Source organism: Nuphar pumila, chromosome 12 (genome assembly GCF_984573655.1).
Source record: "Nuphar pumila chromosome 12, dmNupPumi1.hap1.1, whole genome shotgun sequence".
NCBI lineage: Eukaryota > Viridiplantae > Streptophyta > Magnoliopsida > Nymphaeales > Nymphaeaceae > Nuphar > Nuphar pumila.
Genome location: NC_143260.1, coordinates 13,828,432 through 13,900,520, shown reverse-complemented (window position 1 = coordinate 13,900,520; position 72,089 = coordinate 13,828,432). Strand labels below are relative to the sequence as shown.

Below are 72,089 nucleotides of genomic sequence, written 5' to 3'. Positions count from 1 at the left end.
GGAAAATATAATTTTTTTTATACATTGAGACGTTCTAATCTTTTATGCCATAAGTTTAAATCTAATTTTTGGGCATTACAATAAAAAGTATTATTGAGTATCTCTAAAAAATCCATGTAGTAGAGGCCTCCTTCTCTGTAGACTTTTTCAATCAGCTTCCCTAACTGGCGATCTTGCACCCAACAACCATTAGATGAGAAGGAGATATTAAATCCATGGTTCGATATTTGAGAGACAGATAAAAGATTTAAATTAAGTTTAGAAATATATCTAATTTTTGGAATCAAAAAGTTTTTGGAGTTTTTAAGAGTTTTTTCAAAATTTCGTATTCTTTTGATTTGAAGAGATATACCATCGACAATAAAGACATTAGGCACACATGAGTTAGTCCAACATTTGGATAATATATCATAATTTGGGGTCATGTGAAAGGATGCACCAGAATCAAGAAGCCAAAGAGATTTAACAGGATTGGGGTAAGACGAGACCGAAACTCCAGTTGAAGAAAATGGTCCTCTAAAGAGAGGTTGAAGTGCTTCCACCAATTGTGATAAAGACATAGTTCCAACGAAAGTATCTTACGAGTTGCTTACATCATTATCCTCTTGAGATGGACCAACTGAAGCCACCTTCTTTTCCTCCCTTCTTCTTAGCTTAGGGCACAAGGGTTTAATGTGTCCCGATTCATAGCAATAGTGACAAATAACTTTTCGTTTATTGTCATATTCATTGTCTTGTCTTCCAAAATGACGTGGTTTGCAAGTGCGAGTATAAGATCTTGGCCTAGACAGGGCCAAAACGGAGTCATTATCATTCTTTTGTGAAAGCTTCTTCAACCTATTCTCCTCTATACTTAGTTTTTTTATAGTATCAATAGAGGTAACTTTTCCTCTATGTAGAAAAGCATACTTAGTGGATTCAAATTTGGGTCTTAATCCATTTATGAATTGGTAAAAATGCTTCATGTCAATTTGATGTTGTCGGAGCACAATGTCCAAGGGGTAATGCCACTTTGGTTCAAGAAGGGATAATTCTTCCCAAAGTTCGGAAGGAGCATTGTAATATTCCTTAATGTTTATTTCTCCATGAGTCATAATAAGAGACTTGTCTTAAAAATTGCACATAAGTGCAATATCTTTAAGGGAATATATTTTTTTGAGATAGTCTCATGCATCATTAGCATGTTCAAATTTTGCAAGGCTAGAACATTTCTTGATGTTTACGCTATTGATAAGCCAAGACATATTTTTTGCATGTCCCATTCTCCATTCTTTTAATTTTTTCTCATAGTCAGATATAGCTTTAGTTATTTCTCCGTCCAAAAGAGTCACTTCATTTTCATTCTCTACTTTGGTGAGAGTTAGCTTAGTTTCCGGATCGGACCCATCTACTAATCACCACAATCCCTTGCCCCAAATGTGGTGTTTCATAATTGAAGACCACATTACATAGTTGGTATCGTTAAGTTTGATGGGCATGACGGTGACACTTTCCTTATCATCCATAGTTACAAATGAGAATAGAGGTGAGAGAGAGAAAGAAAGAGAAGAGGTGAGAAAGAGAGAAAGATGGAGAGAAAAAGAAAGAGATTGAGCATATCCACTTGAGCACTAGGAGCACCACAGCACGAGCACCAAAACAAAGAGTCAAGTCAATCTTCAAAGAGAGATACACGAACACAAGCACACGAGCATGTGGTTTGCCAATCACCAACCATCAAGAGCATTATGGATCTGATACCATATAAGGAAATGAGAGTCTTCAAATACAAACAAGAATGTCCACCAATAGGTACCAAATGGACAAGCACAAAAGTGAGCCGCAAAGGGCACACTCACAAAACCCGTAATGGGCATACATAAAGAATATGCCCAATATAAAAAATATATTATTTTTTGTTGTCCAAGTATGCAAAAAGCATGCCTTGAAATGAGGGAGAACTCTCCTTTATATACAAGAGAAGAGGGCCCAATACAACCGGGGCTAGTCAACACTTGAGTCGACAAAAAATAAATAAAATAAAAAGAACAAAAATTACAAAAGTAACAAAAAATAAATACACATTGTGTATACATACATAGGTATGTATACATATAGATACATATATATAATATACATATACACATTATATATTTACATTTTAACAAAGTCATCTTTTCCATTGTGGGAAGCCTTATGGAGCTTGTGGGAGGCTTTCAAAGCATCTAAGATTGATAGCACTTAGCTCTCATGGTCATCCATGGTTTTATGGAGGTGATGGTGTTGCAAACAGTGACCAATGAACCTACAAAATCCCTTAAATTGGATCTGACTAAATCCAGGTATTGTAAACATTCTCTTATCTCCACCATCCTGATGCAGCCTAAATTTCTTGTTTTTTGGGTGGAAAACCATTATTGGCTCACTCTTTACAAAACCGGGCGGTTACATAGATTGATCTTTCAATGAAAGAATGTATATTTCCATTTAATGAAGCATACAAAAATTTTATCCAAACCACCCTACACACACATACATACATGTGTACAACACAACGCACATATATATATATATATATATAGAGAGAGAGAGAGAGAGAGAATAACTAGAATATAAGAACTAATGTGTGAACCGCTATTTTCATGGATTTTTTGTTCTTTTCTCTTGAATCTAACCGTACAGATGTGATCCACAGGATTGGATTTATAAGAACTTGCCCTTGAATTAACCAATTTTGATGCATAAACGTGATTTTTTTTAAGGCTTTAAAATCAATGGCTCATAATCTTCATAAATATTCAAGCATTCAAAAATCACATTTTTTCGTCGAAAATACATGATCCAATGGTTGGTTCCTAGCAAGTTTACCATGCAAAGCACATCCACATGGTTGGATTTGCAAAAAAAAGTGTTGGAAATGCCCACATTTCTAGTTCTCATATTCTAGTTACTATATATATCAGTTCTCATATTCTAGTTACTATATATATGATTAAATAATATAAAAAGATTGGTGTATTTTATCCAATTGGTTTATTTATGTTCTACTTTTATCTATCAGTTATGATATTGTGATCAAGTTGGCTACCAGATAAATGGATTAATTCAGGATTTGATTTTTATAGCAAGGAGACAGAATAATCAGGAACATTAATAAAATCTGGGTGGAATTTATTTTAGCATTTAGTTCATGATTCAATTGTTCAAAAGATGATGATTCATAAAAATAAGAGATATATTTCAACAATTTCATTTTAGTTGTTAGTAAAATTCAATTGCAGTATGTAAAAGGATCTGCATCGATGAAGTAATGTGAAGCTAGCTAATAACACGTCATTTCTTTCAAAACTCCTGCACCCCTGATAGGAATAGGAGAAATTGAGTTTTAGGGGCAATTGCTTCACATCTTAATGTGATAAACAAAACCAAAAAAAATAATTAAATAGAAATAGAAATTTACTTATTTACAAATACATCTAAATGCTTCTTAGATCTAAATTCAAAAGGATTGGATTTCAATATCATTACTCGATGACAGTTTAATACAAGATCTAAATTCCAATAGATTATGTTCAAATTGAGATGTGTTTGAATGGATAAAACATTCAATCTAAGCCAAATGCAAATGCAAATCCCACCTCCATTTGATACAGATCCGATCAAGTTGAATTTGGCAGTAACCAAATCCAGCTCATCTACATTCTAAAAGTTTGGGTTAGAAGAAAGTCGCAACAAAAACCATCGAGTGATGGAGAAATACCATAGTTGCTAGAAACAGGTACAGATGCTACTACAAGCACAAGTATTGGTACTAGTACGTGAGTGTTTAAAAAGTTTCAAGTACGTTTTCACTTGAAACGCATATTGATATAGCTTTAAAAAATTCCCGTACGAGGTTCTAATAAATATTAGTATGATTTCTGAATATGGAGACTTTTTTCGATTGTCTTCGGGCATTCCTTCATTCTGATTCTGATTCTGATTCTTTTTCTTTTCTTTTTGCTCTGTAACTATACCATATCATTGTGTTCTTCGATTCTCTTTGGAGGCATCCATAGTGTAAGGAAGATGGTCTTAATGATTAAACAGAACCCAAAAAAAAAACAATTCTACAAAGCTCTCTAAGAAAAATGTCAAGATAGGAACGAAATTAACCGACCTGAAAGAAGAAATCAGGGGCGGTCAGAAGAGGGAGGAGGCTCCAGGTGCTGGTTGGCATGGGCATGTTCTTCTTCGTCTCGCCTGGAGGGCGAAGGGTTGGACCCCTTTATGATCCATCCCAGGGCGAAGAAGGAAATGCCGGCAAGGATGGCGGTGCCCCAGGCGTACGAGTACCACTTGCTGTACTGCCGAATGGCGAACCTCCACTGATCCCTCAGGGTCGCTGCGTCAGGATTCACAGCGTCCGGAGGGTTGCGGTAGCGAGTCTTTCCGGGAAGGACCTCCCCGGACGAAGAAGCCCTGGCAGTGTCGGCAAGCTTCTCAGTGGGAGGGGGAGGAGGGTTTGGCTGCTGCTCACTCATGGCTAACCCACAGAAGAGGAACGAAACGACGACAAATGCACACAAAGTCGTTTGATCGACACAAGAGTGGTCAGTGGAAGAACAGAAACTATGTAGTTCGTGGAGGTCGGCAGCCGAGCGCCCTTTTTTCCAGTCGGCTCTGGTAAACTACCTGCAAGAAGGATGCTATCCTTCGATGTACAGTATGACAGAAAGATCCTGCGTCGATCCTACTAACTAGGGATGCACAGCTCTGGCTCGGCTCGTCCAATAAATGAGTCGAACTTTAACTGAGCTCGGAGACTGGGCCGCCGAGCTTGATCGGCCTATCGAGCTCGATAAGGTTCAGTAAACTTGATAAGGCTCAGCTCAGATATTTTATATAATATATTTAAAAAAAATCGCCCCCAGGGCCCCACCCAGTCAAAAACCCACCTCTCTCTCTCTCTCTCTCTCTCTCTATATATATATATATATATATATATATATATATATATATATATATATATATATGTGTGTGTGTCCCCAATATGAGCTTAATAAACCAAGTCTAGCTTGGGCCAGCTCGGTTCGTTGTGTTTAGGACGAGCTTATTGAACCGAGTCAAGCTTGGCTCGCTTGACACGAATCTAACCTGAACACCATTGGTTCATGCTCGAGCCAAGCCTAAGCACCATTTTGCTTGGGCAAGTCAAGCTTCAACATGCCAAGCTCAGCTCTAGCTCGGCTCTAGCTCAGCTAGTGTGCATCCCTACTACCAAGTACCAACCATCCAATTGTTGCATCTGGACGGTGAGGATCAATCCATATCCTATGTCCCAAAGACACCATGATGCGTGATGCAGGTTTGATCCCCAAGTTCCAACATTTTTTTAAAGAAAAGAAATTTTATAATTTTTAATTAACAAAAAACTATTTTTTTATATTTTAATGTTAAAATAAATTTTTATTAAAATAAAACTCTAAAACATCAACAATAATAAAATGATATTAAAATATTGTTTGTATGTGTCATGACACCAAAAACACATCACTATGACCTATAGGGGGTGTCAATGGGTCGGGTTTGACCTGAACCCACCCGTACCAAACCCTATAGGGTCAGGGTTTGGTGATAAATAAGAAGGCCTGATTAGAGTCGGGGTCATACCCAAAGGGTCTGATTAATATATAGATCCGTGTATAATTTGCAAAATTTTATACCAGACTCGGGCCCAACCCGATTTCTGATTAAGATCCAAAAATTTTCAATGAAAAAATGATAAAAATTATTATTTTGCCAGGTATGGTTCATGTAATTCTTATAGGATATGGGTATGGTTTCTCTTCGTGGGTCTGATTAAACCCGAGTCTAGACTCGATACCATCATCTCAAATCAGGTTTGGTTATGGTTTCACATGAATCTGAACCAAACCTGACTCGTTGACACCCCTAGTGAACCCAGTCTGCATCTAGGTGAGTGTGGTTGACTGCTTTTTCTATCCATCAACCCTACCCCCTTTACTCTGTAATACTGGAATAACAAAAATGAATAAAATAAACAAACACAAACTTTTCTCAATAACAAAAAAGAAAATTATGCGAAAGGCAAGCCTGACCCAGAATTTCATTTGGAACCATGAAACTACCCAAAACCTAAAAAGAATTCTGGCTTTTTGCTCTTGAGCAACAGAGGACCCATAAAGAAAACTTGGGTCTCTCACGCCCATAATTTATCTTTTTTTGGATAATTCAAGATAAGAAGCCATCAATCATCGATCGCACATTGGCTGGCTTCCGATTGGTAAAACCCTTGAGACCCCTTGCCCATCATGGAGTACACCCTACTTCAACCTTCTGGCAAGGGGCACCACTCATCGGTTTCGAACTTGTGACATCCGGTTAACTTGGTGACATTCACAAGTTGCCCCTACCAAACGAAAAGAGTACTTGTAGGAACTCAGGTCTAAGGGATGCCACCAGGAGTTTGCAGAACTTCTTGAGGTTGGTGGCAGTAGCTTAGGACATGGGTTAAGGTCTGGACAAGGTCTGATTTCCAGGACAGGTTGTTGACGGTTCGAAACGGTTAGAACTATTCAATTGGGTATGATAGGCTATCGGCAAGGCCTGTTTCTAGTTGCGAGATCCAAAAATTAGGTAAGGGCTTGGCTAAGGTTGAGATCAAGGTCTAGGGTGAACTTAGAGATCTTGGGTGTTGGAGTTTAAGGTATAGCAAAACGTCTAAGGGAGAGAAGAGATTCCCATAATGGTAGATACTCCAGAAAACGTTCAAGAGAGAAAGAAGAGACCCAGGTGAACAAAAACTCCAAGAAGTCATTCAATGAAGACTTACCTAGACGAAAGTCCCAATACAGAGAAGAGTTTCAATGTAAAAAAGAATCCAACCTCAACAAAGAAAGAAATCAAGTTGAATTAGGAGTCCAACTGAAGAGGAGTTTATCCTCTCATATAACTTGAGGGTCTATATATATATGTGTGTTTATAACCTCTGATTGATGAGTGCATAGTAATACATGTCTATGAGGCTTGGGTCATGGATGTAGGTATAATTCTGTAATACAACAACAACAACTACGCCTTCATCCCAAAACAATTGGGGTCAGCGATATGAACCAAAAAAGAAATTCATTTTGGGTCTTCCACATGAATCCTTTTCCTCCAATCATTTCTATCCAACGCCATGTCCTCGGTGAGGTTCAAAGCATTCATATCCTTTCCTATCATCTCCATCCAAGTCTTCCTAGGCCTACCCCGACCTCTTTTAACTAATATATTTTCTCATTTCTCCAACCTTCTAACTGGAGCATCATTAGGCCTTCGCCGAATATGTCCAAACCACCGTAAACGATTCTCTCGCATCTTATTTTCAATGGGTGCAACACCTACCTTCTTATGTATCTCTTCGTTCTGAATCTTATCTTTTATTGTATTTCCACACATCCATCTAAGCATCCGCATCTCAGCTACACTCATTTTTTGAATATGATGTCTCTTGGCAGCCCAACATTTCGTACCATATAGTAAAGCGGGTCTAATAGTCGTCCTATAAAACTTTCCCTTCAACCGCAATGGCATTCTACGATCGCACAGCACTCCAGTAGCACTTTTCCATTTCATCCACCCAACCTTTATCCTATGATTTACATCTCCATCAATTTCTCCATACTTTTGAATGATGGATCCCAAATATTTGAAATAATCATTCACCGGTATATCTTGCTCACCAAGCTTCACTACACTCCCATCACTACTTCGTTGCTTACTAAACCGACATTCCATATATTCAGTCTTACTCTTACTCAACTTAAAACCTCTAGCTTCCAATGTCTGTCTCCATAATTCTAACTTAGCATTAACCCCAGCTCTAGACTCATCAATCAAAACAATATCATCAGCAAACAACATACACCATGGTACATTTTCTTGAATTGATCTCGTAAGCTCATCCATCACTATCGCAAATAGGAAAGGGCTTAAAGCAGATCCTTGATGTAACCCAACCGTTATCGGAAAATTGGTTGTCACCCCTCCACAAGTGCGGACATTGGTTACTACTCCTTCATACATATCTTTAATTATACTAATGTACTTGAGAGAAACACCTTTCTTCATCATTGTCCACCAGAGAACGTCCCTAGGTACTCTATCGTATGCCTTCTCTAAATCAATAAAAACCATATGCAAATCTTTGTTCCTCTCTCTATATCTTTCAATAAGTTGTCTAAGAAGATGTATAGCTTCCATAGTTGATCTTCCAGGCATAAAACCAAATTGATTCTCCGATATCATGACAACCTTCCTCAACCTAGACTCAATCACCCTCTCCCAAAGTTTCATAGTGTGACTCATGAGTTTTATACCACGATAGTTTGTGCAATCTTGTATATCACCCTTATTCTTATATAAAGGCACCAAAGTACTCTTCCTCCACTCATTAGGCATCTTATTTGTTCGCCAAATCAAGTTAAAAAGATTTGTCAACCATTCTAAACCTTTCTCTCCCAAGCATTTCCAAGCCTCGATAGGTATACCATCTGGGCCAACTGCCCTTCTTGATTTCATTTTCTTCAAAGCCTCTACAATTTCTTTTTTTTGAATCTTGCGCATGAAGTCACGATTTATCTCATGAAAAGGAATGGAGAAGTCTCCAAGATCTTGAGCATGACTATCATTAAATAGCTTATCAAAATAATCTTTCCATCTCTCCTTAATCTCCTCATCTTTGACTAAAACCCTTTGCGTTTCATCTTTGATACATCTAACCATACCCAAATCATTCGATTTCCTATCTCTCATCTTTGCAAGCCTATAAATATCCTTCTCGCCTTCTTTGGTATCCAACTTGTCATAAACCTCCTTATATACCTTAGCCCTCGCGTTTCGAACAACTTTTTTAGCTTCCTTCTTTGCTATCATATACTTCTCCAAATTCTCATTATCACGACTCTTACTTAGATTTCTATAACACTCTCTTTTAACCTTAATAGCTAATTTGACATCCTCTTTTCACCATGATGTATCCTTACCTAGTGGTGCACCGCCTTTAGACTCACCCAATACCTCCTTAGCTACTTTTCTCATACCACCCGCTATCTTATTCCACATTGATTCTGAATCCTCCTCGAGACACCAATCAACTTCCTTAACTACCTGCTCTACAAACATTCCTTGTTTAGCTCCTTTCAGTGCCCACCACTTAATTCTAGGATCTATCCTATGTCTATCCCTTTTGCGGCATTGTCTAATTCTAAGATCTAAAATTAAGACTCTATGTTGTGTAGCTACACTTTCTCCTGGTATAACCTTACAATCGATGCAACAACCCCTATCTCTCTTTCTAAGTAGGAAAAAATCTATCTGACTCGTATTAACCCCACTTTTAAATGTTACTAGGTGAGACTCCCTCTTCCTAAACCAAGTGTTTGCTAAGATCATATCATAGGACAAACAAAAATCTAAAATCCTTTCTCCACTTTCATTTCTTTCTCCTATATCATAGCCTCCATGGATATTCTCAAATCCATCCCTACTAATGCCTACATGTCCATTAAGGTCACCGCCGATGAAAAGCTTTTCTTCATAAGATGTCTCTTGTACTACTCCATCTAAATCTTCCCAAAATTGATGCTTAATGGAATCATCTAAACCTACTTGAGGTGCATAAACACTAATAATATTAATAATATCCGTACCTAATACTAATTTAATAAGTAAAATTCTATCACCATTCCTACGGACCTCAACTACATTATCTATAAACTGACGACTCATAACAATCCCTACTCCATTCCTATTCCTATTTATTCCTGTATACCAAATCTTATATCCCCAAGGTTCTATCACTTTAGCTTTCTCACCTACCCATTTGGTCTCTTGAAGACATAAAATATCAATCTTTCTCCTACACATAACATCTACTAACTCTACCAACTTACCAGTTAAAGACCCTATGTTCCAAGTGGCTAACCTAATTTTATGGTCTTGGACTAACTTCTTTACCCCCACCCGTCCAACAAAGTGAGGGAACCCTTGCCTATTTGACACCACACCCGGGCGCCGGTGTGACGCATCGCTTCTGGGAGACGACCTAGCAACCCTTGCACATTTATCACTGCCTCCGGGCCTAGAGAGTACAGCGCGTCGCTCAGTAGGGAACGCCCCAACGAAATTCTCATATTGGTTCATTTTCATAGGATATGACAAAGTTTTTATGCTGGCTGTCACAGGCCTACCGCAACCCTCCTCCTTTATCCGGGCTTGAGACCGGCAGTGTATAACTACACAGGCGGAGTTAGGTATAATTCTGTAATGAACCATGTAAATTTGTGTGTGCCTTTCTCTGTTTAATATGTGTTCTTTTATGGTATCAGACCAGAAAAGTTTAATGTCATGAGTGTTTTGTCTAGTTTAATTGGTGGTTCAGCTGGAACATTTGGTATGTCCTCTTCATTGTTTCAAAACCAAATAGTCTCCAACACTTTTTATCTATCAAACACATAAGATAATTACCTGTTGTAAGAGAGTCGATTCACTCCAATTTTGATCACATATGGGTCTAGGACAGCCCCTCCCAAGTACAAAGAGGGTTCTACAAAATTGAATATGGATTACCTTGATTGGCTAAGAGGTGACCAATTATTGAGTTAGGTTTTATTGTCTCTTACAGAACCTATTCATAGCCAAATCGTTGGCTTAACTTCTAATGATATTTGGAAGAGTATGAAATTATCCTATGTTGCACAGTCGCAATCTCCAATAATGCAACTTAAGTCTAGGTTTTAAGACTTGAAGAAAGGCTCCAAGACCGTTGATGGATATGTTTGACAAGCTAAAGTGCTTGCTCACCAGCTTGCTATAGCTGGTAAACCAATTTCAGAAGATGATATTATTATGCAAACGTTGAAGGGGCTTACCAAGGAATGCCTTCTATTTAAAATCTTCATTAAGACACGCCTGGATCCTACCTCCCTTAGTTAATTGCACTCACTCCTTGCTCAAGAAACTCTTTTCTGACATCGCTGAAGAGAGGTATCAGGAGAGTTTTAACCCTTCAGCTAGCTTTTCTAGTAAATCTTGAAGAAATTTTCAAAATCAAGATTTTCAAAATCGTTCAAATAATGGAAAAGGAAAAGGCAATAGAGGAATGTTCCAACCAAAGTTCAGAAATCGTAGAGAAAGATTTGGAGGACAAAATAATAGTATGTCTCAAGACAGATCAACTCCTAAGCATGTTTGTCAGGTATGTGAGAAAATATGACAAACAACTTGCACATGTTATCAATATACGAATCTCCTTCTTGGGCATGACAACTCCCCTTGGGTGTATCATGCAACACCTGGGCCAACGCCTAGCTCAACGTCAAGTGGGTTCATTGATGAGAATTGATATCCTTATTTAGGAGCTACTCACCATGTTACCAATGATCTCAACAATCTTTCCATTCACTCTAAATACCACGCGGAGCTGATTCAGTAAAAAATGATGATGGTACAGGTTTGCATATTAAACACATTGGTTCCTCTAATGTTTCTGATAATTTATCCTTGAACCATATATTATATGTTCCAGAAATTACTAAGAACTTGTTATCAATCCAGAGGTTTTCAAAGGATAATAGTGTATTTATTGAATTTCATCCATATCATTGCTTGGTTAAGGATTAGCTTACAATGGGAATGTTTTTGCAAGAACAATTGAGAATAAACTCAACAAAGTGAAACTGAGACCAGTTGATGTAGTTACATTAAGCAAAAAAAAAAATTTGTTAACCAGTGGCATAAGCTATTTGGGCATCCTGCCTTAAGAATAGTTTATTTTATTTTGAATAAATATAACTTGAAATATGATAAGATTTTTTATAATAGCAGTGTTTGTGAGGCATGTCAGAAAGGCAAGAGTCATAATTTGCCCTTTGATATGTCTTCTCATGAGATTAGGACTCCTTTAGAAGTCATGTTTTCTAATATGTGGGGGCCAGCCCCATTGACTAGCATTAATGAGCTCAGATATTATATTACTTTTGTTTATGCATATTCCAAATGTATTTGGTTTTATTTTATTAAACAAAAATTGAATGTTCTACAAGTGTTTAAAAACTTTAAACTTGTGGTTGAAAATATAACTAGACACAAAATAAAGTATTTACATTCTGACTAAGGAGGAGAATGTCAATATATTTCTAAGTTCATGTTAGATTGTGGTATAGGACATCATATTACTTGTCCTTGTACACATGAGTAAAACAATGTTATTTAGAGAAGACATAGGCACATCATTGAAACTTGGTTGGCATTAATGGCTCAAGCCAACATCCCTATGAGGTTTTGGACCTATGTGTTTTCTACTGCAGCTTTTGATAAATTGGTTGCCCAACAAAGTTCTTCAAAATCAGTCACCTATAAAGGTTTTGTTTAATATTGAACCAGGTTACAAGTTTTTCAAAGTTTTTTGATGTGCATGTTATCTCTACCTTAGACCTGTGCAAGGGCACAAATTTTATTTTCATAATGAACGATGCATAGTTTTGGGATATGTGCCTCAACATAAGAGTTATTATTGTTTAAGCGAAAAGACAAACAAGTTGCATTTATTTCATCATGTGGTGTTTGATGAAAATATGTTTCCCTTTGTTCATAATCAAAAGCATGAAACATGGATCAAAACTAGTGACTCTTAGGTAGTCATCCTTCTGCCTACTCTTGTTCCTCTGATGATTGATCGACTAAGAGTAACTAAGCAAACACAGACCTCTGATTCACCAGGGACTCCCTCTGTCTCGTTGCCCTCTAGAGAGGTGTCTCTTGAGTCCAATGCATGTGGCTCCTCAGAGTCCCCTAGTACAAGGATTTCATTGGATTTTAGTCCTGTTGTAGTATCTCAATATGCTAAAACTCAATCAGGATGGACTCATCTCATCATCACCAGGTTTCAGGAAGGAAATTGGAATCCTAAGGTTTTTCTTGCAACAAACATCCTTTTCTATAGCACTTTTTGTTGCATTGACGCAAGATGAGGGACCAATGCATTTTAAGAAAGCTTACCAGAACCCAAAGTGGAGTGGAGCTATGCAGGCTGAGTATGATGCTTTTATGAAAAATCAAACATAGTATCTTATTCCAGGTAAGGAATCTCCTCATATTGTCAGGTGTAATTGGATATACAAAATCAAACCCATGGCATATGGGTCTCTAGATATATACAAAGTCAGGCTGATTGTAAAAGGATACAACCAACAAGAGGGGTTAGATTATTTTAAAACATTTAGTCCAATTATAAACTCACTACTAATAGAACTATTTTATACATTGCTCTAAGTAGTAAGTAGTGTATTTGACAATTGGGTGTGAATAATGTTTTTCTTCATGAGGTTTTGTCTAAAGACATATATATATGGAGCAGCCATACAATTTTGAGGATCTTAATCATTTTGGGTATGCCTGCAAACTGTACAAGGCTTTGTATGGTCTCAAGCAGACTCCAGGAGCTTGGTTCTCTAAATTCAATAATTTTTTTAATCAGTATTGGGTTTAAAGGTGTCAGGATAGACATGATATTGTTTATCCACATAAATCAAGGGAATATGTTAGAGCCCTCTAGAATTTCTGAAATAGGTGGTTCGAAAGAAGGCCTAGAAGTTAGTTCAAATTGTCAATAGACATATATTGTAATTTAAGCTTGATGAACTCAAGAGGATCGAACCTGAGATTCTTAGATCGTGGGGCCTTGGCTACTCATGTCGAGGTGTATAACCATGCTGTACATGGTGGAGATGAGGTCTGGGGATTCTCATGGTTACATATTAGGGGAAACAGTGAAAATAAAGTTAAATGGTTAAATCGAGTAAGAGTGGTTTAGATCCGATAAGCGTTTCAAATATAGTTTTAGTTCATAATTGAATGGCTATGGTCCAGGGATTCTATAGACACCTAGGGTCATGTATGAGGGTCTGAGATATGACATAAATTTAGGAGATGGCTATTGGTGATCAGAAGTTATCGATTTAGTGAATCTAGGTATTTCGGGCACCCAACAAGATGCAAATTTGGGATTCAAGACCTAAGTAGTCAATGAAAGCTATTCTAAGGCTATTGAAGGGCATGTGCAAGAGATCAAAAGAGACAAAATAGCTTAAAATGGGACTGAGCTACTTCTTCGGATGCAATCTTGGTCTACACAGCTTAGGCGGCTTTAGGAGAGGCTATGGACTAGTCCTAGGGTATAGTAGATGTTCATAGAGTGGTATAGATACCTAAGACATGTTCGTAAGGAAGGTTGATCAGCATAACCATGATCGACAGGGCTCCTACATTGATTTTTAAGATAGGGATCACTCCACAACGAAGATAAGGGTATCAAGCCTAAGGAAGCTTGGGCCCTTGGAATGGATGAACTAGCCTAAGGAAGCCTAGTCTCACATATATCATAGAGAGGAGAGAGATAAACATCAGAGAGGAGAGAGAGATGTCTAGAGAGACTCGCCTAAAGAAAGGAGGAGGACTAGAGTGAAAGAGAGAGATAATGAGAAACTTCAATATCTTATTAAATTCATAAAAAGAGAACCTTAAACCTCTATTTATAAATGAGAGGCATGTGATAGAGTCCATATTCAATCACCTAATCTATAGATAATCCTACTGAAAAATAAAGTTTGAAATCTGACAGGACTCCTTCACTAATTGGGATTCCTAATTAATTAAGAGGGAATAATTAATTAGAGAATCCTTAATTAATTATGAGAGACTTCTAGAGAGGGGGCGATGTCCCACCCTACTCCTCCAATTAGATGCCCCCTCAAGTGGGCCCCGTTAGGTGGCTCTCTTTGGTACTAGTGCAGACAAGTGTTAAACTCTATTTTTTTCTGATATGAACACATGTCGATTGACTTTTCCACATGTGAGGAGGACACATTAGCAGCAACATCATCATAATAGACTCCACACACATGCTAGAATCGTCTTATATGGACATGAGGTGGGGCCTAGGATTTAAAGCATGAATCTTGGGTCATCTCCCAAAAAATCAAGTTATAATAGACTGCAATGTTTCTCTTGATCTATGTGGATGATATAATAATAAAGAATTTAGAAAACTAAGTGTATGATCTTGTTAAATGGGTAGGAATTGAATTTAGCATTAAGGATCTAGGGTTGCTTCATTATTTTATTGGTATTAAGGTTGTGCCTTCTAATGATGGTTTGTTTCTGTCACAAAAGAAAATATGTTTTTGAGTTATTAAAACATGTAAGTATGACAAGAGCTAAACCTAGTCCTACACCCTTGTTTACTTTTGCTATGTTTTCCAAATTTGGTTGAAGTTCAGTTGAAGATCCTACTCTACATAGGAGTATTGTTGAAGCACTCAAGTATGCTAATATGACTCGACCAAACATATTATTTGTTGTGAACAAAGTATGCCAATTTATGCAAAATCCTACTAAGAGTCATTGGACGACAGTTAAGAGAATTCTGAGATACTTAAAAAGTACAATTCATTATGAGCTTCTCATCAAACCAGTGAATACAATATAATTGTATGTTTATCTAGATAGAGATTAGGCAGGTTCCTTAAATGACATGTATTCAATGAGTGGTTATGTAGTGTTTCTAGGCTCTAATATGATATCATGAAGTGCTCATAAATAACATATAGTTTCGAGATCCAGTATCGAGGCAGAATATATAGTAGTGGCTAATTCAGTAGCAGAGGTTGTTTGGTTAATACTTCTTTTGCAAGAACTGGGTATTGCATTGTCCAAGGTTCCAACAGTGTTATGCAATAATGTTCAGACTACTTATCTAGCAGCTTACCCTATGTTCCATAACAAGAGAAAACATATTGAGATAGACCTTCATTTTGTCAGAGAGAAATTAGCCAAAGGAGAGTTCAAGATCGAATATATATCATTAAAGGATCAAATTGATGATATTTTCACAAAGCCATTATCTACACAAAGGTGCATTGTATTGTGAACCAAGTTCAATGTCCTTCCAGGACCCTTGAGCTTGAGGGAGGCTATTGGAGTTCAAGGCATAACAAGACATCTAAGGGAGAGAAAAGAGTCCCTAAATGGCAAAGACTCTGAAAAATGTTTAAGAAAAATCAAAGAGTCCCAAGTTAACAAAGACTCTAGAAAGTCATTCAGAAAAGACTTACCAAGAGGAAAGTCCCAACACAGAGAGGAGTCTCAAAATGAAAAGGAGTTCAACCCCAACAAAAGAATAAGTCAAGTTGAATTAGGGGTCCAACTCAAGAGGAGTTTGTCCTCTCATATAACTTGAGGGTCTATATATATGTGTGCATGTAACCTCTAATTGATAAATAAATAATAATACATGATTGAGAATTCTGGGTCATGGATATAGGTACAATTTCATACCGAATTACATAAATTTATGTGTAACTTTCTATTTTTAGTGTGTATTCTTTTATGGGGAAGGTTAGGAAGGATCCCACATGTTCTAGAGTGCAAACACACGATCCAAGTGATTGAACTCCTGTTGGGACACCAAAAAAAGCAAGAGGACACGTGTTTGGGTGTAAGAAGAGCTTAGGCTCTTCGAAAGAAATAAATGACCAACCTAAAAAGGCCTAACCTTGCGTGAATAAAAAAGAGAGGCGAGATAATTGTGAGAAAGGAGAGAGAAGAAGAGAAAAGAGAGAGATATCTAGAGAGAGAAACTCAGAAATTGCAAACTTTATTTTATCAATTCCATTATCATAAGGGGATTTACATGCCACTATTTATAGATTTGGAGCTTGGGGTAGAGTCCAATTTTAATTCCTAAAATAAAGCTAACCCATAAAACCAAAATGCCCTCTAATTGCCAAAAAAGGATTCCTAAGTGGCAACAAAAACTAAACTAGAAAGAAGAGTCTAAGGATCTTCCCTTATAGAACTCTTTATTAAGCTTTATTTTCTAAAATCATAAAAAATAATTAAATAAGTATAATTACACTCTACATATTTTCTCCTTCTAAAAAGGAGGGAGATGCTTCCAGAGAAAGGGAGACACCCTCCTCTTGTAGACTCTGCTGGCATGCTCTTCTTCGTTCTGTTGTTGATACATGTTATGTGTTGAAGATGTCATCTTAATTTCAAAACCTCTATAAGAAGTTGACACTTATCTTAAATAGGGCCCACTCTAGACCTGCCACCTAAGCTGCCATATCAACATCTATGGGTCTCATGTTAACTAGGTTGTCCACCTTTGCACAAGATCTTAGATACCATTTAAATTTGTATCATTGATTGGATTTGGAGCACTAGTTGGATTTGTGTCAGAGATAACTATTGGATCTTGATCTGTACCAACTTAACCCACATCTTTAAAAATAAATGGATCAAATACTAGCATCTAAACCCAAAGACCTACCACACCCGCTCTCTTGGAGCAAGAAATAGAAACATCAAATCTAACTAAAATTAAAAGAACACTAAAGCAAATTGAGCAAATTGAGGCCGATTTTGGACCGTAACACCATGTGTACCATTTGCTAGTTGGACAACTAGGATTGGATGTAAGATGAACCCCATTGTAATACATGTAAATGTTTGACGATTATTTAAACCAATAAAGGTGAATTTTGTTTCAAATTTCAAATTTATTTTTTATTAAATAGAATTAGAAGTGAATGAAAATCTGAAATATAAATTCGAATGGATTTAAAAGTTTTAATGAATTTAATTTGAAATTGAAATCCATAAGAAATTAGAATTTGAAGAGCATTTAGAATTAATTTCAAATTGGATTTGGATCTATTAAATTTAATTATAGATGGTATTTGGATTTGGATCTTGGATAGGTCTGAAATTTACTTTGGAATTAGATACTTAGATGTGTCTGATTCAGATAGAATTGAATCCAATATGGATCTGGAATCAAATAGAAAATTTGGATTAGGGTTTAAAATTTGTTAATTAAGTTATTTCTTTATTAATTATGGCATGTAGGTTCCCAAGGTTTGCTTCCCCCCCCCCCCCCCCCCCCCCCCCCGCTTATGGGCCCTCTTGCCATGATAAGACCTATTTAAATAATTTTCTAAAGACCAAAACCCACGTTAAAGATATTTCTAAAATTTAACTTAAACATTTAAGAAAAATTAAAACAGATGAAATAAGCAAGTGAGGATCACCCCTCCTACCTATATGAGAGATCTCGTTTAAGAGACTCGATTTTTTTGAGAATCGGAATAAAAGAGGAAGGGTGGATCGACCCCCTCCTCTCTTAAGAAATAAAACAAAAAATAAATAAATAAATATAAAAAAACAAAATTGAATACCTACCTTGTGAGAGAGGAGGCACCAAAATGGCAATAGGGTATGCCCCTCTCTCCCTTTCCAATGTGGGTGAGACCCTACTTAGTAGGGAACCTCACAAGCCCCACCCCCTCTAGATATTGCTCTCTCTTTCTCTCACTTCTCTTCTCTCTCATCTTTTATCCTCTACACGACTAAAGGTGAGGCAACTTCATTGAAGGAGTTTGTGTTGGCCGGTGGAGCATGCACAACCTAGGGTCGACCACTGTAGTGGAGGAGATCAACCAACCATGCTCCGGTTTTTTATCAAATTGATCTATATTCGAGGTAGGATCATGACTCTTACATGTGAACAATGGGTCAACATATATGACTGTGTTGGGATGCATGTCATTATGCATATCAATCCACTTTAAATTGTGATATTGATAGCATACTACATATAATCGAATCAAGCTAATATGTGTGTAATATTAAGTGAATAATAAAAAAAAAGAAAACATATATATGAATATCAGTTTTTGTGTATACATACATCTAAGTCTATTGATGCATACAAGCATGATCATGCATGAGTAGTTGTGTGTTTATTTAAAATAGATTGCATATATATATATATATATATATATATATGTATATATATATATATGTATATATATATATATATATATATATATATATATCATAATGTTAAATTTACATTACTTCTGTCATGAATTAGAATCCCATGTTCATGCATTAGGTACTACATAAACTGCTCTGCTGTATTTAGATAAAAAAAAATGAGTGCATAGTTGTAGATATATGTCTTTCAATAATGTTATCTTTATGTTGGATTTCTAAAAGAAATACATTGATTGCCATATGATTCATGTTTTAATCTATTTTAGATTTTCAAAACAAAAATACAATGACTCCCATGCCAAGTTGTGTGTTAAATGATTTTCTGTTATACAAAAAGAACATAAATATACAAATATGGCTTGTGATTCCAAATGGGAGTGGGTAGGAGTCTATCCGACCCTAGCCCATTTACTTATTTTATTGTCTAGTCTGTCTATTTTTTTTTTTACAGTCAATCAGTTCAGACCTAACTAGTCGGACTGATCGAGCAAGAGTGAGGTCTATTTGACCCCAATCTAGGTGGAGCAAGGGACCGCAGGGCACAGAAGGTTGCACTGCACCCTATTGAGTGTTGCTCACCCAGCTGGGGCACTACAAGCTAGGGTCTGCCCGACCCCAGCCTATTGCTCCTCTTGAGGTGTGCAGCAGCGCTGCACCCTATTGAGTGCAACAGGTTGGGTCAGCCCAACCTTCTTCCTCCTCTTACTCAAGTGTGCCTCTCTGCTGGTGTGCTGTAGGCCATGACTTGTGGCAAACTGTAGGTCTGCCATAGTCAGGCTTGTGTTATATATATATATATATATATATATATATATATATATATATATATATATATATATATATATATATATATATATATATATATATATAAAGATTGATGCTCATTACGTGTATTAGAACGATTGAATTCTCAAAGGTATAGTATACACTCATCCAGAGTGTTTGCTCCATTTGAAAACCTAGTAAAATTATGTAAAATTGGTTATTTTATTGTTATGCTCATCATGTTATTAGAATGAGCGTACATGAGCATGATTTTGCAAAATACAAATTTTATTACATGCATATGAAAAGAATATTATGATGTTATTAATCTTTGCTAAAGAATAAGATATCAATTATGTTATATATTTCACTTATATTTGTATGTGGTATCCTATGCACCACCTCATATGCAATGACCTAACCCAAGCCACGGCTCTGGGCATTACTCTATGCATGATGCCATAATACTCTTCACGAATGTGCAAAAGTAGTTATTGCTTGAGTTCTAAAGAGAGGGTGTCACTCACGCCCCTCTGAACTAAAAACTAATTCAATAGCGACATCACAACACCAAGGCAATGACATGGCCTCTTGAAAGTATCACCTATGAGACCTATGGGTACTTCACGATTGAGAAAAAGTCATTATTGATCCCTAGCCTTGTTGACAATTGATAATTATGTCTTAGTGAGCAATGCTACCCATATCACTCACTGATGCCTAGGCACTCACTTGCCCAGGTCTATGCCACTATGCATGGTTGAGACCACCTAACGTGATCATCGAGGAATTAATGCTAACCCACATGCACCTTCATGTGTACCAAAACACTATATGTGAGATAATCTTATGTCAAATTGAGAGCTGCTTCATCCCATCTCCAAAGGCATCTTCCAATCCGTTGGCCCAACACAATGCAAAACAACACACCACGTTGATGTTGTCATATACCATTGCACCAACACTAATATCGTTTTTCATTGCAGGTCATGCTACTATTGCACGTCACCGATAGCCCAATGCATACTGCCAGCAACTATGTATAGACAACCCAATTTTGATTGAGTCATTTCATGTCAGGAGTAATATGCCAAAATCTAGTGTTTTTGGCTTATTTTAGAGTTATTTTAAATTCAACTTCATTTTTTACTTTTAAAATAGCATCTTCAAGGTATTTTCTAAAAAGATGAATCAAATTAGAGAATCTTAGCTTTCAAACAAGCTAAAAACTAGGTTAATCTAGCATATAAGTAGAAGGTTGTGACCAAAACAAGGTGACTTATTAAGTAAAAATATTGTTTTTTAGGTAAATCCCAATTTGAGTTTATTTTTATCATAAAATTTATATATTTTAATTTTTACTTAAAATATTAATTATATTTGAGGATGTTAGATTTCCAACGCAATAAATCATGTCTCAATCTGATACTCGGATAGGGATGTATGGCAAAAATAATTTATTCTGTCATAATGGATTTGAAATACAATCTGGTTTGAAATGTGACAACCCAAAATTCCTATATCCAATATATAGGAGGCCTCTAAAAGCTCCATCTATGACCTTAGATTGTTATCTTCTTAAAAAGGCTTAGAAGCTACTTAAAAGCATTTTTTATTCTCTTAAAGATAAACTTTTCTAATCTCTTAAGGATTGCTCTCACGTTAGATTCATTAAACTTTGTTAGTTTCAAGTTGTTTAACCCCTAAGCCAACTAATATGATTCAACATGCAGTAAGACCCAATCAAAAAGAGACCTTTAAACCTCCAACCAATAGGGTTGTGCCATGTCATCAGAAGCCTGATCTGAAATTTTGAATCTCAGATACATAATAATAGGATACATACTCATCTCAGAATCTATAAATAGGGAATCCCCCACCCTAGTTTAACATCTAACACCTAAATACTTAAACTTTGTTGCACCTATTGTCCAACTAAGCTTTCTAGAACTCAGCACCCAGACTCCGCCCACGTGAGTCTAACCTAGCTGAGCTAACTCGAGCCTAGTATAGGTTTAGATCCTATATCTCACCTAGCCTCCTAGAGCTCGCACTTAGCTGAAGTGTTGCTTGAGTTCCACCATGCTCGTCATCGTCACAGAAAAGGGTTACCTAAGCCCAAAGTGAGATTCAATTTTCTTACACTTTTTGTTATATTCATTTTATTTATTTATTATAAAAAGTATGGATTTTTTTAATAAATGTCATTTGCCTTGTTTTTATGTTTTTTTTATCCTTAATGGTGGCTCGCAGCATCAAGCCCACCTTCTTTTAGGACCCATGTATGAGATACGACCATTCTCATGCTAAACGCCTAACGTTGAAGATTTTGAGCTCATGGTGTAGTTGATTCCTATTCAATAGGGAAGAAAAGGCATACAACTTGAAGAGTAGACCCCATATCTGTTGTTTATAATATTCGAATCTAGTTTTTTGAATTCATATTTTTTTTGGAAAAAACCTTTTTTCAGGTTTTCAAAATTTAAAGATCCACAGAATGGTGATCACGGTGAGACCACACATCTAAACCTCAAAATCTAAGATATCTGGATTTTAGCATTGTGAGATCAACTTTACTTTTTTTTATATTGGATCCATCTTGGATCCAAAATCTAATTTTGTCTTAGTTTCTTGCTTGACCTTGCCCTGTTTGTAGGGTCATATCTCTCTATCCTTAAGTCGTATTACTACATTCTAGGAGTCATTGGAAAATATATGACCAACACTACATTTCTGATATTTGGATAGAATCAGATTTGACCTCTAAGGCCTCCAAAAGTGTAAAAAAATTGAGAAAGCAATAAACCGACCGCATCTCAACATTGTGATTTCAAAAATCAACATTTTCATAGCCATTGAAAAGTTGAGATCCAATTATGAAATTCTTTTGTATTGAGTCATAACTAAAAACTCCTCTAAGGTCATCATTTTTGGGTTGCAAAATCAGAGTAGAATCCTAATCTATAGTCGATAATCACTGGATGGTCTATCTTTCTGAAGCCATATCTCTCCAACCGTCCATTAGATCAGGATAATTTTGGTAGCATTGGAAAATTGACTTTTTGATATTTTCTAGTTATTTTTGCTACTTTTCCTTATTTTTTATGCTGGTGGACGAAAAATAGTCTTAATCAGTCAAAATAGGTGTCATGACACCTGCTTTTCTCCTATTGTGGGCATATTTTTATTGTTGCATCTCAACACCTACAAGTCATTTTCTAGTGATTAAGGTACCATTGGAAAAGTATCTGCATCCTCTTTTTATGTTTTTTTAATATCTTTCCCATCATTCACTGCATCTTGGGTCCAAAATCAATGTTGAAGTCTAGTATAGATCTTGGACTTCATAAATTTATCGGTAACTCTATGGCTTTGGATTAGATTTTATTTTTGGGTACATGAATCTCACTATTCCACCACCCTTGAGTCTTTTATCATTATGAGTTATTTGGGTGTTCTTGTGATGCATTGTCTAGTGACTAGGATTATACCTTATACCAACTCATCGTTCTTGGGTTGCTCGACCGTGGCGGTATAGACACATCTTGCCACCTTATTTTGTTGTTGTGACTACTGTTATTGTTGTGGCCGACCTTATTTTGTTGTTTGGCCTTACAAAGCTGTTGTCCTCTTATGACATTTGTGGATGTAATGCCTCATCTTACTGCAATACAGACAAGCACCTGTATCGTGAGGGCACGATTGTTTAGCATGCAACATATTGCACTTGACATGGCTGACTCTGCTACCGTGGTTAAGTCTGGTCTCTCCCATTCTGCTTTTGCCTCTTGGCCTGAAGAGTGAACCGCTTCTCTGTGAACTTCTCCTTGTTGTTGCCACCCTGTCCACCTGACTGTTGTTGTCCTAACTTATTCCAATAGGTTTTCTGTCCTCCAACCCAATCGTCCTCTAGTCGAGAAAATTCTTTAGATAATGTTTTTTTTTTTATATCTAGTTTCTGATCCTGCAATCCATATTCTCATGAATCAGATCATGTTAGAAAGGCACTTCTCATGAAAATGATTTTTGGATTTCCAAAACTTTTGATTAGATCTCTCCACCATTACTAGAAGTCATCAACTTGGGTATATCGGTGATAGTCCAAGGAAGCCAATTACTCACTTACATATACCAAGAGTCATAACTCTATTATATAGCGAAAGGCCGGGCAAGGTGCTAGCCCTGTGAAGTGGCCTCACAAATTTGTAGAGCATACAAGTAGATCTAAGAAAACCCGTTTTCAAAAATCTGATGTGTGTAATCTGTGATTAGTATGAACTCTTGTTTATATATAGAACCCAAACAAGTGGTTCTCAAGAAGAAAGAATAATGTTAAATCCATTTTTTCTAGGTATGCTTTAGATTTTAAGGGTTTTGTATTTTAATTTTAATTTTTGTAATTTATTGAGTGAATGTATGCTAAATCTATTTTTTTTAGTATGCTTAAATTTTAGGAGTTTTGTATTTTAATTCTTATTTTTGTAATTTATTGAGTGTATTTTAATATCTATTTTTACAATTTATTGAGTGAATGAGTGTTGAATCTATTTTTTTATACTTAGAATATGAATTTCTTATTTATCAAAATATACAAATTTTAAACATTTTGTGTTCAAAATGTTTGTAATGATGAATCAAATACAGGACATATGGACAATAGTGTTCTAATGTGGCAGATCAAATGCTAGACAAGGACACCATGTAACTGTCCTTTACGGGTTCAAAACAGGACTCAACATAACATGGCATCCTTATCCAGCGTTGTCCGTGAATCAAACACCCCCTGAAGCACACAGGTTCTACACTCACCCCTTTACCTAATTGAACCTACATTACTCTAAGTTTGAACCTGGATCCTACTGGATCATATGTTCACAGCAAAGATGGATCTGACTTGAACCACATAATAATTTTCAGATTTGGACAGACAAAGATTGTCATTTGTTTTAAGTGGAAATTGTAAAACAAGTTGTTAAGCCTGTTTCTGACTTAGACCCAGTTATATTTGTTACCAAAATTAGGTGCCGAATCTGCCAATACCCAGCCATGTATCTTCCAAGACAATTTTAGCCCAATTATTTTAATAAGCAATGACTAGGCCAATTTTTTTTAATGCATTTAGTGGATGAGTAAGAATCAGATTCACATAATTATGGCATCATTGGTTCAAGTTAGAACTTGATCTCTTTGCCCAACTCACCAAGCAACAATTAGGCTTTATTTGTTAAGCTTCATAAATTTGTTACTTTTCACAAACAAGATCACTTTATGAGCTTGGATAAACTACCGATTAATTAACTATTATACCATGGGCATTTTTCCAAGGGCGTCCATAGAACTTTCACTAGACCACTGCATCTAATCATTCCTATATATACAGTAATGGGCAGGTGCTAAATGAGTTTTTCAGTATTTTTTTAGTTTTATGTTTAAATTCTGACCGTACAGATATGATACATGTACTTGATTTTATAGGGATCAGCCCTTAAAGTGTTCAATTCTAACACATAGGTGGGTTTTTATAAAGTTTGAAAAATTAATGGTCCAAAATCTTTGTAAAATTTCTAGGCTCCAAATATCATTTTTTTCATGAAAAACACATGATCCAGGTATGGATTCTTCATAAATCGATCATGTCCAACACATTTATACATTTATATGGCAAGAACTAAAAAAAAACACCAAAAGGGCAAAAAAACCTACTTAGCACCTACCCATCTCTCTCTCTCTCTCTCTCTATATATATATATATATATATAGAGAGAGAGAGAGAGAGAGAGAGAGAGAGTGGTAGGTGCTCAATCCTAACTTGTGCAGACCGTCCATCACACACTTGCAAAAAACATAATAAAAGCACAAAAACACCTTTTAGAGATCTCAGTTCTGTTGGGACCTTTAGCCACGCTTTGAAATGCTGATAAAAACAAAAAATACTGTATGTGTCTTCACTGTGCTTTTAGCGGCGCTTTGAAAGCACTAAAAGGTGTTTTTTAGCAAAAAATACATTTTGTGCTTTGTTACTCGTTTTTGCACGCTGATCGTCCATCATGCCCCCGCAATGGACAGTCAGTGGGATTTAGTGCAAGTTAAGCACCTATGGATTGAGCGGCTACCAAAATATATATATATATATATATATATATATATATATATATATATATATATATATATATATATATATATATATATATATTTATATATATATATGACTGAAGATGAATCATCATCGTTGAAGGGAATAGCACTTAAAAGAAATACCAATCTTTTTTCTAAAAGAAAAGATAGATGCCCGCCCAACCCGTCTCGCTCACCTGGCTAAGAATGAGCACGATTGTCTGAGAATTTCTTAGCCGTCCTGTGGTGGAATCCCAAAGTAAGCATTCCATGAATAAGTAATAGAAGCATGCATCCTACGTGAGCCCGGGCCCAACCTGTGGTTCTTCACAATGAATAAGGATAGAGGCAGGGATGGACTTACGCTTTCCCTTGCCCTGCCCCATCCCAATCTTTGCCTTGCCCCACCCTCACCCCGTCCAGTCCTGTCCCGTCCAGTCCTGTCCCATCCTCAATTCTTCAAAGGATGACAATAGATTGAGGGGAAATGGGGCCCACCCCGCCTCGCCCTGTTTGGACCGGGGATGGAAGACATGAAATGGGGATGGAGGTTAAAATCCATCCCCGTGCAGGGATGGATGTTCAGATTTTGGGATGGGTTCTCCCCCCCCCCCCCATGCAGGGAGCTGGTCCTAGCCTGAGTTTGGCTTTCCCTAACACGGCTAAATGGGACATGGCCACCAGTTAGGGATGGCAGTGGACCGGGTCAGAGGCAGGGTACAAGGTCTCCACTCCCGCATCGTCTCAAAATTCTACCCTCCATCCTTGCCTTCATTCTCGTACGGGTTTTGATCTTAACCTCCATTCTCGTACGGGTTTTGATTTTAACCTCCATCTTCGTCTCCATCTCTGTTTCATGTTCTCCATACCTGATCCAAACGGGGCGAGGTGGGGCAGGGCCCTTTTTCTCTCTGGTCCATTGCCGAAATGTATTTTAGTTATTTTACTGATGGGGATCGGGGATGGAGCAGGGTGAGGCAGTCATGAAAAAGCATAAGTCAAACTCAGCCTCCATCCCTGCACGGGTTTTGATTTTAACCTTCATCCCATCTCCATCACCGTTTCAAATGGGTCAAGGCGGGTGGGCCCGTTTTCCCGTCCACTTCCATCCCTAACCAGCGAGTAGGGTCTTTAATGAGTAGGTCTTTGGTGCCTCTTGGTATCTTGGAAGGCGCTCAACTTGTATGATATTTCAGTGGCCTCTTTGTCATCTGGCTAAAACTGTATATATATATATATATATATATATATATATATATATATATATATATTGTTGCTGCTATTTATTAAATCTTATTTAAAAAAAATTACCACGGCCAAATGGGATATGTATCTAAAAGACTTGGTCAGGTGGACCAACCAAAATCGCATTAAAAGCCATTCCCCTATTGAGTGCTTATACTTACTGTTTTATATATTTTGTATAATACAGTCCGATACGGAAACTCCCACTCTCCATGTTTCATTTCTATAAGCAGTAGCGTTCCAAGTATCATTGTTGTGCGACTCTTTCCGTCCTTTTTGACGCCCTAATTTCTTACTCTGAAACATAACTCATCGTGTCCACATTGGCTGCCCCATCTTTATATCCGACTTTTCCATTGTTCTCTTTCTCTTGTGATGCCTTTAAACAATATCATGAGGACGCCTTTTTCTGATGCTTAACCCCATTAAATTACTCTCATTTCGTGCTTTAAGTCAACCAAATTAAAAGAATCCTTATATAATCCCTCTCTACTTGTGTCATCAATTCACCACCACCACCATGGGAAACCTTGACACTCATGGGTTTTCTCCAGACCATCGAGACGCAGACGCCGGAGCCGTGTTCGTTCTCGAATCCAAAGGTGCACCGGAAATCTTCGCTTTCTCTTCTTCGTTTTTGTTTTTCCGAATCTGCGTTTCATCAATTAGAATATTTGAAATCTACCAAATTGCAGCAACTTATCACTTTGGTCGTCCTTGTTCCGATTTGTTCAGTTCCTTTTGCCCTCGTTCTGGTTAGAGGAGCAGAAACTGATACAATCATATCACGTACTCATATCTCAATTTTGGCTAAAGAATTTCATTTTGTTTTTCTTTTCCTGTGCGTGATTTGGGCATAGCCACATGTCTTGTTCTTAAAAAAAATATTAGTAAGAAAAAATCTCATGATATTTCGAGGGGAAAAAATTCTTGGCAAAATCTCAGGAAAATGTCGGTATATATAAAATAACATAAAAAAAAAAGAAGACTATGCAAAAAAGTGTTTCTATTTCTCGACGTATATATCTTCGTAGATTTTAACGATTTTCAAGTGTCTCCATTTCTTTTGAAAGTATCACGATTTTCAAGTATCAAATCAGCTCTTGAAAATATCACGAAGAATATCGGCCTTAATTGTGACTACCGCGAGGAGGCATGGCTTAAATGGAGGATTTTTTTCTCTTTTTGGATCTTTTACTCATGGATTCCACGGCACCAAAGTTTTCTTCTTATTTTGGACGAATTGATGGCTCTCTAATAATTCTTCTTTGCATCCAAGAATTTGGGGAATGATCATTTTCTATAGATAAAAACGGTTTATTCTTATTCTTGGTGCTCTTTAATTAATGCTATTTTGGATTGTTTGTGAGAAAAAAAAAAGGGAAATGGTGGCACGCCGGATTTCACCTAACGACGGCAATCGTAGGCCCCACGATCTTGACGTTGCCGTACGCCTTCCGGGGGATGGGATGGGCTCTTGGCATCGTCTCGTTGACGGTGATGGGGATGGTTACCTTCTACTGCTACTACCTCATGTCCAAGGTGCTGGACAACTGCGAGAAGGATGGTCGCCGGCACATCAGATTCCGGGAGCTTGCCGCCGACGTTCTAGGCAAGATGGCACTTTCACTCTTTTTTCTCTTTTTCTTTTTTTTACTTTTACAATTTGGTGGAAAGATCAGGTGCAATATAATTGCACAAATATTTGTGCATTAAGCACCTGATCGCCCTTCATCTTGGGGACATATGATTGCACAAATATTTGTGCATTAAGCACCTGATCACCCTCCATCTTGAGGACAAGGCCTGTCAGATGTGGAACCAAGACCTGATGAAGGGTGATGGGGGTGCTTAATGCACAAATTTTTGTGCAATCATATTGCACTTGATCCGGACTCGTGCAATTTGCCACTACCCACAAAAGACTAGGCGCTTTAAAAAAAAAAAAACCGAGGCACCTTTTGACGTTGCAAACGGTGGTGGGACTTATTCTACATAACTCGAATTTTACAAATTATTTGCTCTTTATATCGTTTTAGTCGACGTTGTTAAAATCGATGAGCAGTGAATCTTTTTTTTTTATAAAAAAATTCGGTCTGAATCGAATCAAATCAAATCGTTTTTGGATTGAACTATTTCAAAGGGTTTTAAATTTTACTTTAAATAAATATTTTTTGAACTATTTAAGTGAATCGATATCCTGTAAAATCAGCCTTGTTGGACTCAGTTTGCCAATTTGACAGAAAATCGGCTAATTTAAAGGGGCCAAATCGACGACTATATCTTTTAGTTAACTAGTTAACGATATCCTAATTTTAACAACCCTGGTTTTGGTTGCGAAACCGCCCCAGGCACATAAACCTAACCGTGTTGGCTCAGCCTGATGTACTTATGGTTGCTGCCCATGTCGATGTAAAACTCTGAGGGCTTACCCCTCGACCTCATGGAGTTGCCAAGCTTACCCAGGAGGGTGACACCCATGGGATTTGAACCTAAGCCAAAACCCAGGTCGCAACTACTTTTATTGGATAAATAGATCGATTAATTGCGTCATTCAAGCATATGATGGCTCGCACACAAGCTGTTGGACTTAGCATGACCAATCGTGATGGAACGCTTGTAAAAGCCATTTATGGATACATTTGGGCATCACGATAGAGACCAAAGTTCTTGAAACTCCATGAGCGTAACGGGCTTCATGAACGTGGTCCGAAAGGGACCACTTTGTCATGCTGGCACAACTGGGCTCCAGTTTTTTCTCACCACCTGCCACTTTTTACAGAGTAACATAGGTTCTATCCTACACTCAATCCTAGTTGTCCAATCAATGGCTAGGATTGGTCCACATGTGCAACTAAATGTGGACTAATCCTAACGGTCCATAATCTTCAACTGGATGGCTAGGATCGACGAAACCAATCTGGATCTTCTTTGCTTTTCATATGAAAATCCTTTTCAAACCTTTCCACTTTGAAAACATTCTCATAGAAGGGCTGAGCTCGCAAGATTTTTTTTAGAATTCTGCACCCATTTACATGAAGGACCTTTTCTTTCTGTGGGAATGAAACAAATGTGTTGATCCATGTGAGATACATATACCCATGAATGATGGAGAAAAGATATAGGATTTTTTTTTGCTTTATACTGGCCAAGAGACATCATATTCAAAAAAATGAGTGTAGTTGAGATGCTTATGCTTAGATGGATGTGTGGAAATACAATAAAAGATAAGATTCGAACCAAGGAGATGCGTAAGAAGGTAGGCATTGCACCTATTGAAAATAAGATGAGAGAGAATCGTTTACGGTGGTTTGGACATATTCGGCGAAGGCCTAATGATGCTCCAGTTAAAAGGATGGAGAAATGGGAAAATATATTAGTTAAAAGAGGTCAGGGTAGGCCTAGAAGACTTAGATGGAGATGATAGAAAATGATATGAATGCTTTGAACCTCACCAAAGACATGGCATTGGATAGAAATGATTGGAGGAGAAGGATTCATGTGGAAGACCTAAAATGATTTTCTTTTTTGGTTCATATGGCCGACCCCAATTGTTTTGGGATGAAGGAGTAGTTGTTGTTTTGTTACTGTTTCACCAATATTTTGGTTGCAAGGGAACCAACATGTTTTGGCTATGTGCCAAATATTTTTTTTTTTATTACGGTGCATGCAGGTTTAGATCTTGATTCTTTTTATTGATTTGATCTCACTCTTAAACTCTTAAATGATGTTTTTTTTTGTTTTATTCCCTATTCGTTATTCTCAGGTTCTGGCTTGATGTTTTACTTTGTAATCTGTGTTCAAACCGCCATTAATACTGGAGTTGGGATTGGATCCATATTGCTGGCTGGAGAGTGCCTTGAGGTGAACCTTTCTTTCATAATCTTCACTCTTTTACCTCTATCTTTGAAGCAATTATCTATTTTATTATTTTTTAATTGTTCCCAAAAGAAAAAGGGAATGGAATCCACTAATTAAGTGGTAGGGCAATCTTATCCAATAAAAAAATGATGGGAATATATATTTCATTTTATTGGAGAGGAGAATATATTTGTCATTGAAAAATTAAAACCAAGCATTAACTAATTACAAAGTAAGAAAGTAAGCATTTTTTTATTTGGAGGATAAGATGCTTCTTTATCTTTGTGACCTTCACATGAATTCATTAAAAGCATCTCTCAAGAACTGTATTTTGTAATACAAGAATAAAAGAGACATCTAAGTGGGAATAACAAATAATGGTGATTGCTTAAACAGTTTTTTTTTATAGGCAAGCTGGGGTGAGGCGAACCATATTGACAAACGTTTTTTTTGGTAAAATCTCGTTTTTCAAAAACTTGCTAGAAATTGAAAAATGTTCATAAATCTTGTGTTTTTTTGGCAAAATCTCGGCAATAAAAAATTAAATTTTAAAAAATATAAAATATTTTTATAAGAAAATATTATTAAAAATTATTTAAAAATAAAATACATGGTTTTTTCACAATAACGTAAATATCATGTTTAAATCATAGTATTTATGTTTTTTCATAAATCTTGCGATATTTTAAAAATCTCACAAGAAATTGCTGTTTTAAACTTTCAGGCAATTTCTCATATTATTATCACGAGATTTTCATAAATCTCGCAATATTTGTCACTATGTATGAGGCAAACCCCTACCAGTTATAATACAACATGCCATTGGGTTTTGAACTTTGCAACGTCCCAACACAATCTCACGTGCACTGACTTTTTTTTTCGATAGGCAGTTGAGGTTAGGCAAACCCTTTCTTCATGAGAAAATGAGATTTAAAAAAAAAATCAATTATTTTTGTCAGCAACTCAGCAACCTATAGGCAAAAATTCAAAACAAGTTGTTACAATAAAAACAATTTCCGTCAGCATTCATCCTTTTTCATATAAAAATGTTGATATTTGTCGCTATGCTCCTTAATTGTTGTTAATGAGGTGTCTTCATACTTATGCATCAACCTTCTTAAGGTCGTCTTTGTCCCCATGCCCTTGGACCTTTCGTACATTATGTGGTATGGTCTCTATGCTGCATTGAAGCAGATCCAGTGATCGGGCCCGAGTACTTTACAAAGTACCCGTACCACAAAATACAGAAAATCAGCTGGGTGTGTAACCGTTTGCATAAGAAAAAATAGTGAAAAGATCAGGTACAATATGATTTCCCAAAATTTGTGCATTAAACACTTGATCACCCTCCATCTTGGGGATAGGGCAGTGGGACCCAAGACCTGATGGAGGGTGATGGTGTGCTTAATGCACAAATTTTTGTACAATTATATTGCACCCGATCTCTAGGAGCGGTTAGTGTAAGTCACCATGTGTTGAGACGTTGCAAGTTCAACCTGCCAAAACCCAGCTAGACTTTAAAAAAAAAAAAAAAATGTCTCAACACACATTAGTAGTTTTCTGTGTTTTGTTGAGTACTTTGTAAAGTATTCTTTTTTTTATATAGATGTAGCTAGGGTTACGCAGACCCCTACCAGTTATACAACTAATACCATTGGGATTTGAACTTGCAACATCCCAGCAAGTGTCCGGATCATGTGCAATCACATTGCACAAAATTTGTGCATTAAGCACTTGATTGCCCTCCATCCCGCCTTGGGCCCCACAACTGACAGCCTTGTCTCCATGGAGGGTGATCAGGAGGTGCTTAATGCACAAATATTTGTGCAATCATATTTTACCTGATCTTTTCACTCCCAACACAAGGTGATACACAAACTGCTCCTGCCAGACAAGCGGAGCCGGTAAATACTTTGTAAAGTACTTGGACTACACATGCAATCATATTGCACACAAGCAATATGCTGCTCGACCTGATACAGTCTGTGAGCTGTGGGCTTAACAGCAGATAGAGGGCGATCAGGTGCAGGAGCAAATTGCTTTTGCGCAATGCGATTGCACCTGACCAGGCCTCCACTATGCATCTTGGTAGATGCATCTAAAGTCTTGAGGACACTTGGTCTGCAATTTTCCTCGAGTTTTAATTACATGCATTTATAACTATTATTCTGACATATTGGTTGTTGTAAATTTGTGAAAGATTATGTACACGAGCGTTTATCCAGATGGGCCCTTGCGATTATACCAGTTCATAGCAATGGTTACGGTGGTGATGATACTTCTCTCTCAGATGCCATCTTTCCACTCCCTAAGATACATAAACCTAGCCTCCCTCATCTTCAGCCTGGGCTACTCTTTGGCGGTTGTCGTAGCATGCGTACATGCAGGTATAGATGGCAAATTTAAGTTCACTTTGGGATCATTCATTATATAGATTGTTGTCTCTCTACTACAGCAACATAAACAACCGGTTCCATCTCAAGATGGAACCATACTGGCAAGGTCCAATTTCTCTGTGTGTGCCCTCCTTTCGTCGAGTGTCCCGCCAGGTTCACTCACTAGTCTGTTGGCCTACCAAACACTTTCCTGCTGCTCCTTCAGGCCGCTTGGCGGGCTCTACCCCAACTTATCCCCGAACACATTTGGATCAACTACTCTCTCTGCCACCGGTGGATCTGGGCGGCTATGACACCAACGTGTCCGCCCGTCCCTAAATGGAATGACTCTCTTTGTTATGGGGTGCCTCAACCCGAGTCCCTACGTCAACTTTTCTCAGCATGCAACCATGAATAGAGAGAGCACATGATAAGTCATAGATGATCATTGGTCCGATAATTCTGTCCTACCACATGATTACTGTTTGCATTCTTGCATGCAAGAGAAAAATGCCATTTTTGTGAGAACTAATCTTTTTCTTAGGAAATGAAAGGGACTTGCAATTTACCTTCAAGGTGCTGTCTGTTTCATATTTGAGAATGTTAGTTGTATATCTAATCTTAGTAGGTTGATTGTACTGCACAAGGTATAAATATGAAGGGTACAGCCATCCTTCATTTGTCCCTTCCAAATAAAAAAAATACACACACATCCTTCGTTTGAGTGTCCTAAGACATTGATCATCGATAGGGCTGAAACACAACAGAGAGCCGCTGGTGACAGCTCCTTTTCAGCTCATAAAGATTTCATTCAAATTCATTAAATAGGGTGGGCACTGGCCACTCAGGACATGAATAATAGATACGTATTTAGTTGCGCGCTAGTTGTGTAATAATAAATGAAAAATGCTATGATGACCTGCCGAGGGTGGCCATAGTGGCCACCATCAATCAGAAAGCCCCCACTTGTGAGGGGTTGAAAGCCTCAACCGGTGAGGTCTCTCTCTCTCTCTCTCTCTCTCTCTCTCTCTCTCTCTATATATATATATATATATATATATATATATATATATATATATATATATATTAGCACATTGTGGGCAGTTGGTTTTTTTACCCTTTAAAAACCTAATAACTTGTTATAATCACATGATTCGAAACAAGTTTTTTACTAAACAAACCATGTAAATAACATTCATAACATTTAATCTACAAAAAAAATAAATTTTTTGAAGAAAAAAGTGATTTCTATTCATTAGTTTTATACCTTCATTAGTAACTAATATTTACCCTATATATATATATAAATTAATGAATGAAGGAATAAATGATTTGAGCATAATTAAGCCCCAAAGGGGTTTGGTGCAGTGAAACGAGGCCTATGCCGCTAGGCAGGCGGTCTAGGTTCAAATCCCATGGGCATCACCCCTTGCGCAAGCCCAAGCATAGGGAGCATGGCTAAGTCTATGATCCTGGGGGCAGTTTCTCCTTATAAATATAAAAAAACGATTTGAGCATAGCAGTGCTTAGTAGGAGCTTGTCCAAGGACCAAAATCCAAATCATTTTTGTGTCACATTTTAAGTACTATTAAGTATTATAATTTGAGTCCAGTGGGCCCATACTTGATCTGAATCTGATCTGAGTCTAGCCAGACTTTATCCAACTTAGGTAGAGTTGTCTTAACATGAGTCAGTGGATCAGTAGACCTACTTGGGTTGTAGCTAGGGGTGGCAATCGGGTTGGGTTGGCGGGTCAGCATACCTCAACCCGAACCCGACCCGTTTATTAAACGGGTTGGCTGTGGCAAACACGAACCCGACCCGTTTAATAAACGGGTAACCCGACACGACCCGCCAACCCATTTAATAAATGGGTTGGGTCGGGTAAACGGGTTTTCAGGTTCGCGGGTCAGGTTGGCGGGTTGACGGGTCGGGTTGGCGGGTTGACCCACCCGCCTAACCCGTTTATTAAACGGGTTGGCTTAAGCCCAACCCGAACCCGCCTAAGAGGCGGGTTGGCGGGTCGTGTCAGAAATTGCCACCCCTAGTTGTAGCGCTGTGGATGGGTTGAGTTTATCTCAAGTACCTTAGCCGACCTGAAGTAGGTATGAGGGGAAAAAATGGTGACCTAAATGTTATTTGGGTCAGCCCCAACACAACCTGAGTATCACGTGTCACGTTTGTGCAATGATTTATCCTATCCAACCCAGCTGACCCAAGTGTTTGCTTAATGGTACACTTTTAATGTTGAAAAAATAAAAAAACACCATCTAAATTATGTGCGCCAAGTTTGAGATTCTATTTTCTCGACCCGCTATAAGCCCAAGCTGGGTACTCGCTAATTGATTGAGTGGGTATGAGTGTAACATGATGTGTCATACTCCGGATCCATAAACAACCTTGCATATCCATCTTAGGCATGAGCAAACAATGGGTCTGGCTTGGTCAGTTTGGGTTGGGCCAGGTCTACACGACCCAATATATTTTTTTTCTTTTTTTCGACCACAGGCAGACCCCCTACCAGCTATACAACCATATACCATTGAGATTCGAACTTGCAACCTCTCAACACAAGGTGACTTGAACTAACTGCTACTGCCAAACAAGCGGAGCCCTCCGGTTGGTTAGACACCCAATTGTTGGGAATCTACTTTAAAGGGATTTTTTTTCCTCGTCCCATGGGATCAGGATCTAGATCAATGAATTTGCTCTTCATGCCACTCGTTGAGAAAAATCATTTGTTGTCTCCTCCTTTTCAGAAAACAAGAAAAGAGAGATATCAGGTGTTCTAATAACTTGGTTTCTGGTTAATTCGTTGCAGGATACTCCAAGAACGCCCCACCGAAAGATTATTCGCTAGAGTCATCAAAGTCCGCAAGGTCATTTACTGCCTTCACATCCATCTCCATCCTTGCTTCTGTATTTGGTAATGGGATTCTGCCCGAGATCCAGGTGATTCTCATTCCTAGAAAATTAGTAAATGTAGACCCAAGGGTTTCGGCGTGGTGGGATGGGGCCTAGACTGTCTAACGGGCAGTCTAGGTTCAAATCCCATGGGGGTCACCCCCTGTGTAAGCTGCAGCTTCGAAAAAACCCAGCCATGTCAATGCTTGATAGTACAGACCAAGCTAACTGAACCAAAAATTTACATTTGCTCTATGGTTGTATAAAGCTCGTTAAGACCTTTGAAATGCATCTTCACGTGCCTACGTAAGTTAACTGGTAGCTTCCCTGCAGGGTTTCTTGCTTTAACCCACCTAAAAGTTTGGGGGGTATTTGTCAAAAAATTGGTAGATAAATCAAATTTTTTGTTTTGATTTATAACCCGAAGAAATCACACCCGACACGAAGACCTGATCGCGCTGGCTCAGCCTGTCATACCTATGGTCATCATAGCGTAAAACAACGAAGCTAGGAGCCCTGCCCTCAAGGCCTATGCTACGCGTTGGCTTGCGCAGAGGAACCACATCCATGAGAATCAAACCTTGACTTCCAGTGAAGCAGCCAAGGCCCCCACCCCACTATGCCAACCCCCAAGGGGCTAAATAAATCAACTAGGAAAATAGTTTTTTGGTCATTTGAAAAATTACGCAAAATATTATGCATCAAACTGCCCAACTTCTTGTTTCTCCTGCATCATCATCAACATGAACAAAAGATGTTGCGGTTTATGAAAAATAAATTGCCATGAATTCATGTAATCAAGAATACTACAATTGCCTTGGATTGTTCTTATCATCATCACCAAACCTTCTCCCTTCCAACAAGAGGGTCAATCACAATATTGTGATTTTAAGTAGCATTGAATCTACCTTGCAGGCAACTTTGGCCCCTCCAGCAACTGGGAAGATGCTGAAAGGACTCATTATGTGCTACACTGTCATAGTGCTGACATTCTACTCAACGGCCATCACTGGTTATTGGGCATTTGGCAACAAAGCAAGTTCCAACATCTTCAAGAGTCTCATGCCTGACAGTGGACCATCCTTTGCTCCCACTTGGTTGCTTGGCCTTGGTGTGATCTTTGTGCTGTTGCAGCTATTCGCCATTGGGATGGTAAGCTTCACACAAACCATCTACAAGCCCAACTGTGTTGAGTATGTTGCATAGGGGCGTCAACAGATCGGGTATGACCCAATCCCGACCAGTACCAGATTCTATAGGTTTGGTTACAAATAAGGGGATCCGAGTAACTATCTGGTCGGACTCATGAGGTCCGATTATTAAATGGGTCGGACATGGTTTATGAAACTTTATACCAAACCTAGATCCGACCTGAGTTTGGATTAATTTTCAATGTAAAAAACTTTAAAAATATTATTTTACAAGGTATGGACCGGGTCTGGTTTGTGCCATTCTGATTGGATTCGGGTATGATTTTCTTATGAAAAAACCGATCTGACCAAGGCCACATCACTTAGTTGGATCCAGATTAATACCCACATCACTTGGTTGGATCCGGGTTTGAGCCCACCCATTTTAACAGGGTTCTAACCCGTTGACACCCCTAATGTTGCAAAAGACCTTCCATGACCCCTCCCCCATGGCAGAGATCAGAGAGGGAGGCAAAAAAGGGTAAAAACTGTTTTTTTAGTTATGTATGGAAGTTAAGTTAACTGCTAATCATAATCAAATTGATATAGGGGTGGGCAATGGGCTGGGCAGCCCAATGGGTTACCGGGCTGGTCCAATGGGCCTGAGGTATTTATTAATTTTTTAATAATATAAAATTAACTAATTGCATAGCAACTTGGTAACTATTACTATTTACTTAATTAGTTGCACTAATTTTATAAGAATTAAATTATTAATTTTATTAAAAAATAACTTACAACTGGGTTTGGGCTGGACCCAACTCACTTCACATTGGCTCATTGGGCCAATGGACCGGTCATGGGCTGTTCTTCAAACCCGATCCCATTAAGAACTGGGCCAAACCCCGCCCCCTTAGTAAATGGGTCGGACCACACTAAAAACCCGATGGGGTCAAGCTCTAAACGACCTGGGCCGGCTTGATGCCCACCTCTAAATTGACATAAGTAAACCGAGGCACCTATTTGAGCAAGTTTCAAGACAGGCATTTATTCTAATTTTCGACAGTATAGGCAGTTAAACATAAAATCGCCATATCTTATGCAGCTATATGTAAATTTCTCTAAAACTAAATGATATATTTGATAGGTTAGCCTTGTAAAGAGCTCGTTCAAACTCGTAAAATAAGATCAGCAAGCAAAGCTGAATATGAACAATAAGTACTCAGCTCAACTCTAATATATTTTAGACACATTTTACATGCAATTTTTTTTGTAAGCCTGTTTCTTCCATCTCTAAAACAAAGTATTTTTCTATAAACAAGCCAGCTCGAACTCTGACACAAATGAGGAAAGCTTGAACACTTCAAGCTTTAGATAGTTTACCAGCCCTCATGACAGGAATTTAGACTTCAAAGGAATTTTGGTCTTACAAGAGAATGCTAAGTCCAACCATTTGCAGGTATACTCTCAAGTTGCATATGAAATCATTGAGAAGAAATCAGCAGATGCAAACCAGGGGGTGTTCTCAAGAAGGAACCTTCTTCCAAGGCTGCTGCTACGAACTGTGTACATGATAGCATGTGCATTCGTAGCTGCAATGCTTCCATTCTTCGGTGACATAAACGGGGTTGTGGGAGCCATAGGCTTCATTCCTCTGGACTTCATCCTCCCCATGCTCCTCTACAACACGAGCATCAAGCCCCCTCGCACATCCCTCAGGTTCTGGATCAACATCTCCATCATGTTTGTATTTTCTGGCGTTGGAATCATGGGTGCCTTTTCTTCCATCAGAAAGCTGGTTCTGGATGCTAATAAGTTCAAGCTGTTCAGCAACGATGTAGTTGATTGATCGTTATTGTATGTTTTCTGCTACTGTAGATTTTAATGCCGTATACAAAGTTGGTATGAGGCGCATGAAGGGCGATGCACACTCTCTAAGCTTTTCTTTTCTCGTGTACTTTTTTACTTCATAAGGTGGAGAGAGAAAGAAACCACCTTGATGTTGTTTCTTTCCTTTAACAAGGAAAAAACACCACTCTGGCCCGAGAAGTATCACTCATCCCTATCTTCACACCCCTCATTGAGATTTCATTGATGCAAGATGTTTTGATCAAATCGGACTCCATGGATGTGATCTACATCATTCAGAAGATCGACATTTAAATAGCCAAAATCCAACTTGTGTACAAGATTGCAGGGCCATTCAAACGCCAATGGCTGGCAAAGCACAAAATTTTGTGATTTAATAAAAAATCATAAGACAACCATGTTGAATTATAAGGTCAGATTTGATCAACTTAAGATTCAAGAGTACAAAGAGGGGGGGGGGGGGTGTGACATGCTATGAGTGAAACCAAACTCCTCCTTGCCATGTTTCAATGTATGCGTAGAACCTCATGGGTCCTTCTCCATGCACTTGGGAGATAGTTTTGTTGGATGTGTAAACCCATTTTGGGTTGTGAGTCAAAGTTAAATGATAAAAAAATCATGTAATTAAGAGTTGCTGTGTATAGAGATTTCAGTAGCAAAGTTGGTATTTTTATAATTTAAAATATGCAGCATGAAAAAATATTAATGTGAAGTTATTATATAGATTTTTCTGAAAAACCCTAAGAGCATGGGCGACACTTCATCGTTGGTGAGTTTTTTTGGTAAAAGCATCAGCAGTGAAGATCAACGACATTTCATTGATGGTGAGTTTTTTTTATAAAAGCATCAACAACACCTCATCGATGATGAGTTTTTTCGGTAAAAGCATTAGTGGTGAGATCGTATGGTATGGGTGTGATAAAAAACAAAAGTTCGTGAGTGCAAAAATTGATCGCTTGAAAATTTATACTCATCATAGAGAACATGAAGGATGATGATGTAGAATCAATGGGAGGCCTCTATTCTAATGAACTGTGAAAGAGCCCCTAAGATGTGTTAGACGATGATGATATAGACTTGTATCTCACAGTCATTCTTTGATGTATCTTACGATCAATGTTCGTTCGACACATTGTATGCATGTGATAGGAGAAAATCAAAAAATAACACAAAGTGTAGAATCAACTATGATATTTTGTGTTTTCACCCCATAAAAGATGCAATGAAATGCAGTATTCTTGAGGCCAAAGAGATGAGACTACTTCTGCGCATACTCTGTTCTCTCCCCATTAAAGAGGCAGTGAGAAACAACATTCTTATAAAAGAATGAAATGAATGCAATATATGATCGACTTCATTTTGTAAAAGAATGAGAAATTCACACTTATACATGTGAGTTTCCTTAAAAGATGCGTTAGACGATGACAATATAGAGTCAACATATCTCACAGTCAATGTTCGATTATATGATATGGGTGTGATAGGAAAAATAAAAATAACAACATAGAGTGTAAAATCAACCGATGGTATATTGTGTTTTCTTCTTCATCAAAGATGCGGTGAAATCCAACATTCTTCATGTTGAAGAAATGAAAGTACCTCTTCACATATTATGTTTTCTTTCAATGCAATGTATGAGCGACTTCATTTTGTAAAAGAATAAAATAAATGTAATATATGAGTATCTTTATTTTGTAAAGGAATGAAATGAATGGTATGTATGAACGACTTTATTTTGTGAAATAATAGAATGAATGCAATGTATGAGTGACTTCATTTTGTCAAAGAATGAAATGAATGTAATGTATGAGCGACTTTATTTTGTGAAATAATGAAATAAATTCAATATATGAGTAACTTCATTTTGTGAAACAATGAAACGAATGCAATGTATAAGCGATTTTATTTTGTGAAAGAATAAAATGAATGTAAATTGTATGAGCGACTTCATTTTGTTAAATAATAGAATATCATTGAAAGGATTGAGGACCATTGGTTGAGGACCAAAAGAACCATAGGGTTGCAAAAATAAGGCATTCACATGCAAATAAGGGTTTGAAAAACAAAGCATGATTTAATTATATAGACAAAAAAAGTGCAATAAAAAAAGAAATTTGCAATATCAGTGCGATACTCCTTGAAAATTTCACAATATAGGACTTTCACAAGTTTTTAGTAATTTCACAATACTTCGTGCGATACTTCTTGAGAATTTTGCAATACGAGTGCGATACTTCTTAAAATTTTCACAATATAGGACTTTCACAAGTTTTTAGTAATTTCGCAATACTTCGTGCGATACTTCTTGAGAATTTCGCAAGGTAAATTATTTTCGCAACGTGACTTATGATACTCCTCACGAGTTTCACCAAGTTTTTTTGTAATTTCACCATATTTTTTGGAATATCACAATATCAGTTTCGATTTTATTGACGAGTTTTGCGAATCCATCAACGTTTAGCATCGTGACTTGTGAAAATTGAAAATTTACATATGAGAGGGGTAAACACATCAAATTTTTTTTTGAGAGCCTACGAGATTGTCCATTTGACAGATTTAGTAAATCGTGGGGCATTTCGAAAAATACGCCAAATTTGGCATATAATACTATCATTTTCTGTTTTTTCTTTTACCAAAGGTAATAGTTAAAGTTCACGTGAACTCAAAATTTAGAATATACGTCCTTTACCAAAAATAAGATGCAAAAATGGCACATCGATACCTTTTCTTTTACGTTGTCCTACAGTTATAGGAAAGGTTGATGATAAGTAACATGAGTAATATATCATTAATTAATTAGTCAGATTTCTTTAAGAAATCTGAATCCTATTAATAATCGATTGATTAACAACTCTTAACGGGTATGTTTTCAGGTTCGGTATTAGCGTTTTCCCATTTGAATTCCGAGTTGAATAAACCAATATTTGATTAGTGGGATTTGAAATTGGCTACATCTGACTCGAATCCAAACCGTTTACATCTCTATCTTTAACTTTCACCAAAAAAGCAGATTAATCACTGGCCGGTTTCCTTTGATCTGCTACCTTGTTCTACACAAAAAGCATATTATTGTGTAGTATTGCCTTTTTGATACATGAGGTTCGGATCTGGATCTGGATAAAAAATAAAACAGCCAAAAGTTGCAAAACTTACATCGTGGATCCTACCCATTTGCATCCCTACTATCATGTCGTGATTTTTTTTCTTCTATTGTCAATTTAGTTGGAACAAAAACGTGTTTTCTTTTCTTCTATTGTCAATTTAGTTGGAAGAAAAACATGGTTTTTTAAAGGGAAGCTGGGGTTAGGCATACCTCTACCAGTTATACAATGATACCATTGGGATTCGATCTTGCAACGTTCCAACACAAGGTGACGTGCATTAGCTGCTTCTACCAGACAAGCGGAGCTCCCAAGGAAGAAAAACATCCACTGGCTCTGGTGACGACAAGCAGACAGTTCTTAACGGGTTCGGGTTTGAAGAGCAGCCAATGACCCAGCCCATTGACCCATGGGCCCCAATGGGTCAATGTTCAGTGGGTTGGTTCAGTTTGGTCCAAGGTTATTTTTTAATGAAATTCATAAATTAATTCCTATAATACCAAAAGCAATGAATTAAACCAACGATTAGTACAACCATCTAATTTTTTATACAATCAAATTAACTAATTAGGTAAATAATAATAATTATCAAGTTACTATGAAATCAGTTGCTAAAAAATAAATAAATAGATTAGGCTCATTGGGTTGGTCCGGTAACTTGTGGCTGATTTGGACCCGGCCCATATATATATATATATAACGGATCGGGTTTCAGCCCGATAACTAAAAGGTCAGAGCTTAAAACTTTGACCCAAACCCGACCCATGGTCAGCTTGGCCCACCGGGCCGCCCCGCCCATTGCCCACCTCTAGTTCCGATGAGAACGGTTGCAGGGTTTGGCGAGGTGACCGTGCAGGAGGAGCAAAGCAGAGGAGCGAGAGGCGAAAAGAAAGGGTGAAGCGAAGATGATAATGAGGAAATGGTGTCTGCTGACGGGGCCCACCTTGATCTTCGGGGCCGTCGCGGTGGCTACCACCGCTAGGTCTTTCTTTGCCGGCGACTACGTGAGTTTCCCCCCTTTTCTCCTCTTCCCATTTGTTTTTCCTTTGATTGCTCTCTTCTTCTTTTTTCTTCGATGGAAATCCTTTATTTTGAATCTTGGCTTTCTGCACTCCAATTGGTGATGTGATTGATTCAAGGGATAGCCCTTCTGACTGATCCGGTGTGATTTGTTTTCCTCCCTTGGAATTTATGATTTCTGAATCGGGTTGGGGTGTCCCATTTGCTAATTCTTTGATTTATAGGCTGTTAATTGAAGATATTTCTTGGTCTGTATGTGTAATATGGGCACAAGCCAAGTTTAATTAGGACCTGGATACGGTGGCCATAATCCTTGTACCATGTTGTTTATTTTCCGCATTTACTGATCCTTACGAATTGTTTGAGTAGAGGTTTTCGTCTGCGTACTCGCTTCCTGATTTTGATCATGGATTTTGTTTTTGTATGCAGCGTACTAGGGTTTGTAATGTAACAAGAGAAGGATCATATCTTTCCAGTTGATTAAGGCTATCTTTGGGAGCCTTGTGTTGGGATGGAAACAAGGTTTCCATGTGTTGCCAAAACAAGGAGTTGGGATTCATGGTATTTCCAACTCCACAAGATGTTTGGGAGTTGATTGGGTATTTCTAGTGGTTTTGATATTTCCATGAATTGATGTTGGCTTCCAAACAAGTGCGTATTTTTTGGACAAAAAAATCAACAATTTAAAATAGTTGTAACTTGTGAGAGTCAAGAAGCAAATCCAGAGAGGAAGAAGAACAAGAAGAGAGGAAGAAGAAAACGTTAAGGTTGCACCTCAACAAGCCCCATCAAGAGCGGCATCAAGCAGCGTTAGAGTTGTGTCAGATTGTTGCGTTGCCAACAACTACCTCTCTAGGAGGGAATCAAACTGGCGTGTTGGGATGGGGTTCTGTTGCCAACACCAACCCCAATGTATGATTTTGGTAACACAATGCCTCCCAAACACCCAAGGCATCTCCTAAAAACCAATATGCAACACCAAATTAGTGGAATCCGTGTTTCCAAACATAGCCTAAATCTGGACTTGTGGTAGGAGTTATCAGATGAAAGTATAACATTCATCACTGGTTGGATTGTTATGATGGATATTCAGTAGCTTGGCTAGTCCTTGTTAGTCGAATGAATCAACAAAACTACTGGTATTACTCTGGAGTAGGGGTGGGCAACGAGCGGGGCGGCCCGATGGGCCAAGCTGACCCGGCCCCGCCATGGGTCGGGTTTGGCCCAAGATTTTAGGCCCGGGCTTGTTAGGTACTAGACCGAAACCCGACCCGTTATATATATGGGCTGGGCCCAAGTTATTTATTAATTTTTTAATAATACTTTTTTTTAAAAAAAAGTAACTATTGCATAGTAACTTGGTAACTATTACTATTTACCTAATTAGTTGCATTAATTTTATGGAAACTAGAAAGATAATTAGTTAGGTACATGGGAAGTTGGGAACTTGTTAATTATTACTATTTACAAAGGACCCGGCCCACTTCACATTGGCTTCTCTTCAAACCCGAGCTTGTTAAGAACCATGCTAAAACCCGGCCCATTAGTAAATGAGCCGGGCCATCTCTGGGCCAGGCCTCACTTAAAGCCTGGTGGGTTGAGCTCTAAACGGGCTTGGGCCATGCCGAGCCGGCCCGATGCCTACCCCTACTCTGGAGTTCTAGCTGTCTTTGTTAGGCTTCACACTTTGTAGCATCTCCCACCTTTTCTTTGTGTTTGTTTAGGAAGTTGATTACTATTTTTTGTCGATTTGTGCATTACTTTTTTTCCCATGAATCAATTACACGAACTCAGGATAATACAATTGGTATCTTGTAGTACTCTGGACTGGAGGCTTCCGTACTCTACAAAAAAAGCAACTGTTGCAGGCATTATTTTGACAATCAGGCCTTGGAGATGTGTGTGTGCACATGCTACCATCAATAGTACCATACTATCTAGTATAACCCACCCAATTTTTGCATTTTATTTGAATATTTTATAGATAAAACCCGATAGACATGGCCTACATAGTATATTTTGTTAAAGACTTATTTTCAATCTTATAATTCTTGTGTGAATAGGCAATTTAGGAACTTCAAAAATCAATAGCAACAATGCACTAAGATTGCATGATGAGAAAAAAGAAATCTTGCTAAAGAACTTGTTTCAAAGTGTATTTCCTAACAAACAAACAAAATGAACACATCTCTAGGGTCAGATTGAGTAGATTAACTTGCAACTCTGACTTGCTACTAGATAATACTATTAATAGCCGCCAATATTTACTGATATGTGTGTGTGTGTGTGCATGAGTGAGAAAGGGGGAACTATGATATAGAAACAAAAGAAAACTAGGAAGGGAGACCAATGGAGACTTGAAGCAAGGCAGTAAGAGGTAACATGAGTGAATATGCATAAAGTGAAAAAATTGTATAGGATTGGCAAGCTGTATAGTCGAAGCATTAAGCAACATCTAGGCATCATCCCATCATCACCTAGCCAATGCCTAGAAACAAAAGATAATTGCATTAGTTGTTAATTCAAAAGTATATTTTTACACTTGAAATTTAAACAAGGCAAAGTAATTCTATATCATGCTTTTAAATTTTCTTAGTATCATAAGTGAAAAAATATATAGACATTCTCTCTTGGCACCCCTCTTAGGCACTTGCTTGGCATCATTGTTGTCTAGGCACCTTGGTCACATGATTCTAATTGCATAGGTTATAAGTTGATTTCATGCAGATAGGCCTGCACTTTGAGACCAACAATGATACACTTGTATCATGGCATCATGCCTAAGACCATGTTCTTCTTGTTGTTCTTTAAGCCCTTTATTTCTGTACAAAATTCATTGATGTTTGACCATTAATTGGTTAATGAGGGCTTTGTTTTTGTTGCTTGACATCCTTGATTTGGTGGAGATTTAAACCATTGCAAACTTATCCTTCTAGAATTTCCTTTTAATTTGGGCAACATCTGCATCTTGTAGATTGTTCTTCTTGTTGTTCTTCAAGCCCTTTATTTCTCTACAAAATTCATTGATGTTTGACCATTAATTGGTTAACAAGAACTTTGTTTTTGTTGCTTGACATCCTTGATTTGGTGAAGATTTAAACCATTGCAAACTTATCCTTCTAGAATTTCCTTTTAATTTGGGCAACATCTGCATCTTGTAGATTGTTATATTTGGACTATCCTTGGTTTTTCTGTAGTTATGGCTGAGATGATGGTTTGGAAAATTGTGTTTCAAATAGGTTAAGCGTCATGTTTACAATGGAGAGAGACTTAATTGGATTTTGGAAATTATTTTGTATTTTAGGTAAATCAAATAAGTATACATCATGGCGGCTTTAGGAAAGATGGTTCCTACTATTGGGAATTTAAAGCGTTGTTCAGAGTTGGGCATTGGGGAGAGAGTTTAAGGAATAAGGAAAGTGCTCAAAATCTGGAATTGGTAATGTGTTATTTGCCAATTCTGCTTTTTGGTGCAACTACAAAGGAGTGAACACATCAACTACCTTCTCGATTCGTCAAATACCTCTTAGTGCCTTTCTTCCAAACAACCATTGTTGGAAGAGGTTGACCAAAGTTGAACCGAGATCCTCGATCAACCCCATTTTTACCTCCCAACAGAGCCTAAATGGATTTTCTGGTAAGCTCAACTCATACAACAAAATGTACTTTGTAGGAGTAGCCTTTTGATCAATATAAGTACTAATCGTATGAGAAAAATTCTGTTGCTTATATATTACCATTCAAAGTAAATAAGATGTGAAAGGTTCTCTTTTTCTTTAATTATAACTCATGCTCTCCATGAAGGGTGGTGGGTTTTTCTTGGATGTATTTCGCTTTTGTGGCCCCATGTTGCTTGTGCTTTCATGTGGATTCGTGCATTCAACCCAAAGCTGTTATCAAAATACATCTTTTTTCTCAAACTACCACAAAGATTCTGATTGTAAATTATAGAAAGGTAAACTTGGTTAAAATAGCGAAATTACAAAACAGAATTCAGTTTAAATTCTTGAGCAAAACTTCCTGGAAGAAATTAACTCCTTAGGAAGTTTATAGCAAGAACACTGAAATATGATATCTTCTTCCTCTATGGGCATTAACACTTACTTCAGCACTGCTATTCATTAAGAAGAGTGATTGCTCATGTTGAGGACCTTGTCCATAGAATCTCCTACAAATCACTTTTTGCCAAAGTGCAAAGCTGAGCGGACCATGAACTTTTACCTGATTTGAGTATATATAGATCATCCCTATGAGCAAAGAAACTCTCATTTGTGACCTCCAGTGGAACCATAATCCACTTCAATTTATGAGAAAGGATGATATCTGGATCCGAAGATGATCCATCTTGATGCATACAAGGCCAAAAGTACAAGATAAGAGTGCATTTGGCAAAGATCAGTTCCTAGAGGTAAACTTTTATGTGGATCTATGACAACTGTTTTGTTTTATATTAACAAGTATATTAGTGAAAGTTAATGGCTAGTTCTAACAAAGGCTAAACCAAGGAATTTCATTTCAGGTATTTGAATAACCCCTTTCATGTTTCACCTATGTGTAGATTTTAGAGTTTGCACCAATGTTGTAAGTATGGCCTGACTCGATACGATACATACTTGTATCCAAATGCGAGTGTATCGTATCTGTATCGGCTATATCGTACGATACAATCATGTATCGTACGATACATGTTTGCGCACTTTAAAAGGGCCGAAACTTGACTTTTTTATTTTAGGTTTTAAAGGCCTCCCTAGGGTCGATTCTCTCATTTGTGTTGAGGCCTTTAGAGGATAATCCACACACCCTAAGGGACGTGAGAGCGATTTGTGTGCTGATTCGTATGTAAGAGAGAGGGCTTTTGCAGATTTCTCACATAGGAGTGCATTTCCATTCTTTTTACGGATTCATGCGTGAAGTTGTTGAGAATTATTATACCTTTGGTAAAGATGTTTTGATTGGTTGACACTGAAGACAAACCCGGTATGGGTTATCTCTATGAGGCCATGGATAAAGCAAAAGAGGCCATTAGAGATAATTTGAAAGTATGAGTCTTGTGGCATGTTTTTAATTGCTAAATATTTAATATTTTGCATTGTTCTTGTGAAATATGCATGCAATATTATCTATATTAGTTGATATTTGATGATGTCTTATGCAGTTCATAGAGACATATCATATGTGATTTTATGGTTATATTTTGAGCAATTCGTCATTGTTTCATGTGTTATGATTTTTTAGAAGTTTTGCTATTTTTCTGATTTTTCTTGATTTGTTTTGAATTTTTTATTTTTTTATTAAAAAAATATGATTTTTTTATGATACATATCTAACTTTGGGCCTCATTGATACGGGTAACGATACACTACGTACAACCTTGGTTTGCACTCTGTTTGCATGTTGATCACAAGGAAAGTGAAGCGGATTTTCAATTAATTAATTTTTAAGGTGAATGATGGCATCACTATCTCAGCAAATAGAAATCTGTGACTATATAAAAGGGTTGAAATGGGATCAGGAAAACTCAAACATGTTAACCACATAACTACATCCTAAGCCTATGAGTTGTCCAATACATAAGGTTATGAACAAAAGAAACATTCGGTAAGCACAGTTTTACAAAATTCTAACCATGTCTACAACAACAACAACAACAACAACTACGCCTTCATCCCAAAACAATTGGGGTCAGCGATATGAACCAAAAAAGAAATTCATTTTGGGTCTTCCACATGAATCCTTTTCCTCCAATCATTTCTATCCAATGCCATGTCCTCGGAGAGGTTCAAAGCATTCATATCCTTTCCTATCATCTCCATCCAAGTCTTCCTAGGCCTACCCCGACCTCTTTTAACTAATAGATTTTCCCATTTCTCCAACCTTCTAACTGGAGCATCATTAGGCCTTCGCCGAATATGTCCAAACCACCGTAAACGATTCTCTCGCATCTTATTTTCAATGGGTGCAACACCTACCTTCTTACGTATCTCCTCGTTCCGAACAAAATTCTAACCATGTCTAGCGGTCCTTATATATGAGCATTGATAACTAAAGCACAACTCTTCTAGACCAAGATTTTGCACCAAAGATTTTTTATTTTGTCCATTCTTAAGAATTTCTTCCCTTTTTTCTTAAGAGGGAGAAAAAATAAAGGTTTTTAAGGGCTCAAGATATAAAATGACAATAATTTGTGTGCTTTGGTTATCAATGGTCACATGTAAGGACTGCTAGACATGGTTGGAATGAATTTAGCCTAGCAAAATTCTTCTAAACCAAGATTTTACACCAAAGATTTTTTATTTTTTTATAGAAAAATTGCATGGCAAGGAACAAATTGAGGTGTGCATTACAGAAGGAAAAAGGCACAATTGGATTTATTAATCCAGAAGTATATTATGGCACTTTGTATAATGTCTTTTATAAATTAGATATTTATAACTTTGGAATGTTGTTACTAGACATGGTTGGAATGAAGAAGCATACAAATTCAAAGGTTGGTAGTTCTGGTGAAGACTATTTCTCCATATGGGTTTACAACCGCCTTCATCGCAATGAAATACTAGCATTAGAAATAAGTAGGAAAGTAGAGGGAGATTGTAACGCAGTTAATACTTATAGCATTATGGTGCATACAGTGGAATCTGATCCTAATGAAATACTAGGATTAAGAATAAGTAGGAAAGTAGAGGGAGATTGTAACAAAGTTAACACTTACAAGGTTATGGTGTATGCAATGGAATTCAGGCAATTGCCTTTGCATGAAAGGCATTCTTAGAATGTTGGAGCGAGAAAGGAAGGCCTCTAAATGCTATTAGGTAATTTCTACCCTGCAATTCAATTAAAACATATGTGAAATGATTCTCAGTCCTCAAGCTAATTTGAATGCCTATAAGCTTTTGCATATGAAGACTGACATTCAACTGTTTTTATTATCTTTATGAATATTGATTTTGCAGAATCAATGTAATTGAGGCCAGTGTGGAATTTATTACAGAAATTGTTCCATTTACGTAAGGCACATTCAATGTTTTAATTATGAAGCAGAGGAATTAAAATTCTATAAGCAAGCATGCCTTCCTCAATCCCGATTCACGAAGCATTGCACTATTTATCATGGTAGTGATTTTAGCCGCATCAACTATTGGTTAAAATCTTGGTAGCTCATTTACCAATACCAAATTACCAATACAATAGTGGTCTAAGTTACACCATTACCAATACCATAGTGGTTTCAGTTACACTGATTCTGTAAAATCAATATTCATAAAGATAATGAAAATCAGTTGATTAGCAATCTTCATATGCAAAACCTTCTAAGCCTTCAATTTGGCTTGATGTTATGATCCAGAATTGGCCTCGATTTACTTTGTTCTTTTAATTCTAGTTAGATTTTATGCTTCAATTTCTTGTTCCAATTGAGCGGGTGTAGAAGGTCATTGTGCTTGGATGTTAGTATTTGATCTATTTAATTTTAAAGAAGTAGGTCGGGTCTTTACGGATCAAAGTCTAACAGTTGTCCCTGACCCAAATCTAACTAGGTCTCCAGACCCAAGGTGTGATCTAGATTCAACCAATGATCCAGATCCAGATATTGCCCCAAAATCCAGTGTTGAGGTGGACAAACCTTGTCAACGTGGGAGCTACATATGTTGATATGGCAGCTTAGGTGGCAGATCAAGAGTGGGCCTACTCAAGACAAGTATCAGCTTCCTACGGAGTTTTCATAATAGCGATGGCAGCTCAAGCACGTGACACACATCAACACCAGAACAAAGAAGAACAAGCCAGCGGGGCCCACAAGGGGGGTGTCTCCCCTCTCTAAAATGTCTTCTACTTCCCATAAGTGTATAGAGTTCAATTATGCATATTTTATTGTTTTTTATTATTTTAGGAAATTAGACTTAATAAAGAGTCCTTTTAGGAAAGGACTCAAGAGTCCTCTCTCTAGTTTAGTTCTTTTTGCTAAGAATCCTTTTTTGGCAACTAGAGGGTGTTTTGGGTTTATGGATTAGTTTTAGTTTTGAAATTAGAATTGAACTCTACCTCAAGCCCCAAATCTATAAATAGAACCTTGGGAATCCCTTTGTGTTAATGAATCGAATTGAATGAAATTAAATTTATTTCTCTCTCTAGAAGTCGCTCTCTCTTCTTTCCCTCTATCTCTTCTATCTATCTCTCCTTTCTCTCACCTCTCACATTTTTCTCTCTTCTCTCTCTCTTGGACGTGACCTACTCCTCCTTGGAGGCGTGGTTGTCCCTCTCCAAGGGCCCAAGCCCTTCACACACCTTGTCTTCGAGAACGGAGTGATACTGCATCGTAGGATCCGATGTTGTCCGTGCCATAATCCATGGTTCTGCTGATCTGCCTTCGTCCTCGGTGCGTCTCAGGTATATCAGACCTCCCTAATGGTATTTCATCTCTTAAAAGTATCCTATAGCCTTCCCATACCTTATTAAGTCGTAGGAACCCAAACTGCATCCGGTAAAGTGGTGCATTCTTGTTCCTTAAATTGTTTTATACACCTGACCTTCGAGAATGTGTCCAAACCTTCTCCAAGTGTGTTCAGCCCCTGTACACATCTTTAGCAGTCCTCTATCCCTCTGGAACTGGTCCTTCACGCTTAGGAACCTGCAACAACCAAATCTATTCACTCGATTCTCAAAGAGTCCTGTTGTAGCCTACCAATCTACCTAGACGCACGCAACTCATAACCCACAAGTCCCAGGATCAAATTTGCGTGCCTAAAATTTGGGTCGCAACACTTGAAGACTGAGAATTATTCTGTAAATGTTTTAATTGAATTGCAGGGTAGAAATTATCCGACATCATTTTGAGGTCTTCTTTGTCCGCATCAAACATTTTAAGAATGCCTTTCATGCAAGGATAGTCGCTCGGATTTCATTGTATGCACTATAATGGTATAAGTATTAATTTTGTTACAATCTCCCTCTATGTTTTCCTACTTATTCCCAATGCTAGTATTTCATTGCGACGAAGGCTGTCGTAAATCCATAAGGGAAAAATAGCTTTCTCTAAAACTACTAGCATTTGAATATTTAAGTTTCTTCATTCCATCCATGTCTAGTTACAACTTTTCAAAGCTATAAATATCTTATTTATGAGAGAAATATTACACACAGTTCCATAAAATACTGCTAGTGTAATAAATATTATTGTGCCTTTTTTCTTCTGTAATTGACACCCACTCTAATCCTTGCCATGCAATTTTGCTAGGCCAGAATAAAAAATCTTAGGTGTAAAATCTTGGCCTATAAGAATTTTGCTAGGCCAAATTCATTCCAACAATGCCTAGTAGTCCTTATATTTGATCATTGATAACTAAATCAGAAAAATTGTTGTCATTTTATATCATGAGCCCTTTAAAAACCTTTACTTTTTCTCCCTCTTCTTCCAAAAGAATAGAGGAGAAATTGTCAAGAATGGCATCCTTGTTGCTGGTGGTGTGATAACTGATAACCATCTATTCATCCATCTTTTATTCTCCTAATCCTCTGGCCCCTTAAAGCTATGGCTTTGTTGGCACTGAAATAGAAGGCTGATAGATGGAAGAATTGACTGGATCCAGTTATAAGATATATGCATGTCTATCAAGCGAGATTGATGATGTAAACCGTAAACCTTTTAGAGTTCAGTAAATAAGATTATGCCCACATAGTACTGAAGGTACAAATGGAGGAAAGGAAATAATATACCAGAAAGTCTTCTCTAACCGTTTCTAAGGCCTTTGGTTCTTCTATTCTGAGCATCGATGCTTCAGTAAATGTTTTAAGCCTCCTATATCCTATGAACTTGTCTCTAGATTCTAGTGCTTCTTAAATTTGTCCATGGATCGAATGGCATCTTGGAGGCTTTAGAGCTCTCAACTGTTGAATCGTGAATGATATGAGCTAGCATATATAACTAAAGTTGTTTGCCTACCTGTTACATTTTTATATGCACTGTTTTGACCAGAATTTTAACAACCTGGGACTTCATTTCTCTAAATCCTACTTATTTCTTTCAAAATGATCTTTCCTCTAGGTCACTACCTTAAAGATTTGTCCAGAAATCATTGGAGTATATCCTTGTTGGTGTGTTACCTGAATTTTTGGGGATATTCTAGCTGTATAAAGATAGATATTTTGGCATGTTTTGGAACCGAATTTTCTGAAAAACTTCATTATTGGCAAACCCACATGCTGAAGTTTGATACAGACAAGCCAAGCAAAAGTTCTCCAAAATCAATGTTCTAAAATATATCTTCCTCTTTTCGATCATATAACTAATATGACAGTTCATTTGCAATTGGAATAATTTTGGCTTCCTTCAAATTTCACCTAGTGTATCCCAAGCCCACTTGATTGATTTTCATAAAAAGAGAAAAATGGACATAACCTCGTTTAATGATCACCAAATTAGGATGCAAACCTAAATGAACCCCATGAAGATCAGAGGAAAATTGAGTTAGAATAAAGTGAGAGGCACCTGCATATGTGTCGGTAAAAGTCAAAATGATCAGTCAAAGGCAGAGCTGATCTTGTGAAATTTCTATTACATCTTGTATTATTTGCTTTTGACTAGGACAAACCTTCCCTATATCCACATGGATGCCATTATTTGTATGGCTATTTAATCTGCTCATTCACAATCTGAGGCTTTCTTGCTTGCATGAACATGGACTTTGATTTACATTCTAGGCAAAGGTTGGAAGAACGTAATGTAAGTTTTCTGAAGGTCATTGATGACCTAAAATATTTCATCTTGGAACTTGCAAGACCAGCAGCTGTGTACTGAATGTGTTGTGGCATACTGATAGTTCTTCTATGATGTTTTCAGTGGTACATAAAATAAGAAGACGTTACCAATATAACCTAAATTGGTTAGTGTTAAGATTATCATCATTAAACTTTGTGTACATAGGACAATCCTAACCTTGTTTGCTAATGTGGTTGCCATTACCTCAAAAAGACAATAACATCCTATTGCATCTACTATTTTACCTCACATGCACATTCATGTGCATGTTTACTTTTTTGAGAATGAGAACTTCACCTGGTGGATGCAAAGTTGTAATCCTTTTGGATATACCTACCTGCCTGTGGTCGTTGTGGATCCCTATCAGCCACGTCAACCATGTGCACATGGGCATACACATGACCACATGCACATGAATACACAAGTATGCAGTGCAAGTTTCATAGTGTTAGTGTGCACTTCTGATTATAGTCACAAATATCATCTTTCTGAACATATTGAGATAAAAAAATTTCAAAGGGCGATGCTATATTGAGAAAAACATGATACTCTAAAATTATCGCCTCTTTTCAATATATCACATTTTTATCCAGATATTAACACTATGAAACACTTTTTTCCTTTTTTATTATATTTATATTTATATTTATATTTTTATATACTTGTATATTTATATAATCTCTATTTCCTGATGCTCCCAAGAAAAAAAAATCTCTTTTTCAAAATATCATCAGATTTTTCCTCGTCTACATTTTCTTGAGAACTAGATTATGACTGCTGCTGATTAGAATGTTAACTGCCTGTTGTCCGCTCTATTAATTGAAAATGTGGTGTTGCCTCTTTAGTGCAACCATGAAGTGACATCACTAGAGCTGCAGGCAAATGCACTGTAAACCTATGTCACACAGACTCTTCTAACAGGGCACCGCACCCACACCCCAGCGGGTGCGACACTTGGACACAGCTTCTTTTGTGCTAGGTGAAGTCAACCACACTGAGGTCCATTTCTATCCAAAAGTAGATTCAGTTAACCCTAATCAAGTCCATTTTTATCTATATTATATATATAAATACATAAATGCACACAAATACACATAGTGTTAACTTAAAACTGTTAATATATATATATATATATATATATATATATATATATATATATATATATATATATATATATCCTCCCCGCACCCAAGTTTTTTTAAAGTGCTGCATCACCTTACCCGCACCCGCACCTATGTGACATAGCCGTAAACATGATCTAAACTGTATTGTTTGCCCATTGAAAGTGTCTATTTGGGTGATTTCATCAAAAGATTCTCTAACATGCATATCTATCCTATAATTTTGGTGGTTCTGTTACGTGTCTACGAACTTCAATTTAAAAGTATAATTTTATTTTTAGATATAGAATTGTTCCTTATAAGTCTGGCACCCTTATATTGTGCTAATATGTTGGCCTACAAAAAGTAACAGGGAGTGCATTTTGCTGAGTTACATATGTTAAGATGGATGCATGGCATTATGAAAAAGATTAAATTAAAATTGAATATATCAGAAAGTGTTTAGCAATACTACTAATAAAAGAAAAAAAAGGGAATGTCATTGAAGATGGTTTGGACCATAGTTACCTAAAGTGCCCCTATAAGGGGGGAAGCACGCTTCCCAAGCGGGAAGCATCAGGGAAACTCACTTCCCATTTATGGGAAGAACACTTTCCACTCACTTCTCCAATCACTTCTCTCTGCCATCATTTTTGTTTTCCACTCGTTTCCCCTGCTTTCCCCCCTCGCTTCCCCCATGTTTTTGTGTTTTTCATGTTAATATTTATTTCTCCTTCCTACTCGAATCTCCCTCTCTTCCTTCACATTTTCTTTTTCACTGTTCACATGCTTCCACAATCACTTTCAAAATGAATCCTGCTTCTCACTTCACACTACTTTTTAACACTTGTTTCCCCGTTTCCGCTTCACACATCGATTCACGTATCCATTTTGCTTCTTGGTAACTATAGTTTGGACATGTGCGGAGGCCTATTATAGCACTCTGATGAAAAAAGTTGATATGATGCAAGTGGAAGGAGTTATGAAAGGAAAAAGGCCATCGTAAACTTTGAGGGAGGTAACGAGAGGTGATATGAAAGATTGTAAGGTGATCAAGGTTGTATCTCCAAACATAAAGGAATGGAAAAATTTGACCTATAAGGTGGACTTCATAGTAGTTGAGATAAGGCTTGATGATGATGGTAGTACGGAACTTTCCTTGCCTTTGCTGTGGAGCCAAGACATCACTCGACTTCATTCTCCTAATATTCCACATTTTATCAGTTTGTGGTAGTGCGATTTGAAAAGTCCTGCTAATTTTCATTATTGTGACGGGTCAAAGTAGATGTGAAACTGTTGCCATCAACTTGATTAATTTTTCAATGATTGACATTTTTCTATATGCCAGATTCCATCATCAACCATGTACTGTATGTTTTGTTGTTGAATTGAAGACTTGATATGTTATAACTAATATGAGGCATCTTCTATTTATTGTTTGCAGGAACGGTACCTAAAGAAACCTAAGCAAGTAGCACCAGCCAAGTGAAGATGGCAGACAACTGGATTCAATATAGCCTCGCGAAGAACTCTATGAATTGTCAAGAGACACGTTTTGCATGTAATGGGAAACTGCTTTGTTCTTGCATTAGAAAGGGGTTGTGGATCGAATTGCTTGAAAAATAAGTGAAAACACTGGATGCAGTCATTTATAATTGGCTGTGTTTGCAGCACTGATTGAACATGTTTGGTTTGTTGCTGTTCGGATTCCAGTTTGTCTCTTGGCTGCCACTTTCAACAGCAGCTGGTGTCAAATATTCTTCCATTGCTTGCTTCCATATTGTCATGTTTTTTTCTTCTGCTTTTTTATTTCGTATCCTTTTATCTGACTCGTTTTAACTCCTGACGTTCAATTTAATACAATTTGATTAGCACACTGTTAAATGAGGGAGATTAGTTCTCTGCACGTTATGTGGTGAAAATGCTGGCGAACCTGATTCGACAAGTTTCCTCAAATGAGTCTGATCTGTATGATATGAAAATGGCGTAAAATGACCACAGACATGCACGCTTGCGTGCAGACACCAATTCATTCCCTTCCCCCCTGGAATGTTGTAGTTAAATAGGTTTTCTTGACCCTAATGGGCCTTAAGATATCATGATTGGATTCTGTATTTGTTCCATTAACTTTTCGAGTTTGTGTATTTCTAATAAGGTCTGTAAAAAAGCCATGTTTGAAGTTGGCGCTGATCACGTCAATTGTTGTTGTAACATCTATTCTGTTAAAATTGTAATTCCGCAAATCATAGCAAGACTTAACTCTTTATTCAGTAAAATCTAAAATTCTTGGTAAGGTGACTAGTTAGAGAGAGCCGTCACACAATAAGTAGAGATGTAACCAAGATGTATAGATACCATTTGGTTAAGGTTTTGGCTTGTGGTGGGACGTTTTGGTAGGAGCTGTCAGTGCACGTCTCCTTGTGGTGGGACGTTGCAGGTTCAAATCCCAGTGGTACGTTGATTAATAACTGGTGGGGGTCTGCCTAACCCCAGCTTGCTTTTCAAAAAAACAGGTTTTTACTTAAATTTCCTTACCAAAAACTTATTTACTGACAAAATAGCATTTAGGTACATTGAGAGACGTGCATAGCTTATTTACTTGCCAAAAATTTGGTTCAATTAGACCATTAGAGAAACATCACGTTTGGTAACTACAATTTATTTGTTGATTGTATGAGAAAACTTTATTTGTACTTATTCTCTTTCTTGGTTATTTTTGGCTGTGTTGCAAATCAACAGCCTATGTTGGAGTCTGTTATTCAATTCATCAACAAGAAAACTGCACTCCTCTTCCCTGCCATAATAAAAGACAATGAATCATTTGGTAACTTTTCTTAGATGCCTGCATCGCGAAGTACTCAGAAGTTATTGATATTTGAGATAACAAACATGGATTTTGGACGAAGGATATAATCAATGATTCGCAGCTGTTTGTATATAGCTTAGATAGGTTCTCTGTACAAAAACCTCATTTTAATTTGAACTGCATAGCGAAACAGTTATCAAAATTAGTGTAGGGGGTGTTCAGAAAAGTTGGAAAGATGACCCCCCCAGACTGGTTCCCCCATTGGGACTGATTGACAAATGTACACAATATTTACAGTGAAATGAATCTGGTAGGGGTCTCTGCCTAACTCCAGCTTGCCTTTCAAAAAAACAAAATGATAACTAAAGGACCTGTCTTTTTTTTAAGGAAAAAAATCCAATCTGTTCAAACTAAAAGTAGGTAAAACTGCACCCAGGATTGGAGACCTAGCCTTGCTGGCCTTAGCATATATCAACAGTTGCATAAAACTGCACCCACGATGAGCCCTTGACCACCGAGAAGCCTCCTGCTTCACCTTGCAGAAGGGAGCATCTACACAGGGATCTGAACTTGAGACCTCCCAATGAAGGAGCCGACACCATAGAAGGACTTGATGGGATCAATTTAGATGAGTAATTTTCTAGCTTCACCAAAAGCTACAAGCATGTTTACATTACAAACGTGGCTACCACCACCATGTACTTAAGATGTAGATGAAAAGGAAAACTGCCATAGAGTTAGGGAACACAGCTTATAATTGCTTCTGTCAAATCAGTGGATTCAGCACATTCTTTAAACGTTAACACATATTTATACCTAGGTTATAGTCTTTATCACCAAGAACATGAATTTACCTGTAAACATATTATTGTAAAAAAAAAAACGTGAATTTTGTTGTTTTCAATTAGATCAAAATAAAAAAGCTGTTACATGCATTTTGTTGTTTTCAATTAGATCAAAATAAAAAAGCTATATTCAAGTTTTCTACTGATAAGTATAAGAGCAAAGTTTGTCGTTGGGGGCAGTGGAAAGCTATCTTCGTAGGTGTCTCATGGTAGCTTTGTGACTGCCTCAATTTCAGGAATCCTAATGGATGCAAATGGTGAAATACCATATGTAAAAACTTTGTAGAACATGCACCAATCACTAATTTTAGTAGAGCTGTTTAAACTTGTAAAATAGCAGAGCTGGTTTGAAGATGAACATATGTTTGTCTCTGGTCAGGAGCTCGTACAAGCTTGTTAAGTATCTATGAATATATTCTAAATATATTTTATATTACATGAAGAAGTGTAAAATAAATAGTCCAAGTAGCTTGCAAATGATGGTTGGGAGTTCAAATCATATTGCTTCAAGCTTTAAAACAAATGTATTCTTTCCATAAAACAAAGCTTAAGTTTGATTCAATAGGTTGTGTTTGAATCCTATTACTTCCCAGCTTTGAAACAATGTACATTTTTTCGTAAACTAGCCCCCATCTCGAACTTGGCTCATTTAGCTTCAACTCACCACAAAAATGAGCTGAGCTTAACACCTCATGTTCGGTTGATTTGGCTGGTTTACCGGCCCTTAACTCCAGACACTATTGTCACTTCAATTAATTCAAATCCCACACATTTGTGAACTGTCTTCATAAAAAGACTTTAAATTCTTTGTTAATAGGTCAAGGGAAGCAAGAATCTGTTATTGGCTGCGGTTTTACTTTCTGTTATCAACATGGAATGCGAGGCACCTCTTTTCCTTTGTTGTTTGGAGGGACAGTTTCTAAAGAAACATAAGTTGGATTTTAAGATCATGGTAGAGATGATGAAGATAAAACAGATTGGATGCAGCCTTAAGATCTCACTACAGAATATGCTCTTCTTTGTTTGCATGTGCAATGGGAAAACTATAAGCTTGCATTGAAAAAGGATCTGTGGACAAGTTTGCTTGAAGAACAAACCAAAAGACACTTATGTTCAATAGATCTTATTGAACAAGTTCAACTTTCTTGACGGGAAGACTCGAACTTGTCTGTGGGCAGCTGTTGCCTTCAGCTTCAGTTGATTTCTTATATTCTTCCATTGCTTTCTTGTATATTTCCATTTCTTCCGCTGCTTTATCGTTCCATATCTTTTTCTCTGCCTCATTTAGCTCCTGGTGGGGAGCGGTGCAAATGCAATTTGATTAGCAATGTTTGTAAAATAAAGGGAAAATTCTGTTTTCTATGTGCAAGGCCGTGAAAATACCTTCCAATGGACTGAAATAAGAGCACTCAACGTAGTGTTGCTGATGCCTGGATTCTCCTGCAACAAAGCGTTTCTGGTTTATTTGCTGAAAAGTAGGAAGGAAGTTGCTGGCTTCTTGGGTTTGTTGGCATCTGTGTTTTTTCCTTTCTGCTGTTTCTTTTTCTTATGGGTTTCTTTTACTTTCTGCTGATTTCAATCAATGGGAAAATTAATCCAAGGCTGTGTTTACTGTCTACAATAGGTTTAATGCAGATCTATACAATCAGAAGTCGGGTTCTTGTGATCAAATCACACCCCAGGCTATCCCAAAAGTGGGGAAAGGCAATGGCGAGTTTTTCTTTGCTGATGGCTAGCCACCACCAACATGGTGTGGTGCATATAACAGTCATCCGCCCTAGATGATGATCCAAAGATGCACCATCTGCTCAATGTCTTGAGCAATCCAATAGCAGCGTAGAATGACATGCAGGGCTTAGTGTGATGGACACTGACCTTGATTATCTTTTCTGTTTTTTCCTTCTTCTTTAGCAATTGCAGGGCCTCCTGTTTCTGAACCTTGGTATTTTCTTCATCTTCACGACGTATGTTCTCCGCTTTCTGGTTCCAAAATAAAAAGAATCATATAACCATTTGTGAAAAACCGCACATCTGCAGATTGGTTGATTGAAATTACCTCGGCTTTTTGCTGCTTGTAAAGCTCCATTTCTTGTAAATACCGTTCCATTCCTTTCTTCGCAGCCTGAATTAGGGCAATCAAGATGAAACTAATGAGATTGAAAAATGCCACTAGGACTATAATTGAAGAAGTTTGCTGTGCTGGTGAAAAATGCCAAAGGTTTCAATGTAGATGTTTTTACTTCTTCATATGGTGCCCTCTTCTCCTCTGTCATGTTCTTCCACTCCTCTCCTACAAGCTTCGCAATCTGAATGAAGAAAAACAAGTCATAGGAATGTATGAACACGAGCTCAGATGACCATGAATTTGTTTATTCTGGTAATACCTCCAAAACATTATTGTTCTCTGGAACTAGAGCGGGCCTCCTTTCATTTGAATACAAAAAGAAAGCTGATAATGGTTTCTTTGGTTTAAAGGGATCCTTCTCTTTCCTGCGTATTGCAAAAAAGAAAGGCGGTAACATTGAAGGCAGCCAAAACGGAGAGGAACAAGAGACCCAGAGTATAAATTGTGCAACAAGTATCTCCTGTAAGACATCAACCTACTTCTTCTTCTTGGTCTCTTTATCTGCATCTTCTTTGAACTGGAGATACTGCTCTAATAACTCCAGAGCTGTCCTCTGTTTCTGCTGTTCCATGAGAAGCTTCATTGCTTCATTCTCACGCTTCTCCTTCCCAACAATCTGCATCTTACTATCAAAAGTTAGAAAAAAGCAACCTTTTCATGACTTTGCAGGCATTGCCCATAAACTACTTCTTGCCTGTTGGTATGCTTCTTTATTAGCTTGGCATCTGTCCTCGTAGGGCTTCTTCTCCTCTGCACTTAAGTTCTTCCATTTCAATCCAAGAATGTTGCTGATTTCCTTAAATTCAGCTTCTGGATTCTCTCTCTTCACCTGCAATGTCACGTACACGAAAACGGATTGTTTTAGATAACATAGTCTTCATCAACATGAGAGAACAACAAAAAGGAGAAAAAGTCTAGGAGGATCAAAATCACCTGATTCCATTGTTCTTTGCACCACAAGATATACGCAGAGCACGGCCTTTTCTCCTTCTTCTCCTCCTTATCTCCCAGTGTGATTTCAGGGAGAGACTGTTCCACCCAGAAAGTAACAAACAAGAAACAGAGGAACAGAACTGTCACAAAGCAAGAAAGATTAGGGAGAGATTCTTGTTGGGCATACTGACCACATTGGGTTTGAACTCCTTTATCTTCTGCAGTTTCTTGAGCTCCATCTGGATCCTCTCCTGATCCTTCCCTCTGATCTCGAGCTCCTCCTCCTTCTGCTTCAGAAGGGCGTCTTTCTCCTTCAGGAGCTCCACCGTCTGCGCCTTCTCCAGCGTCAACTGCTCGAGTTTCTCTCGCATCTTCTGCAACTCCTCGGCGAGTGATTCGCAGTCGTTCTTCTTCGAACCTGATTTGTTCTTCCGGCACGCAAGCTTGGGGTTCTCCTTCTCTGCAACCAGAAAGGAAGACAGCCCAAGAGGGGAAGCTTCAGGGGCGTTGCCAGCCATGATGTTGCTCTCGTTTTCTGGGTTATTCCTTTCTTTCAATGGCTTTCTTGACTTCTTGGAAGCCATGGCTGGCAGATGGATCGGTGGTTTTCTTGCTCTTAGGCACAGAATGCGTTTCTGTAGAGGTTGTAAGGTTTTCTTTTATCAAGGAGGGTTCCTAACGGATAGATTTTTCAAAATTCAAAATGGTATTAAGGAGAATCAGGAGAGAGTTGAGTTCCGATTTTACGGTTGGGATCGGTCATAGGGCCCCGTTGGACGGTTGAAGCAGGACTCTGAATCATTACTGACAACTTATCGGCCATGAAAACATCGTGATATTTTAACTTTTTTGTTTTTATTGTTCTTTCAGGGGAAAATTCTCAATAAAATTTAATATCTGAAAATTATACGATACAAGTAGAAATATAAAAAAGAGAAAGACCGATGAAAACTTGAAAAGTAGCAATCAATATACAGGTATGGTGCATCAATATACAGGTGGGTCTCCCTAATCCTAGCATAAGCATAGAAAAAACAAGAGGTAATCAAAGGTGACATGAATAATTGCAAAGTGAATGAAATTGTAGCTCTACATGGTAATGAAAAAACAAAACTCCCAAAGCCAACCCATATTTTTGGGATAAAAGCTTGATGACGATGATGGTGACAAAGTTATTTTGTCTTATCGCATCCTATCCCACTACCAACTCGGCTTAGTAAGCATGTAAGATAGATGAAGACTTGAAAAGAGGCAATCAAAGGTGGCACGGACCGTAAAGTGACCAAATGTTACACTTGCGATTTTGTTTTTGTTTTTAAATTTGAGTTAAAATCAATTTTATATTCAGGCAAAATTTGAGAGTTTAAGTTACCGAGCTGTGTTTTGGACTCAAACTAGGTTTCATGAGAAGCTCAGAGGGGTTTAGGTGTGACTCAGGGTTTTGGATCTTGGATGCGTTAAGTTCGGATCTAAACCTAATTTTAGATCCAATATGAATTTGGATCTAATCTCATTTGATGAGACCCATAGGGTCAGATGCTCTGAATAACATCATTATTGTTTTAATAGAAATTTTGGCCGATCAGTGACTCACCTATTAGATCAGAGTTGACCTTGATGTTCCTCATTTCAAAGACATCAAAATCGACTATCTACTGTCCCAAATTAGTGTTGATTTGAGCGTTTTATTATCGATGGAAGTTCATGCCTAATTGTAGGTCAAAAATTAATATTTTTCAATATTGACTAAATTTTTTTGTTGATCCCTATGCATACGATTAAATCTAAGATCACCATGACGATCTACATTTTAAGAGCTATCAAATCAACTATTTAAACATCAAATTTTGATAAGTATTTAGGTTTGTAGGCCTCACAAAAGGTTACCATGTTACTAAAACCTAAATCAGGGCAATAAGTCTATAATTTTCTACTCTAGATTAATTAATTTTAAAATTTAATGAATTAGAACCCATAATTTATTTTTTTATTTGATTAATAAAAAAAAATAATAGATATGAACATCTTATATTAGAGATGAGACTCGTACCTAAACCCATCTATAAATAGAGGCCCTCGTGAAGATAATTAACAAGGTTAGTTCTCCCTTCCTCTCCTATTCTCATTAGATTTTTTTTCTTATTTCTTAAGGTTTTTTCAACCGTCATTGAAGCTGCTCTATGGTACTAGGATGAGAGATGAAGGTGTTGGTGGTTCTAAAAACACATTTAAGGTATGATTCATCCAATGCGTAACATAGATCGAATGCAAACGCATAAACCATGCGTCTTGCCAATTCTATGAGTTGATCCATAGTGGATTAGATCTGGAATATGTTTGAAAAATGTTCTAAAAGTACTTTTAATTCAATACCGTACTTTAAAATGGATTTACAAAATCATTTTTGGTAAATCTATGCCTGAATGGCTAAACCGAGAAATCAGGTAACTCGAAACACATAGTTTCGTGTTCCTACGTAATTTTAAATGGTTAAATCTTTATTTTCAGCATGAATGAATATATATTTTCTATCTTGCATGTGTTTACAATATGAATCATGTCTCTGCAAATTTATTTTGTGCGTTTTATGGTGTTTTTGCATGATAGCATCTTAAAAAAGTTATTTTGTGCACAAATCATAATTTATTTTGATAGTTTAGATTCTAAAGCTTGTATTATGATCATAAGACATCTCTTTATCACTATAGATGATGTTTAAATATTGTCCATGGGTTAATGTATGATTAAAAAATGACACTCCATGTTTATGCATGAGTTTTCTGGTTTTTCTCATGATTTATATTTTATTTTTCATGTTGTTTTGATTTTTTTGATCGATCTATCGTTGTAAAATAAATCAGATTACTAATTATTAAACCCTTTTATGAAGACCTTTCAGATATCTGAAAGGTGTCTCAGAAAAATATTGAGCCTTATTGGTGGTATGAAAGTGAGGGTTATGACTACTGCAACCCAAGACAAAATTTTTATCTTATGTGTAGATCGATTCTTAACGGTCAGTCTTATAAAAAAATTAATAAATAAACAATTTTTAGTTAATAGCTGATTTTTGGATACATTTACATCATATGAATAGATCAGAAAAAAATAAAATAAAAATATGTTTTATTTTTTGTAAATCCTGAAGGCTCACACAAATCATGAAAAAATCAAGATTTTTTAGAAAACCTGTATCTAGAAGTATCACAGGAAGGGTCCCATCCAAAAAATCTAAAAAATTCATATATGGAGTTTTTCGACAAACTTAGATGATTCTGAAAGATAACAAGCATACCTTTCACCAAAAAAATTGGGAGGACGAAATCCTTCTCGGATTGGGTCTTGTGACTGCTTCTTTGGGAAGCAAGATTTTGGGAGGCTCTGTTAAGAACAAAAAAATTATTTCAGGTCCGTGAATTTTTACGGGCAAACAAAATCATTTTTGTAAGATCTACCACTTAGAATTGGAAGTTAATATCCTTTGATATAACTCTAAATTTTTATAGAGTTATATCTATTCATTTTGATGGTCTGTTAGACCCATGAACGACATAAATTTTGATATTATACAATTCTTGATTTTAGATAATATCTTGACTGGTGAAATTATTTTTCTAAAATCATGTGCTTGATTATGATATGAGATATTAATTATGTATATATTAATATAGAATTTGCCATGCATATGCTTTATGCATGCATGTGGATTATTTGGGCATGATGGCATATGAGACTGCATGTTAAACATGAGAATTAAGCATGATAATTAGACCGAATGGTATGCATAATCATACATGTGTTATTTTATGAAACTTATGGTTCACGTTAAATTGAAATGAGTCTCATGCATCATGGAGTGTGGTATGTTTCTTTCTTAGCGATGCTGAGTTGTTGACGGATTCCTTCTTAGCGATGGTGACAGTTGTTCTTGTAGGCCCTGTCTTGGTCACTGAGGATGGACTAGTCCCCAACCACGGTGGCTTAAGAGACAAGGACTTTTAACAAAGGAGGTTCAACTACGTACGCTAGCGGTAATGCACTACGACTTTTTCAAGAAAAAGAATCCTTGATAAAGGATTTTGGACTCTTAGTGCTGGTGTAACCGTGTTTTCTTGGGGATCATAAAAGGCGCGAATTATAAGTGTTTGAAAATACACCCTCATGTAGATCGGTCAACCTATAGTGGCTCATGCAGTGGTGCCCTTGTGGAAACCAATAATTAATATCGAAACAAGTAAATAATTGTATCATGTAGGGAGCAAAAGAGAAATATTAATAAAAGATTAATAAAATATGCTCATGCATTTATGATATGCATGTGCATTGTTCTCCCTCTTAGTTAGAGGTAGAGCTTACTCAAATTTTGCAAGGAGTCAGGAGTTACACTCATGTGAGCCACGAACTTGGTTTGAGGCTGTTTAAGCTAGTGACCTATCTGTATCGCTATTGCGAGATGGGAGGTCTTGTTTTTAATAAGATATGTTGTTAGGCTCACCTCCTACTTTTTCTTCCTTTTTCAAGTACTCATGAGTAGGCGACATTGATGGCGATGAATGCTGAGGACCTCAAATATCTCTAGAGCTGGTTCGAATACTCTTATATTCTTAAGACTACTTTTTTATGTTATGAGTCTATTTTGTGTTTGAGACCCTTGTATTTTAAAACTATCACTGTCATTACCCTGTTGGGATGTTTTGTAAACAATATTCGTAGTTTACCAAACTTTTGTATAGAAACTTGAAAATATTCATAAGATGATTTTGATTTCTGCTATGAAATAATGTTTTATGGAAAGTATATAAAAAATTGTTTTATTCCATTGTAAATAAAATGTTAAATATAAATAAAGTTGTTCTTTCAATTGGATTTTAAAGACAACCTTTTTAATAGCTTTACTTTTGCTGTGTTAATCTCCTTGAATTAAGTTTTTTAATGAATTTATTATTTTGTTAAAAGAAAATAGCTCAGATTTTTCTTTTCAGTTATGTTGGTGTTAAAGGTTTAACCTACATCAGTCCCAAATTTGACCCATTTAGTTCATAAACCATTTAGATAAAAGGGGTTTTGCAAGATTTTAGAAATGCGATTATGTGAGGTGTTTGTATGGCTGGTGTAGGCAGTTGATGAAGGACTCTTAAAAGGTTAATGTATACTATCGTTATGAGAACGCACTTGCATGGAGGTCTATAATGATACCAAAAAACTGTAAGTTTACTAAATTTGCGTCGATGATGTTTTACAAAACTGGGTACCACGAAGAGAAGATGAGCTTCCAATATAGCTATTCTCAAGACAAAAAGTAAAAAAAAAAAGATTGACACTCATTCTAGATGACCATGATGTGGATTCCATGTGTTGTGGTGGAGACAAAGCAAACAAAAAATATTGCTAGTTTTGAAATCGATGTTCAAAAAGTGGATCATGAACAAAATGTGCTCAAAGTAGCACAAAATGTGCATAGAATAGCTAGTGCTTAAGATGATCATGGTATTCACTCAAAGAATGTAGAGTTATCCCAGATAATGAAGAATATCAAATTTGGGGGCAATCCTCATGTGAATGTTCAGATCTCTTAGAATGTTAGTGTTGTAGCATTTGAAATGTTACATGAGTCATTTGTGAGAAGAGCATGATTAGAACCTAGACTCGACCAAACCTATGCCTAAGTTCAATTTCATCCCCATGTGGTTTTTGGTATGACCTTAGTATTCCCTTACCCACTTTTCAATACTTACTAATTCCAATTGTTTGCTCTGTGGGTTGAACTACAATAAATGCTACAATGAGACCATTTCAGTTTTGTGAATAAGAACTGGGTCCACACACAACACACACAACACGAGTGTGACAAGGTTTGTGCCTCATGTGTAGTTACAATTACTTAGGCAATACATATCATGCATTCATGTTTCAATGTTACATGCATTTCAAATTTTTTCATAAGTTGATTCCATTCAACTAGGAAAACAATCACCGAGTTCATATGTTGATTTCATTCCCTCCCTCATGTAGCTCATATGGTCTCATGATGAGAAGGTGCTCCCGTATACAAACTTGTTAATCTAATTAGTTGTCAACATAGGTTGTCCTCTACTCATAGAAGATCCATAAAAGTTTAAGGATCAATAAACAAAACAAAAACTCATAGTCACCTATCATACCTACAACACCACCAACAACCCAATCAATTTTTATTTTTATTTTTTTGTGTTTAGCCTTCATTTGAAAGATGCTTGCATACAAGTGTGGAAGCCTAGCTGACCCTCAAGCACAATCATAGACTTGTCTAGATCAACCAAAAATTTGATGCACAATGTATTAATCGTCTTGCCACTATTGTAGATGAACATCTAATATTCCCAAAAATAGAGCAGGACTGCCTTCAATTTCATTTCTTTGCTTACACAACCTTCAATTATTGGTTTCCTTCCTATATGGGGTTGCACCCTTTTTCACACAACTCTAAATGCCATATCTCTCCTTCAATCATGTCAGATTGATCATATTACCCTCAAATGCATCATCGATTGTTTTCAACAAAATTTGACACAAGTGTTGAAATTACTAAACCTTGATACATTGACAGGATTCCCCGTGACACTTTAATCTTGGTATGCATGCAACGTCCTCTAAAGTCAGGGTGAGCATAAATTCAGGAAATTGGAAGGTATTGGTGGTCAAATTCTAAGTATGTACAATGGCATTTACAAGAGGATAGGTGATTCTCCATGACTTAACTTTTAATTTTTTTTATGTGCATGGAATCCAATCAAATCTTTTGATTCTCAGGTAGACACTAGATCTGTCTTCACTTGTTACCATCTGGCGACAAGTCTCAAGCTTCACATTCGTTGAATCCTTAATGTTTGAACGGGGCTTGAAAGCTTTAACTAAGCTACTATCCTTATTCTACTTGGAACCTTCATTTATAAGAGTCAATTTCTTAGTGCATGATCTTAGAACACTTGGCATTTGTTTAGAGTAGTTGTATTTTTTGTGTAGTAGATCAAATGTCAATGTTTGTGGTCATGACATAGCTAGTCTTTCAATCCACTCAGTCAATTTCATACTAATATCAATATATGATTGATCAACCAATCGTTTAGAGATTTTTACAGAATAGGAAGCACAACCAGCAAATGAAAAATATGTTTCTAATACTTATTTGTTTGCATGTTCACTCTTGAAGAATATTAAATATGAAAACAATAAAATAATGACCTGGCTTCCAGATCCATTAGATAGAACAACTAGGGTTTTTGTTGAACATCTTTTTTAACAAACATCTGTGCCTTTTCCTCAAGATTTTTTAAACCAACTAATGTTATTGAGGAATAAGCAACATGGAAACTGTTTATTCACATTTTATTTAAATAAAGTTCGTTAAAAAAATTATGAACGATGTGCTTACTGGCAAAAAACTCATTGACAATGTGTTGCCGAAGTGTTGAAAGATGGACGAATGCCGCGTAGATGGCCTGCCAGTGAGAGGAATGACAATGAGTGAAGGAATCAACATCGGTAATCGGACTAGGGATTGAGATCACAAACTCATCGCACAACAAAACCCTAAGTAATTGTGAAAACTTGAACGAGAAATGTCATCTAAGAGTTATTGTATATATAACGTCAGAGACTAATACATACAAATCTTTGAGACTAATAGATGTGCATCTCCTCAGTTATGCATTTAATAGTTGTTGACCTTCTATGAATGAGTGAATGAATTAATAATGATTCAATGAATTTTCTTATTTGAGACTTATACATGTGCACTCCTCAACTACACTTTTAATAATTATTAACCTCCTATGAACAAGTGAGTGTATTCTAAAGGATCTAATGACTCCAGTAACCTTCTATTAAATATCAACATCAGAGACTAATAAATGCAATTTTTTTTAAGTGTGCTGAAATAAGCTGCAACTCTTATAAGAGAGATGTATACTAAAGATACGCTAACCTCCCAACATCCGCTGATATTCCTCTTAAAAGTGCGACTGAGATACCTGCTAAAAGTAAAGTGGTCCAAGAAAAGTCAGGAATATGTATTTTTGGAGAGGCTAAGAATTTTGATGAATTAGTAAGTATTTGCATGAAGGCGGCAAATTTTATGTATAGTATGGTAATTTTCTGATTTGAGATGCTATGATTCGAGGAAATTAAACTCAACTTTGGTTGTTTCCTCGATAACAGGCACTGTCCACAACACAGAATTTCAGTAGTCACATTATCTGTTGAAGGTCCTAGCCCATCTACTTAATTTATTTGCCATTACTGCTACAGTACAGTCATAGTGAATTATGTGACAGCTAAGCTGGGGAACGGCTACTGAATGATGCTTTTATTTTTACACTCCAAACTTAAACCATTCAGTCTGATATGAGTAGAAATAATGTGGTCAAGATATTATATCAATAGGGGCATGGATTGGTCAGTGCCAACCACCAAAATTACTCTGCTCCTGTCTTGAAAATTTGATGTTGGAAACTGATGATGCCAGCTCTTGGATTGCCAAAGTCCTGCAGACCATTGAAGGAAGGTGGGACCGTTCCATCACTAATTCCTGAAAATTGAAATACGAACTGACAGGCATATATAATAGGAATTATAGTAATTTATTTTTTCGGATACTGAAATGTGAGTACATTCTATAGCAATCCAGACGCCGATTTTATTCAAACTAAAACCATGAGTATATGCACCGGATACCATTAGAAGATTGATTATCCAAGCCAGAAGCACTATTGCCTTCATTCAACTACACTCAAGACATCATCAAATTTGGCTGTGCAATAAACAAATGAAAGTCACAGTTCTCACCATTCGAGAATGGCATTCTTCCATTAATGAAATGGTTTCTTTCCCAGCCAACCCCTTTCCCGTGGGAAAAAAAGTTTTTTAATCAATTCCGGAGGTTTGAGTGGCACAAAACCATAGAACAGGTGGGTATCCCAACCCTAACACAAGCTTTTCTGGAGCACCCAACAAGTGGATCTTATGTTCTTAGAATAGAATTCTCATGGCCTGAAAAAGTGTGCCGGAAGTCCTTCCCAGATGGATATAAACGATTTTTTCCTCGTCTTCCTCTAACTGAAAAAGTGGGGTAATGAAAGCTCAGGATGAATGGACATTACCGAACATAAATGAAATTTTGAACCATCTCATTTATGATTGCTGCCTTATGCACCAACCCTACCATCATCAACGGTTACCTTATTTTAAAAAAAAAAACTACTATTACCACTGGAAAAGCTACCCATAACCAATTGGGCGATCTGAGACTACCTGCAGGTGTGGTCCTGTAATTATCTCAAAAATAGCGGCTCATGTTTTGTGTACACTGAAAGTCTTCATGAATGGATGCCAAATTAGACATATATGTAGATTGTTTGGATTTTTTTATTTATCACGCCTTTATATTCACTAAACATGAAAAGCATGACAGAATACCAATAGTCAATATCACCTATTTTGCAGCATGTCACCATTTTACCATGATTTTAACCTGATTTTTTGTTTTTCTACATATTTTAGTTATGTTTTCCGTTCCTTTTAAAATTTTATATTTCTTTTTATTTTTCTCATAGTATACTAAAAACAATGTTATTTGAAAATCTGGTGAGGTTTTCCTTATGGGAAAATCCTGAGAATGAGACCGAGCACAAAAAACGCCAGCACCAAACCCAAATAATACAAGAAGAGGTGAAGAATAATTTCACACAGAACAGAGGAACAATTTAAGTGCTGGGCTACGAATCACATATACATCACCGAAGTAATGGATCCCCAAGTGTACAACATTGACAAAGATAATAATGATCTCCTTAGATCTCACTTGTACTGTTGTACACGGCGCTGCAGAAATCATCAAATCATCGGTGACCTGAATCAGTCATGGTTAACAAAGGCACGAATCAAATAAACTCTAGGGATGAATTTGTGTTCCACTTGCGGCTCCACTTCATATCTTTCTCAAACTGGCATCCCAATTTCGTTTGGGAGAGAAACAACCATGTTCACCTCAAACTGGAAATGATTTAGGAAATTCAATTATCTTGTACCATCTTCAGCATCAGGTCACTCCAGGAGTCTATAGGTCCAGGCAAGCACCAATGCAAACAGTCGTTCTGAATCTTGGCATTTTTATCCTTTGCAAAAGGATAGAACTGTCTGTATGGCCCAGGATGGCCATCAGGCCGCAATAATGAGAGCTTGGTGGTGTCAAAAAGTTCTAATCTTGCTGTATTTGAGGTCTGATCTTCAAGCACTTTCTGGAATT

General features: G+C 37.1%; 3 protein-coding genes and 1 long non-coding RNA gene across 4 annotated transcripts in view; 2 read left to right on the top strand and 2 right to left on the bottom strand.

Annotated features, from left to right (window-relative positions):
* Positions 1 to 27,200: 27,200 nt before the first annotated feature.
* On the top strand, positions 27,201 to 39,169 carry LOC149820061 (putative GABA transporter 2). The gene is made up of 7 exons (XM_089982311.1): positions 27,201 to 27,590; positions 28,370 to 28,600; positions 30,755 to 30,852; positions 33,050 to 33,236; positions 36,046 to 36,176; positions 37,044 to 37,280; positions 38,718 to 39,169. The coding sequence occupies exons 1-7, from the start codon at positions 27,509 to 27,511 to the stop codon at positions 39,105 to 39,107; spliced, it is 1,356 nt and encodes a 451-aa protein (XP_089838437.1). The 5' UTR covers positions 27,201 to 27,508; the 3' UTR covers positions 39,108 to 39,169.
* A 3,874-nt stretch (positions 39,170 to 43,043) lies between these two features.
* On the top strand, positions 43,044 to 56,874 carry LOC149820060 (uncharacterized). Its single transcript, XR_016426452.1, has 2 exons — positions 43,044 to 43,232; positions 56,543 to 56,874. It is a non-coding gene; the product is annotated as an uncharacterized LOC149820060 (long non-coding RNA).
* A 2,998-nt stretch (positions 56,875 to 59,872) lies between these two features.
* Positions 59,873 to 62,391, bottom strand: LOC149820059 (high mobility group B protein 6-like). Its single transcript, XM_089981734.1, is given in 10 exon segments — positions 59,873 to 60,040; positions 60,133 to 60,315; positions 60,625 to 60,729; positions 60,806 to 60,871; positions 60,990 to 61,055; positions 61,134 to 61,239; positions 61,354 to 61,490; positions 61,569 to 61,703; positions 61,808 to 61,903; positions 61,999 to 62,391. Coding segments are annotated over 10 exon segments (1,455 nt in total).
* Positions 62,392 to 71,502: 9,111 nt separating this feature from the next.
* Positions 71,503 to 72,089, bottom strand: part of LOC149820058 (protein trichome birefringence-like 25) — a 7,704-nt gene continuing 7,117 nt past the window's right edge. Inside the window, exon 3 of the mRNA XM_089983858.1 lies at positions 71,503 to 72,089. This exon is cut by the window's right edge and continues 541 nt beyond it. Within this exon, the coding sequence (XP_089839984.1) occupies positions 71,857 to 72,089 (233 nt within the window). The 3' untranslated portion in view covers positions 71,503 to 71,856.

What these genes read in the sequence shown, in the direction of transcription:
- LOC149820061 (XM_089982311.1), top strand. Translation starts at nt 27,509, where the DNA reads ATGGGAAACCTTGACACTCATGGGTTTTCTCCAGACCATCGAGACGCA. An exon ending in GGATTCTGCCCGAGATCCAG is followed by an intron (nt 36,177 to 37,043) that starts GTGATTCTCATT and finishes TCTACCTTGCAG; the next exon opens with GCAACTTTGGCCCCTCCAGC. An exon ending in AGCTATTCGCCATTGGGATG is followed by an intron (nt 37,281 to 38,717) that starts GTAAGCTTCACA and finishes AACCATTTGCAG; the next exon opens with GTATACTCTCAAGTTGCATA.